The 60948-nt window shown below is 31.9% G+C and overlaps 2 protein-coding genes across 2 annotated transcripts; both read left to right on the top strand.

Moving 5' to 3' along the window:
- The first annotated feature begins 14781 nt into the window (after window positions 1-14781).
- On the top strand, window positions 14782-44885 carry LOC100261774 (uncharacterized). Its single transcript, XM_059738245.1, has 14 exons — window positions 14782-15226; window positions 17395-17504; window positions 17939-18001; window positions 18129-18315; window positions 20015-20119; window positions 20208-20338; window positions 20452-21007; window positions 22576-22641; window positions 22820-22896; window positions 30839-31117; window positions 32515-32857; window positions 32944-33096; window positions 34975-35505; window positions 44300-44885. The coding sequence occupies exons 1-14, from the start codon at window positions 14969-14971 to the stop codon at window positions 44486-44488; spliced, it is 3048 nt and encodes a 1015-aa protein (XP_059594228.1). The 5' UTR covers window positions 14782-14968; the 3' UTR covers window positions 44489-44885.
- Window positions 44886-49417: 4532 nt separating this feature from the next.
- On the top strand, window positions 49418-52524 carry LOC100254995 (ras-related protein RABA5e). Its single transcript, XM_002263326.4, has 2 exons — window positions 49418-49910; window positions 51921-52524. The coding sequence occupies exons 1-2, from the start codon at window positions 49586-49588 to the stop codon at window positions 52241-52243; spliced, it is 648 nt and encodes a 215-aa protein (XP_002263362.1). The 5' UTR covers window positions 49418-49585; the 3' UTR covers window positions 52244-52524.
- The last annotated feature ends 8424 nt before the right edge of the window (window positions 52525-60948 follow it).

Raw genomic sequence — 60948 nt, 5'->3', positions numbered from 1 at the left:
ATCATTTCATGAAGTAAATTAATTATTTGATGTTCACTCATTCCATTTATATTCCATTCATAAAAACTACTACTATCATAGCTAGCAGCTAATTGATAATTTATTTCTTCTAATTGAACACCAAGAAAAGAGGGTTTTGAATAATAATTTTTTCTACTTACAAAATTATTAGAAATTGCATTGATTGTTGAGGGGTTTGAATCCGAAGACATTTTGAATTGTTTTTCTATTTTATTGATTTCTGATTTTCTTTTGTTATAGTTTGAATTTGATTCTTATTTTGATTAATATCATTTATACTAAGTTTATCTACTATAATTTGTATTTCTTTTAACATTGTTTTTGTTGTGTAACTAGTGGTATATTTGATTTTGCAACATTTATAGGAATAATAAAGGGTTGATCTAAAGGCTTAGCAGATGATGATAAAGTTGGAGAAAATTTTGAAGAGAAAGTTGATTTTGATGTTTCTCCTATTTATGATTTTATTATAATATTACTATTTATATTTTACTAAAAACTGATTTTTTTTTATAATTACAAAATTGTTTTCATTTTCAATAAGACTTTAGTTAAATTTAATTAATTATATTATATAAATTGAATTTAAAATGTTTTTACAAATTATAAAAAAAAACAATTTATCCAAACAAGTCTTTTTGTTTTTTATTTTTAAAATCCTTTTATAAAATCAACTTATCAAATATCCTTATTTTTATAAAACATTAAAAAAAAATTGATTCTTAAACTTAAAAACAATTTCTAAAAAAAAAACATAAGAAATCGTTATCAAACATTAAATAAAAATAATAATTTACTTATTTGACTTGTATTAAAAATGAATATTAAAATTATTTATATCTTATAGAAATTTTTGTTTCACTATAATAAAAAATTATTTATCTTTAACTTATATATAATTGTAGTTTTATTTATTTTTTAATAAAACTTAACTTCAATTTGATTTCATACTATTATAAATTAAATTTATAAAATTTGTATAAAATAAAAGTAAAATATTCATTCTAAAAACAATAAAAATTCTTTTATCTAAACAAGCTTTTGTTTTTTGTTTTTTGTTTTTAAAATCTATTTTTTAAAACATCTTGTCAAATACTCTTTTTTTTTTTAAGTTTTAAAAACAAATTTTAAAAAACACTATTCAATGGGCCCTTAAGAACTCAAAATCAAAATGGTCACCTATACTAAGTTTCTTTGAATTTAAAATTTTATTAAAGCTTAAGTACAGTTATGATTCATTTACAAATAACTATCAAGTTAAGTTCTATAAAGCAAATTATTCACCTGAATTTTGATTATGTATCTATCAATAACATATAAAGTATTAATAAAAAAAATGTATGATATTTTTAACCAAAATGTTCTCTTAGGTTGAAAATATATTTTTGACGTTTCAAACAATATTAAAAAATTAAAACTTTGAACATCTAGTAAAATTTCTTCAAGTTAAGAGTCAATCTTAAGAGTACATGAATTCATTAAATATGCAAATTCTCATAGTAAAACAATTCTAATGTCATTCTCTTGAAAATCAATCCATATGGATGATGATGCATCAAATATTCTACATATTTGATTAAAAAAAATTCGCTGCATGAAACACCAATAACCAAAATTAAGATTATCATTGAAAAATAATGTCTAACTCATGATGATAAAATAATGAAATAAATGTTTGAATATTTGTTTACTTAAACATATTCCTCTTAAAGAATATCATATAACAATTTACTGCCTCACTTACGAGTGGATCTTAAGGCGGGTGCCCCTAAAATTCCAAAAAGAAAAAAAAAAAGTCCCTTAAATAATTAATCATTTTAAAAATAAAAGATGAAATAGAAATCTTACCCCTCTACCCCCTAAAACTAAATAAATAAATAACCGAGGGGGTGTTTGGTATGTCGGAATAGGGAATGGAAATGAATATTTTGTTTCCATTCCTATTTCTTAGTGGATGTAAATGAATTTGATGATTCCATTTCTAGCATTTGGATGAATTTAGGAATGCAAGATTGGAATGATTATTTGTTTTCATTTCAATGTTTGATAATAATAGGAATGAGAATGAAAATGAAATAAATTTACAATAATATCATTCCATATAATTTAAAATAATTTTTTTTATTTTTTTAAAAATAAAATTTGAGAGTTTTTTTGTTATTAAATAATAAGACTAAAAAAATATATATACTCAATAAATAAAAAATTAACCATAAAAAATCATATAACCCTAATGTACAAATATTCAATTATCATTTTTATTAAAAATTTGAATAATTTGTCATGCTAGTTATAAAATTATATTTTACCAAAAAAAAAAAAAATACATATTTATTATAATAGTAAATTCTCAAAGCTAGCAAATGTTTTTCCTATTTCCAAAAGAGGAAATAAAAGAATTCAAATTTCATTTAAAACCCTATAAATTAGAAATTGAATTTTTTTTTCTAAATGTCATGGGAGGTTTGATTGATTCAGTTTGAGAGAATCACTTGTTGCATAGAAGTGAATGATGAATGGGTCTCTAGCTTTGCAAATAAGATAAGGCTTGAAGAATGAGATAAGAGAGTAAAATAGTAAATTTAGGTTATTTTATATTCTCAAATGGGTTTAATGAATTAGAATACCACATACTTTTGATGAATTCAAATCCGACTTATAAGTTGGATTTGATTTCTACCTGAATAATTTTTTATTTCATTTCTGTCTTCTTAACATTTATCCAAACATAGGAATAAGGGAGAAAATGAATGAGATGTCTATTTTCACTCCCTATTCCCATGTACCAAACACCCCCTAAATGTTTATAATTAAATGTTAATTAATGAAATAAATAACACTTATTTTTTAATTGCTAATGATAGATTAGAATTTCAATAATTTTTTTTTTCTTCTAATGCAACCATTATCTCTTTTTTTTTTTTGGGAGAATTACCGTATGGGCTGGATGTGATAATTACTAGAAAGGGTCACTCATCACAATAATTTTCAGATGACAATTTTACCATTCAATATGTTTTCTATATTATCTATAAATAAAATTGAGATTGTTAATGATGTGGGTCCCACATATGATGATAAGTAAAAGTCATTAATAGTACATTTATTAGGTCCCAAAAAATTATTGTTCACTTTTAAACAATCAAATGAGTGTTTAAAAAATTGCTAATTTTTCATTTCTTTTTTTCAAAAAAAATTGAGATTTTTTTAAAGAACCTCATACAAAAATAATTTCCAATATCTCATAAATAAAAGTCATATCCTAAGGTTATTATATCATTTTATATATGAAACATACAATTAAAAACTTTATTGTCACAATAGAATGAATAATTATTTTTAACAATCACTCATCAATTGAATAATATATAAATCTTCAATTGAATAACACACAACTATTAAACGGAATAACTCGCAACTATTTATTGGGTAATATAGCTGTTGGGGATAAATGTATGCCCAAGATCCAATCTATCATGTAATCAACTTTAGTTTTAATAAGGTATTAATTCTTTATTTCATTATCATATCTGTTTAAAATAGTTTATATGATAAGGTCCTTGATTAAAATTTGAAAATTGTTATCATGATAGAGATTATGATAATGAGAAGCAATTCTTTTAATAATTTTAATTTAAACTGTTCTTGATCATAGGATTATTGTCAACAGGACATCAATAATCCAGATAGATCAATATATATGTGATGGTCTTTATTGGATAAAGATTGATATATCTCATTTGTTAAATTACATATATAGATGATGCACATGTAGATGTGATCATTGAACTGACTCAACTGAGAATTTCTAATGGTTATCTTTACCTTAAATTGTCAATAGGAATTTCTCAAGAAGAAATATAATAGTTTTCTTTGACCTGAGATTATCAAAGTAATTAACAAGTTATTTATTATATTTTAATCCCGGACACCTAATGCCTTAGGGCACTAGTTGAATGGATATTGGATATAATTAAATACTTGTAGAATTAATGATTAATCAAGAAGGAATCCATCAACTCCTGGTAATGAGTTTGAGCTCTATGATAAAAATAAGACCTTGGCCAAGGGCAATTGAATGAATGAAGAAATGAGTTTCTTAAGTCATTCACTAAATAAATAATGTGTTGACTTATTAGAGTTTGACAGTAATACCATACTCTAGAGTTAGCCCAGAGCTGTAAATGATGGAAGGAAATATTACATTATTCTTCTACCGGTTCTTGAAAGTAAAAGATATTACTTCATACTATCTGGACGTTAAGGAGTGTTGCTAGACGCCTACCTTAATTAGTAAATTGATTTGATTAATTTACTACCAGCTTAGTAATGAACCTACGGGGTCACACACAAACGAGTGTTTTAATCTTTGCAAAGAACTATTTATTATTATTTGATAATTAAATTAGAGAATTTAATTTTAATCAAATAAATAAATATGTTCTATGTGGAATATTATTATATTCTTTGCTAGCACCAAGAATATAATTAATATATAGATAAAATAAAATAAAATATTTTTCTTTGGACGTGGAAGTTAGTCCACGAGAATGTTTGCTAAACATTTGCAAACATATGGGTACATGCAGCAACTTACCGGAGGGATGCAGCAACTTAAAGTTCCGCGTATCAAAGGGTTGATAGCAAAGATTAATTTCGGTGTGGATACACGTAGAGTCTTCATACAATTGGAGAAAATTTTATGCTTGAAGAACTGACATCTAGGTTATTATTTTAAATTTTTGATAGCTGTAGTATATATTTTGAATGCAAAATAGATCAATTTTCCGATGTATGTGTTATAAATTTATTTTATAACCTTTCAATAGCATGTGAAAAAATTAAACAAAAATAAATTAAATTATATTATAATTTATTATAACGATAGTGTATTTGTATTGTAAGTATAATGCATTTATGTCATACCTATATTTCATTATAAAAGTAATAATTATAAAAATGTTTATTCATGCCCTATTGGTATTAACACATCGTATTAGTATATTAACAATATTCATCCGGTGCATTGAAATTATTTAATAATTTTTTATATATATAAAAAAAAAACTACGAGTCTCATAAATTCAAATTAGTATTTCATTTGGTTTAAAAAATGATTTATAATATAAGTATGTTATTAAAAATGGTATAATCATACAAAATTATCACTTTTATAAAAAATTTCAAAATTTTCCCAATTAAGTTTCATTGTAACGTATTGTAATGTAAGTGTATTTGTATTGTAATTATAACATATTTTTGTTGTATCTTATTTTATAATAAAAATAATAATCTTAAAGATCACTTTTTATACATCATTAATATTCAATATATCAAATGTATTAACGTCATCCACTCATACATTGAGGAAAAAAATTATATATGAAAATTTAGAAGAGAAAAAAAAACACTATGCAAAGGAAAAAATCATATAAATTTTTAAAAATTATTTTATTATAAAAAATAAAAAATGATTAAACATTTTCCTTCATTTTTTATTCTTTTTAGATAATCTGAATAAAAAATTAAACATTTTATCTTCCTCGAATTTAATACAAAAACATAATTTATCATTTTTAAATTATATATATATATATATATATATATGAAAAAATCATTATTTTTATTATATAATTATGAAACTTGTTTTTTCTTAATAAAATTAAAAATTAGAATAAAAATAAAAAATGTAAAAAAAAATACAATAGATGATATTTTGAAAATATTTTTTAGAAGTATTTTTGTTTTAAATAGTAAATTTAAATAAAAAATTATAGTCATTATATATAATAATTGTAATGGTTAAATCCAAAATTTTGATTTAAAAATTGAATATTAATAATTACAATAAATATGGAGCCCACATACCATAAATGTCTTAACAAAAAGTGTTTTAAATGTTTTAAATTTTAAATTATAATAAATGTGGGCATACGCACCATAAATGTCCTGACAAACAAGTAACGTGCTTTAAATGCTTGGAATTTTGAAAGTTTTAGTTGAAGGATAATTTTGGTATTTAACCTTATTATTGTCGTCTTTAAGAATGATACACCACCCTTCCCAGTAATTATCACATCTAGTCCACCCATCTAATAATTCTCTCATGTTTTTTTATTTGACATTTATTAAATAAATTTCCTTATGTATGATTGTCTTTGCTTTTAAGTTTGAAAATTTTAAATTTGTTTACTTATAAAATTTAATTAAATAAAAACTAATTCACATATGAACTATATAATTATATAAAATTATATGTTATTTAATTTTTGATAAAATTTTATTTAATTATGTATATTTTGAGAATTTGTATTTAATGTAAACTATAAAAAATCACATGGTTTTATAGAATACTTTAAATAATAATTAATTTAATAAAAAAAATGTCATCAATTTCAACTAATTCATATTTAGTTGTTTGAAATAAATGAATTATTTTAAGATTCTAAACCAAATTGCTTTCATCTCATAGAAAACAACAATTTAAAAGAATATTTTTTTTATTGTCCTAATAAAGAATATTTATATTTGAATTATATTTTATTTTATTAATTTTTTACATTATTTATCTATATCATATTCCATGTTCATATTTATCAACTAAAAGTTAACAAAAATTATAATTGGTGTAAAAATAAATTTGAGAATAATTTTTTAAATTTTAATAAAATGTGAATTTAAAAATTATTTATATGCTTACGATATCAAGTTAATTGAAGAAAAAAAAACCTTTAAATATGTTTTTTATTTTTCTTGTTCTAAAAAATATTTTTTATTAACTCAACCAAACATGTTTTTTTTATAACAAAAACTATTTTCCAGAATCCAATTCCCAAACACAATTTGTTTCTGAAAACACAAAAAATTGTTTTTCAGAATAGTTTTCAAAAACAACAACCAAACAGACCCTACACATTTTATCTTCCTCGAATTTAATACAAAATATAATTTATCAATTTAAAATTAATATATATGTATATATGTGTGAAAAAAATCATCATTTTTATTATGTAATTATGAAACTTGTTTTTTTCTTAATAAAATAAAAAATTAGAATGAAAATTAATGATCTTTTGAAAATATTTTTTAGAAGTATTTTTGTCTTAAATAGTAAATTTAAATAACAAATTATACTATATATAATAATTGTAACGGTTAAATCCAAGTGAAGTGAATTGTTTTTTATTTAAAATTTCAATATCAATAATTACACCTAATTGTTATTCGCAATACTATTTTTACTAATGCATCATTTTACATACCTAAACTACCCTTCCTTATTCATTCTCCCTTTTCTCTCCTCTCTCCTCCTCAACTTGAAGTCCAAATTGCACCCCTTTTTGACTTTTTTTTTCTTTTTTCTTTCCCAACCTCCCATCGCACGTAAACTTTGTTTTTTTTTTCTTTTCCTTTCTTTTATTTTTTTACACTCAATTTTTTTTCATATTCTTCTTATATTTTAAAGCAAAATAATTTATTTAAATAATAAATTATAAAATGATTTTTCCACCAAAAGTCTATTATGTAAAATGATTTTATTATATTCAATGTTTTAATGTGAAATTCATAACTCAAAATTTTTAAACAAAAATTATTATTAAAATTTTAAAATAAACAATATTTAAATGGAATGGTTTTTTAAAAAAATATTTTTTTATTGTGTTAGATATTATTTTTTTTGTAACCCAAACAAAAATATTGCAAATAACTAGAGATTGATTAAGAATATGAGCAATGTAATAATTATTTGTGTATGCGAAGTAAAGACTCAAAAATTGATGTCATGAAGAATTTTCTAACTATTAAAAATGAAAAGTAATTTAGTAACTATTATAAACAATAAAAAAATTTGATTTTTATAATTATTATAAGCAAAAAATTTAGCCCAACCACCGCCGCCGGTGGTCACCGACTTACATCCCTGCTCCAAACCCTAATCGTCGACGTCGCTGCCTCTTCCCAGGATGTCAGAGCCCCACCCAGGTCGTCGGTTTTTTTTTTTTTTTGATAAATATATATATTTTTTTATAAAAAAAATGAAAGTTATAAATCTTACCTGAAAATTGTCATCAAATGATTGAATTTCGTCATTCATTGTATTTCGTATGTGATTTGCAACCTTAATTAACTAGAATTTAGGTTTAATATGTTGAGAGGAGGTTAGAGAGAGTTCTTTATTAAAAATGGTATATGTGAAAAAAAAAATATGACAAAAAAATGTTACACGTTTAGCAAAAGGGATATTGCAAATAGCAACTCCCAAATTACAACAAATGTGGGCCACGCACCATAAATGCCCTAACAAACAAGTGAATTCTTTTAAATGTTTTGAATTTGAAATTACAATAAATGTGGGTCTCTACGCCATAAATGTCCTAACAAACCAAGTGAAGTGCTTTAAATATGCTTTGAATTTTAAAAGTTTTAATTGAAGGACAATTTTTGTATTTAAGCTTATTATTGTCCTCCCTAAGAATGATCAAAAGAGACCACCCTTTCCCGTATATCACATCTAGTCCACCCTATCGGGTAATTCTCTCATTTTTTTATTTGACATTTATTAAATAAATTTCTTAATGTATGAATGTCTTTGCTTTTAAGTTTGAGAATTTTAAATTTGTTTGCTTTTAAAATTTAATTAAATAAAAACTAATTCACAAATGAACTATATAATTATATCAAATTATATGTTATTTAAATTTTGATAAAATTTTATTTAATCATGTATATTTGGAAAATTTGTGTTTAATTTGAACTACAAAAAATTGGTTTTATAGAATACTTTAAATAATAAATAATTTAATAAAAAAAATGTCATCACTTTCAACTAATTCATATTTAGTTGTTTGAAATAAATGAATTATTTTAAGATTCTTTTGACTTATAATATTATTAAAATAATTGAAAATTAACTAGTGAGATTTTTTTATTTTCATATTATTTTTAACCCCTTTGAAAATTTCCTTTGAATGTTCTAAATTTTTTTTTTTTTTTAAGAAATCTATATTTATTTTGATATTTAAGTTTTAAAATTTGATATATTGTGTTTATTAATGATTAGAGTCTAAAATTCGACAATTTATAGAACAAGAACAAGGTTACCAAACTCTTCTAAACTTCATACATGGTTATTATTATGCTTGCCCCGAGGAAAAATTTCAGGCTCCACCATTGGTCTCACCACTAGTATACATTAAAAGACATTTCCAAAATAAATAAATAAAAAACCTAAAAATAATATTTATCTTAGCAAAATCATGAAATATCTCTCAATAATAATATTTATTTGAAACCATTATACAAAGATTTCTCCGTCTACACTATATTATAAAATAAAATTTTCTACTTTTATAACTTGATTTCAAATAATTTTTTTATTGTTAATCAATAAATATTTCATACAAGAAAGAAAGCAAAGTTTTAAAATCCCTAAAATTTCTAAAAAAAATCTACCCTAAAGTAGGAAATTTAATAATAATCAAAAGTTAATACATATGTTGAAATGTTATTTAATTTACCCCAAATTTATGACTAGTAGCAAATAGAGAAAATTCAAAAAATTACAAATATGTAATTTACTATTTTAAACACACTTCAATACCCAAATTCCCATATTTTTAAAAACATCAAGCAATAAACTAAATAAAATACTATTGAATTCTGCAAATCATAAATGATATATATTATCAATTCATTAATTTGGAACATGCATAATGCCTAAATCCTAAAACTTAAAAAAAAATATATATATATATATATAGAAAATAAATATTATACTTACAAACTCAACATTTGTGATTTTTTTAAAAGAGGGTGGGTTATTTTACAAATATGAGTGTTATTTTTTAATATAATCCTTCATGAATAAAATTACATTTAAAAAGAATTAGAACATATATTGATTTTTATTTAAAACTAGTAATCCATCCTATGTGATGCAGGGTTTAAGTAGTTGACCATATGTTAATGTTTTCACAACCGATAAAACGAAAGAACCAAAAAAATTTGACAAAATTTGACTCAATTCTACATTCATCTATGGATAAATGAGTCCATTGGCATTCCAAATTTTACCAACATCCTCACATAACTTGCCTAAAATTTATCAATATAACATGGATCTCCAAAATAATAGAAATTTATTGATAAATAATCGGACAATATCAAATACATAAGACAAATAGAAGAAAGATGAAACAATAATAGGGAATTAACAAATTTCTAATATTTTAAAAGGACAACGCTATAATTTTTATGTCCAGTTAAACAGTTTGATGATAAAACTTAGTATTGATCTCTAACAAAGATAATATATTGAAAGTATAATCATTTGTCCATAAAAGACTTTATTTGGTTTATAAAAAATAAATATAATTAAAAAATTAATAGTATAAAAGTCAATGACATGTAAATTCAAGGAAAAATAAAACATCAGGCTTATAATAAATTTATGGAAAAAACAAGTAGAAAATACAAGCAAAGATAACAAATATTTGAGGGGAATATATATATATATATATTATATTTAATCTAACTTATATTTTGTAATATGATTTATAAATTTTAAATATTAATATTTTATATTGAAGTTGGATTTTTATTTATTTCAAAATATTGAAAATGATTTCTTAATAAAACTACATATACACACTAACAACTAACAATTGGAGCTAATCATGCTATTTATGATGTTCTGGACAAACAAATGAAATGATGAAATGATGAAATGATGTAAAGTGAGATGCAATGCCAACAATATGACACATCCATCATTTCCTTCATGCTAACAACCAAAGACCTATTTGTCTAATCCAAACCTCTAAGGCACAAAGAAGCCCCTCTTTTACGAACATTGGATCATCACTTGAATCATGAAAGATAGACTCCTTGAGCACTTGCAATTATATATTATATTCTATAGGCTATTTATGGGGAAAAAGGGGCTTTAATGCTTTAACAAGCCCTTCTTGGCTAACTATGTTTATTCCTCCAATAGCTTAGTCTATGCATTCATGTCAACTCTCTTCTTATACTATTCGATTAACTCCATCAAGAGGGTAGTCAGAAGGCTAGTTGTTGGCCTTAGATTGTATTTAGCTACACACCCTTATCATAAAATGTTGTAAACTACAGACACTTCCATACTAGGAGATATCTATCTTGTATTTTCAGCCTTCTAGAATGGAAGGAGTAGATTCTATAGTTTCATTAGGAGACTTTGGATAACGCTGGCATTTATGGTGCTATTCGAGTCATGCACTATGGCTAATGAATTCCCAAGCCTTAGGGAGAATATTTTATTCGAAGTCCCTAACTAGAGGTATCAAACCTTGTTTTAACAAGGGGAGCAAGGTGTCCCATTAAGGTAAGTACAAAATAAGAGCTATTTTTGAAGTAATGGATAGAGTTTAATGCCCTAGTGAGGTGGATTGCTTTGAATGGCCTAGTTTTGTACCCTTGCTCTTGGGATGAGCTTTTCTTTCTGGTCCCAGGATAAAAAGAAAAATAGCTCAAGTTTATCACCCATGCAATGTAGCTTTGTACCTAGATGCCAAATAATTAATAGCATAGTTATTATGCAAGAAGTGATTCATTCTATGAGAATGAAGAAAGGAAAAATAGGAATGCTTGCGACGAGAGTTTATCTTGAAAAACATATACCAAGAAAAAACAACACATTCATTTCAATCTAACAATTTCTTTTTATATTAGTTAAGCTTTTGCTTTCTTTTAATTATTCACTTTACATCTATCTCCAAGAGAGAAACCAATTGATTAAATTAGGGCACCCGAGGCATGCGCTCTAACTTTTGATAGTCCCACAAAAAAATGTAGAACCTAACTCAACTTAACATAAGGGCTTGTTGCAAACCAGACGTCTATTAAGGCTAGGGCATAAATCATGAAATTCTGTCTAACTAAGTTTGATCGGGGTTTAAGTCTATCCTTAAAATGATAGCGCTCGCTTCGCCTGTTTAAGACACAACAAGGCCTTCTTTTGGAATTGTGCGCTTTCATTTCATTTATGAGGATTTCACTTACTTATAAGTAGAGAGAAGCTCCTATTAAACCGATTTTTTTTTCCTTAAAAGGCGACCAACTTTACATACTTGTTGTTATGTTACGCAACCATTTTTCCAATATTATTGAATAGTGGTTGTTTTCAACAAAACAAATGTTGGGCCAACTGGCAATAGCTAAAGGGGGGGGGGGGGGGGGACTTCTATGGAATAAGGGTAAGAAGGAAGAGAAGAAGGAAAGGTCGTAAGTCGAGGGACGACCATAACATAAGGTTCTTACTTTCACATCTTTCTCTCTCTTTATAGATAGATATATATAAAGAGAGGTCCGCCGCGAGAGTGGTTGGACAACCACTTGGATACTACACTTCTTGGCCTTTATTTGCATTGTCTCCATCACATGGTTGTGTGGTAGGCTATAGAGTAGGCTCGACCTGGTGATCTTTTGGATAAATACGCAATGAAATCCTTATTTTTAAGAAAATTGGGCTAAGGTAAGGGAAATGTCATCGAAGTAGCAATAAGAGAAGAAATGAATGATTGAACGAACCTCCTTTACCAGTTGACCTTGTTCCTCTCCTTTCAATTGAGCTTGGTAAGAAAGTAAGTCGATTTAGCTCTTCCTTTCAAAGTTTAACAACAAGAGCAAACAATGGACAAGACATAAGCAACTCTCATTTATGTTTTATATACGAAAAGAATAGCGCATTTAGATTAACAATCTCATTGCCTTGTCCTCTTATTGGCATCTTCTCTATCAAAATAGTTTTCAAGGAAAAAGGTTAATGATAAAATATTACCTACTACTTTGACTCTGATTTAATCTAAATTATCTTATTGAATGTGGTAAAAAATAATTCACTAACAAGATGAGTTTTATTATTGTATTCAAGATATAAAAATTAATACTTAATTTGTGTGTAATAATAGAGAATGAAACAAAAAAAAAAAAACCAAAACATCTTTAAGTCATATTTTTTAAAAAAGGTTGAAAAATTAATATTTTTTAAAGTCAATTTTTGCATAGGAATCGCTCCTTATTTTAAAAATATTAAAGCTATGCTTATCTCTCATATAAATATTTTTAAAATGCAATATATAAAAAAAAGTTTTAGTAATTACTTTTGTTTCTATTTCTTTCTCTCACTAAATATAGAAATTAATCGTAATTTCCAACACACCACCACAAGACTCTTCTTAATTTAATATTTTTCATATTCCTTTAAATCTTTTTAATTCCATATAATTCATATATTCTTAATCCCTCTACAAAATAAATAAAATATATTATATTATTTTATGAATACAAATACATTGTTTTTTTTTTAAAAAAAAACTTATTTATTTGGGAAGATAGTCATAATAGAAGCTATTTATCTACAAAATTTTATCTTGAAAATATAAATGATCTCATCTGTATAAAAGCATGAAACAACATGTCCATGTATGGTCCATTTCACGATATCAAACATTGTTAAATGAGTTACAGTTTGACTTAAAAGCATGCAATAGTAAAAATAATAATAATCACTCATTTGTCCAAATGAAACATGAAGCTCATTTGTATTTTAAGCAAAATATTAAGAGCCAAAACGATGCTATTGCTTTCCTCTACGTAGGAACTACGAAATTTGCCCCACTCTTTGGAAACCATATCATTCGCCCATGCAAAATTTTGCCATTCAATAAAAATTATTGGAAAAGATTTTGAGAAATGGGGTTGAAAAAAAAAAAAAAAAAAGTAGTTTGTATCAAAGTAAAAGTAGTTTTGAGCATGAAATGATTGAACTCTATTTGAGACCCATCAACATTGAAACTCGATATTATCTCATAAGAAACCATAAAAAATAAAAACAACAAAGAAATCAAAACTTTAAATCCTTTTGTTACCAAAAATATGCAATGATAAGTAAATGATGAAAACTTCCAATTTATCTTATTTTTCCCTTTTTAGGCATTCCATAGGCTTAAAAGATATTCCAAAGAAAACCCTATAGTGGGAATGGAGTGAGGTTTGGACAATGAAGACCATCAATAGCTTGTCGGGATAAAGTAGATTTCTTTTGCACAAAATGGGAGAGACGCGAAAGAGCACTTGAAAAAAGGCAATGACCACACTAGTAGAAGGAAAAACCTGATATTCGACCACCCTTGAATTTCTTTAAAAAGCTTCCCGCTCCTCCTAAAATACACAAACTAGAAGCTAGTAAAGAAGTTGAGATTTAACCATACCTTCCATTTCCTCTATTTTAAAAAGAACATCACTTGCTTTGTCCTTGACTCTTGTGAGCCTAGTGCATTAGTATTGGATTGACACAGTTCTTTGCCTAAGCTTGTGAAAAAGTAGAAATGATCCATAAAAGACAACTATCCAATGGGAGTGGAAAGGTAAAAAGTAAAAGAAGAATTATCGATATTATGGTGAGAAGGTAGTAGTAGGCATCTTTAGATAGGAAATTAAATTTTTTACGAAAAAAAAGAGAGATGTGAAAGATAAATTAGAAAAGGCAATAAGAAAAGTCAATACAAAATAAGTTTGTTTATAAGTCAATACAGAATAAGAAGACGTGAGATAGAATATATTTGATAATAAGGTAGTAAAAGAAAATCAAATTCTTTATAAGTTAGTTTTACAATCGGAGTAATTTTAATACATTTGGATTATGCTAGAATTTTCAAATTTATTCCCATTTTCCTACCAAACCATTAATAAATTAATAAAATTTTATTTATTTACATTATTTTCTTCATTTTAAGGTAATTTACTTTTAATCCGAAAGCCTGAAAATCAAGCGAAGAAAACGAACCCAAGAGAAGCCAAAACTTTCTTCAGTTTCATCCTGGGCATATGCTTTCTGGATAACGCATCTCATCAATCGCGATTAAGCTAGGGTTAGGGTTCGAGTTAGGATTTTGGCGCATGGAGGATGGAGACTCTGCAGCAGAGAGTGGAATCATGGATCAAAGACCAAAGAGCGAAGATGCTGAAGGTCTCGTGGGGTCCGCTGCAGTGGAGGATGCGGTGGCCATGGAAGAACGACAGAGAGCAGAGGAAGAAGCTTCAGGAGGAGTACGAGCGCCGAAGAAAGCAGCTTCACGATCTCTGCCATGCCGTTAAGGCCGATTCCATTTCTGATTTGCAGGAAATTCTCTGTTGCATGGTTCTCTCTGAGTGCGTTTACAAGGTATGGATCTGTTGGGCTTTGTTTGGTTGCTGGGAAAATGAGATGTTCGAGTATTTAAATATTAGGCGTTTTTGAAGTTGTTTTAATCGTGCGTTTTAAATATTTAAATACGATTGTTTTTATGTGGTTTTGTTTGGGTTTTTTTGCTCCGTTTTGGAGTTTGGACTACATTACAGCTTTGGATTTTAATGATAAAATAGTGTTTTTGGATATCTGATGAAATGTGTTTCAGAATATCAATTGCATTTACAAGGTATGAAATATTTCCAACTATGTTTTGTTTGGTTGCTGGGAAAATGTACTGTCTAAATATTCTAATATTTAGCTTTTTGGAGTGTTTCTGCATTATAATTTATTAAGCACGTGAATAAATGATTTATTATGTAGGTCTTTTTTGATAGGCTGATTTTTTATACACTTTTGTAACTTAGTTTTTAAGTTAGTAGCGAATTACAACGTGGTTGTTTGTTCATTATAAAATGTGTCTTTGGATGTTCAGTGGGTTGCATTTCATATTATCGATTGGCCTTACAAAGATGTGAATGTTTAATAATTATGATTTGTTTAGTTGCTAACAGAATGAAACATCTCAGGCCTCATCTGCAATGACTTCTTGTTTTTGGCTTTAGCTGAAACCAAATCTATGATTTCAATGGTCTGTCTTGATATGACAAAAGTTCAATTGAACATGAAGCTAATTTTTTGCATTAGCTAGAAAAGAAGAGCTCTATAGGAAGCAATGTTGATTTGGCTTTAATATTAAGGGCCTGCTTTTATTTTTTAAACTAAAATCTCTTTTCGTGAAACTACCCAAACACATCCAGAAGCATTTAGACTTTGTTGGAGATAGCTTTTTGTTTACGACTCTAATTAGAAGTTGAAGCTAATGTCAAAGCATGTTTTCGAAGTAGCAATATTGGTAATGTGAATTTTTTTATTAAACATGAAAAAACTTCCTGCATAAACCAAATTAGGGCTTCTAGAAGTAGTGATATTGTCCTTGCTTCTAGATTAAGCTTTTCTATAGGTTAGAAGCTTTAATAAAATTATTCAAACATGTATAGAAACTCTTGTTAAAGCTTTAAAAAGAGCTTTTGTCTTTTCAAAAGCCAATTCACTTAGGGCCTTATTGAAAGAAGCAAATCCAAACAGGCCTCTACTTAAATAGTTAACTTTTCTGATTCTTTTGTGCATTTTTATATCTAATCATGTGAAGCAATAAAATTTGATTTTATAGCTATAGCATGGGTTGTTTGGAAGTGAGCATTTGCTTCACTGTAGGTCCACTTGGAAGTGAGTATTTTGCTTCTGCTCAGGCACCTACTATGAGGGACGTATCCGCCTGAAGGCAGGTATCCTCCCAAAAGTGGGCATTGGGATTGACTCAAAGTGGGAAAACCTTTTATGGTGAAAACTATAATAGTTGATGTACCAACTGTCTAAAAAAATGGTGCACAATCAACTCTGGCAATGGCAATTGAAAAAGTTAAAAGGGTTTTTTTTTGTAAGTCATAAAAGGGGAAGGGGTGATATATTGGCTATATAATGACACTTACAATCATTTTGTGGACTGTGAGGGACACGAATGACCCTAGAAAGAAGGACGTATTTTCTTGGAGATATGATGACCCCCTGTATAGTAGCCTAGAGAAAGAACTATCTAAGGGCATCATCTGTATGGATCTGGTCTTCACTAATTTTTTCCATAGAACAAGGGATCTGTTTTTTCGCTTTTCTATCCCAGTCAATTTTAACTTTGTATAGCTTCAGTAGGAGTATTTTATTAAAGGATCTGTCAACCTTTTGCCTTACATATTTTACTTTCTCAATAAATTTTTTCCTAGGACAAACACAAAATTAGAATGTGTTTCTGATATACATTTGTGTTGTGTCCACATTGTGCTGAGTGAGGCTCAGATATATAGGTGTGTGTCACTGTTCTAGCTCATTTAGAGAGCTCCTACAGTTTCCCTTGTTATGTAGTTTTCTAGAGCTGCTTTTAATCATAGAACACAATTACTCAAGTGATGTGTGGTAGAACAGTTCTGCCTATCAAACAAACCAAAAAAAAAAAGATGTAAGGTAGAACGGTTCTTCGTTATAATTATTTTTGTAATATTTTAAAAAGTTTGCATCAATTTATGATATTTATTCTCTTATCATGGTAGAGACCTACTACTGAGATTGTTCGAGCTGTGAACAAATTTAAGGCTGACTTTGGAGGACAAATCGTTTATCTAGAGCGCGTGCAGCCTTCTTCGGACCATGTTCCTCACAGGTTTTTTTGTTCATTTGCTGAGTGGATATCATGTCTTAATTTCCCTTTCAGTAACTGCCATCTAATTGTCTGCTGATTTTGACAAGTTACATTAAAATTAAATTCTGGGGATAGACTTTCCTATTCTTGGGAGTTCGGTTTTATTCATCTCTATGTTGTGAAGTGTTGAATCTTACAAATAGTAGTGATTTGTTGTTCTTTGAAGAACTCTTGGCAGATTTTGTCTATAATTGCATAACATGCGCTTGGCTTTTCAAGATAATATCAACAATCTTTTATTTTATTCTAAACATAAAGAACTTCAGAACATTAGTAAAACATAACATTGTTTAAGATGTTCTTATGGAGGTTTTTTCTGATGAAGTTCAAATATTATGTTTCAAATATGGGTTTTATGTTTTATTTTTTAATTTTTTACATTGTTTTCCTTGCAGGTATCTGTTGGCAGAAGCAGGTGACACATTATTTGCTTCCTTTATTGGAACAAAGCAGTATAAGTAAGATGGATGACCTGCTGTTCATCTATTTAAGTGTTTATCTCTTTAAAAATTATAACATTTCTCTTTTCTATTATTCTGGGTGTCTATTACTCCCTAACATGAATTTTCTTTTTGTATTTTTCAGGGATGTCATGGCTGATGCTAATATTCTGCAAGGTGCCATATTTCATGAGGATGCTGTTGAGGATACTGAGGCGATTGAAGCTATTAAATCTGACCAAGTTGCAGCTAGAAATAAAAATGCAGAGAACATCATGAAGCCCCTTGAAACAAAACCAAAGCCACCTAAACTTAAACCTGCTGTTCATCGGGTCAGATTGTAGTCTTATCTACTTTTGGTCATTATGACCTACAGTATGGACCAAAATCTTGAACAATATTCATTGAGATATTGCTTCAGATGTTGGACTTTGAGCTTATAGAGAAAAATTGCAACTTCAGTTTCATCTTCTAACTTTTCCTGACCAAAATATCAAGAAATATCACAAGAGATTGAGAAAATAGAGATATTTGAAATTTTTGGGTTAAGACAAGTTGTTTCTCAAATGATATATGATAATGACAATTTCTTGCTTGATATCATCAAGAAAGCTAGATTAAAATAATTGTATCTGTTTATTCTCACTATTCCTTATAATTTTGACAACACATTTCTTTACTCCAAAGATTAACGAGGATAGTGGGCAATAGCTAGCAGATTTCCTAGTTATACATCGGTTAATTTCAGGCATTTCTACAGGTCCATCATTTTTTATCTCTACAATTTCATTGGCACTTATAACTTTTAGTAAATTATTATACAAAAAATAATTTAATGTGAAGATATTTGTTTTGTGATATCAATATGGTATTGTATTGATTGCTAACCTATATGTTTGTTGAGCCACCCCTTTTTCATTGTGTGCAATTTTTTTTTTTTGATAGGAAACGACAAAGGAATATATTAATAGAAAAAAGAAGTACAAGAGAAGGATGAGGAATCCTCCCACCAAAGAAAACTAGTCTACAAGAAACCAAAAATAAAAAAATATACTGTAATAACGAACAACTACTCTAAGCTAAACCAACCCATCGGAATTACACGCCGCTAACCAATCAAGTTGTAACACAATAAGGAGGGTTCCCTTAAAAACCTTGGAAGAAAAAGCCCAAAGAGAAGCAAGGAAAAAAATAGAATCCGAAAGACTCTTTGGATTCCTTGCTTTATCTTAAAAAATCATCGCATTTCTCTCCTGCCACACAACCCAAATTAAAGCCATGCACGCAGCTTGCCATAAAACTATCCCTCTCCTCGATAAACCAAAGCCACTGTAAGTGATGGATAGCATGTCGGAAATGCTCCTCGGGAGAACCCAATCCATCTTGGCTAACTGAAATAATCTGTGCCATAACCCCAATGTCAAAGAACAATATAGGAAAAGATGATCTACTGATTCTCCATACCTCATGCACAACTTACAAATATCCGGACTAAGGGCTTTGTGAGGTCTTCTCAATTATAGCAAGTCATTGGTATTTACCTTCTTGTATGCCACCAACCAGACAAAGGACTTAACCTTGAAAGGGACTTGAGAATTCCAAACGAACTTAGTAGGGAAAACTGGAGGAGAATCAGAGCAATGAGATAAGGCAAGAAAGAAAGACTTGACTGTAAAAAGCCCTGAAGAAGATAAAGACCAGGATCTCGCATCTGGAACCGAAAATGTCAAATGCAAAACAATCAAGTGATCGCATTGTGTGCAATTTATTTATAATGTTTTCGATTTTTAAATGATGCATTATTGTTTTATTAATGCCATCCAAAATTTGTTTATTTTGTCCATGTTTTGGTGATAATTTTTGTGTATTACTCTAAAATGAAATTGTTGTTGGTCTGTTTTAAAATATCCCTATGATATGTCCATCCGTAGTGAGATTTAAGAGCTTGTTTTATCAATTTGATATATCATCCACATTCTTCTATATAGATATTTCTTTGTAAATGTTTATTTGGTGGAAATTCTTCTCTAGGGTTTCTTGGCTCGTGCTAAAGGGATACCTGCTTTGGAGTTGTACAGGCTGGCTCAGAAGAAGAAACGGAAACTTGTTCTTTGTGGTCATTCACTTGGTGGAGCAGTAAGTTTGGTTAATGCACTTTTTTCAACTTCTACCCAGTAGCTTTATTTTCTTGGTTTTTATTGTTTGCTCCATGTTGATTTTGTAGGTAGCAGCATTGGCCACCCTCGCAATTTTGAGAGTTATTTCTGCTTCCTCTTTATCAAAAGAAAATGAAAAAGTTGCTGTCAAATGTATAACATTCTCCCAGCCCCCGGTCGGAAATGCTGCATTAAAAGAGTAAGTTTCACATGGTTTTTTGGCATATGCAAGTTCCATGTTGTCTTCTTTTTTGTTTTCTTCGACATTAAATTCTCCGTTGCATAATTTTGTCTGCTTATTTCCTCTTTCAGTTATGTTAATAGAAAAGGATGGCACCATTATTTCAAGACTTACTGCATTCCGGAGGATCTGGTGCCTCGCATCTTGTCACCTGCTTATTTTCATCACTATAATGCACAACTAATGCCTGCTGATGTTGGAATTATTAATTCATCAACCTTAAAAGGGGAAAAACTAAGGGCAGACAAGCCAAAAGAGAATGAGGGGGAGCAACTGGTACTGGGTTTAGGCCCTGTGCAGAGTTCTTTTTGGAGACTTTCAAGACTTGTTCCTTTAGAGAGTGTTAAGAGACAATTGAGCAAATACAGAGGAAAACAAGTTGATCCCATTGAAACATCTCTAAACGATTCTGCTCTAGCTTCTTCAATAGATGATATGGTGGTTGAGCCGCAGTCTCTTGAAATCCAGGAGGGTTCTGATGGCATCTCTCTTAAACCATTTTCTGACATGGATAAAGGGGATGTAGCAACAACTAAAAAGTTAGAAGGAAAAAGCAACTCTGATCGTGTAAATAATAGGGCATGGCGTAGAGTGCCTTATTTGCCTTCATATGTACCATTTGGACAGGTAGTTATTATGAACTGATACTCCATTTTGTCCATTTGTGTGGTTTGTGTGAGCATAGTTAGATGCAGCTATGGTAAGCTGTTTTCTGTTACTTGTTTGGTATTGAGCTCCACTAACTTCTTGTGGTGAGTTCATATCTAGATAGTGATTGATTTAACTCGTTAAGGTTGTTTCTCTAACTAGCTGTTTTTTAGGTTGTGAGAGAGATATTATTGCTGTTATATTTTATTTATGATTCCACCTTGGAACAAATAAGATAATTTTCCACCCCTTTTTTCTTTTGTAGAGGTTTAATTTATGCTTTTTGTTCTACTTGAGGATTGTGACTGAATTAGAAGCTCTGCAAACTAATAGTTGACAAGTAATTGTATGTTTCTGGATCCACTTCTCCAAGGATGAGTTTTGGCTTGGTCTTTGCCAATTAGATGTTTCATAATAATGAAAAACTATATGACCTTACTGAGACAGGGCTTTAAAGAATACACATCACAACCAGAGAAGCCACAAAAACGAAATGGCTTTAGGCAACTCTTGGCCAGGCCAAGTCTGTCATCACGTAGGATTCCTTTTACTTTCTGGGAATGAGGCTTTCTTGTTCAATGAATTCATCATGTTTATGATGCCAAGCCATGTTTCAAAAACCGTTAAGTGATAGATTGTCCTTCCTTTACTACTTCTAACTCCATTCAACAATGCCAAATTTGAATTACCATACAAATCTATTAAAACTAAAGGGGAAGAGTTTTTATGGAACCTAAAAGGTATTGAAATGAATGTCAGCATCACAATCGACCCATGTGTGGCACTTTTTTTATGACCGTTAAACTAGTCAGTATTTCCATAAGCATTACCATAAATCCTTGGATTTCTTTGTCCTGGCAAGAGATCATGATATGGATGGGCAAATTGACCTCCATCTTTTGTTTACATCACTCCTAGCATCTCTTCCTTCCTTTCTAGATTACTATTAAAGTTCTCTGTTATCAGATAGGTCTGAGACATGTGTCTTATTGTGCTTTCCTTGCTGCCCCCCAGCTAAAGAATGCATGGGCAATCTTTTCTCTAGCTTGCTATCCTGGAAGCTCTTCTGCTCGAACTTCCTTGCGCTTAACTGCTTTGGCATAGGGAGTTTTGTGTGGTTCTGGCTTTGCAGCACATTTTCTAGGTTCACCTGTTTCCTCTTATCCCTTGCCTCAAATTGTAGATTTCAATATTTATGGTTAAGATTGTAAATTGATACAGAAAGTCAATAGCACTCTTAGGACTGCATGCAAGAGAAGCTAGGAGAATAAGACGTGTTCTCTCAAGGGGAATAGAGCAGGAGATAAACTCAGGGATCCTTCCTTGCTCATGCCTCTGTTCCCTTCGCTGGGCTCAAAGCAGAACTCTTTAACAGACCTTTATTCACCCCTGAGATATTCTAATTTGCCTCACTAAAGTTGTGCTTAGGTAATTAAAGTCTATTAGAATAAATTGTGTAGGCTATAACTTGATGTTTTTCATAGGATTATGCTATTATTTATTTATTCATGGTAATGAGTTCATCAAAAAATCTCATTTTGTAACAGCTCTATCTGTTGGGCAATTCATCAGTGGAATCACTGTCAGGGGCAGAGTACTCAAAGTTGACATCTGTACGAGCTTCCTTTGCTCACTTGTCTTATTTTAGATTTATTTATTTATTTTTGGATTTGATCCTGCACAAAAATGATTTACAATAGCCTTGTTTTTCTTTCTGTTTTATGAGTATAAGCTAGTAGATTTCTGCAATCTCTCATTTTGTTTGCTTTGTTCTGGCAAAGACATTTTCAGGTCAAATCTGTGATTGCTGAACTAAGGGAACGGTTTCAGTCACATTCAATGAAGTCATATAGGTCTCGGTTTCAGAGGTATTTTCTTATGTGTTTGGGAAGTATATGTCCTTTATTATTAGTTATTTGTAGTGATCGGTTGTGTTTGACTTGTAGTTTGTGGTTTTTGTTATTTCTTCCTGTAAGCATGTTGTACCTGTATACATATATGCACCTTAAGATAGTTTGGACTTCTGACGTTTTTCTGGTTGTCATTTAATTTTCTCTTCTTCATTGTAAAACTTCTTTTTTTATTCAATATATGTCCCTATATTGATTTTATGCTCATACAGTTCTTGTTTCAAATCATTATCATGTCTGTGGGACGTGAGACATAGGATGTTTGAATTGCTTAGGTTGAGCATTTTAATTGTTTTCATTTGTGTATCTTATCATTTTTTATTTGTGATCAATATTCCAAAAAATTAAATGGATTTTGATGGAACTTGGAGAAAACTAAGGTTGTATTCCTCTGGTTAAACTTTTGGAAACCTTCAGAATTCTGTGGCACTTGATGAATAGAAGGAATCATCCTTTTAAGCTCGAATCCAGAAGCAAATTTAGTGCTTACTAATTAACCAATTATGAGAAGAACATATTCTGATCTAATTTTAGATCAATTGAGCATTGTAATAGAATTGGGGAAGCTTCCTAATCCAAGATTGAAGGCTCAAATATGAGACAAACAAGATATGCATTAAAAAGAGGCTAAAAGCCACAAAGCATACATGGAGTATACAAGGCGGCTAAGGCCTCAAAAAAGAGCAACAAGACCAGAAAAGATTCACCTCCCCTTAAGTGGATGCTACCCACTCCAAAAAGCCTATAAGGGAGAGAGACTCCTCGCCTAAATACAATTTGGCCCAGCTCCATAAGTTACAAACAAAAAAATTCTTTAATTTCTGGATGTTCAACACATCCTCCCTAAAAGATAGTCTATTCCTCTCCTTCCAAACCGTCCAAAAAATACACAACGGTATGGATTTCCAAACCTTTTTCCTTTTCTTCCCCACAAAGGGGCTCCTCCAGGTAGTTAAGACTTCCTTTACAGTTTTTGGAAAGACCCATTTAACATCTACTAACCCAAGAATAATATCCCACAAAGCTCTAGCCACTATACAGTGTATAAGAATATGATTTACATTTTCTTCTTCACAACCACACAAAAAATAACAATTAGGAAGTTGCACCCCTCTTATTTGGAGCTTGTCCAGAGTGAGCACCTTCCTCCACGTCGCCTCTCAAGCGAAAAAAGCAACTTTAGTTGGCACCCTATCCACCCATATGCACCTTGAAGGAAATACTGTGTCATTAGGATTGACCAACAACCTATAAGCTTCCTTGACCCTAAACTGACCATTTCTTTCTCGCCTCCACAACTGAATCTTCCTCCAAAGAAGGCCTATGACCCCTCAAGATATAAAGCAAATCCCCAACCATATCCAACTCCTAATCATTAAAGTCTCTCAAAAAGTTTAGATTCCAGCCTCCTTGACCAGAATTTTGATCCCACGTCTCCTCAATTGTTGCATCTCTATGCGTAGCCATAACAAAGAGGTGAGTGAAGCAATGGGACAGCGGTGTATCAGTGCACCAAATATCTTTCCTAAATCTGATTTTGGTGCCCTTCCCAGCTAGAAACACCAGATTATCTCAGCACCAATCAGATTCTTTCAAAATCTCATTCCAAACCCCTACTCCAACCGCCCCATTAGCCTTCTTTGACCTCCAACCACGATCCTCTTGCCCATACTTCGTTGTGATCACTTGCTTCCAAAGATTATCTTTTTCGCAAGCAAACCTCCAAATCCATTTACCAAGCAAGGCTTTGTTCAACATGACTATTTTCCTTAAGCCTAGCCCACCCTTGTTCTTGTCTGTGCAAACCACATCCCATTTAACTAGATAAATTTTCCCCTCCAAGTTTCCTCCCCCCCATAGAAAGTCTCTTTGAACTTTTTCTATTCTTTTAGCAACAGTCTTGGGCATTTAGAAAATAGACATTTGGTATATTGGCATGCTAGCCAAGGTGCTTTTTATAAGAGTGATCCTCCCCCCTTTGGAAATGTAGCCTTTTCCAAAGCGCAAGTCTCCTCCTTACTCTCTCTTCCACTCCATCCCACATAGAAGGAGCCCTATTAGGAGCCCCTAGAGGGAGTCCCAAATATTGAGAGGGCAAGGATCCCACCCTGCAACCTAACTCAACTGCCAGCTCTTGAATCTCCTCCACTTCTCCAACTGGGATGATTTCGCTTTTGGCTAGATTAATCCTTAGGCCTGAAGTCGCTTCAAACCAAAGAAGAATCCAACTTAAGTGAGTTAATTGCTCCTTGCTTGCCTCACAGAACACTATTGTGTCATTAGCAAAAAATAAGTGGGAGATGTTCAAAGTGGGTCTACTACCACCCCGAATGATGCACCTTGATAAGTATCCCCCCTCCATAGCTCTCCTAATGAGGACATCCAACACTTCCATTCTCATAACATTGAGATAGGGAGATAGAGGATTTCCTTGTCTAAGCCCCTTAGTATTAGGGAAAAAACCAGCTGACACTCCATTAACCAGAACTGAGAATTTGGCTGAGGACAAGCAACTCCACATCCACCCTAACCACTTAGCCCCAAAGCCTATTTTTTGTGAGACCTTCATTAAAAATTTCCAATTGATGCTGTCATAAGCTTTTTCTATATCCAATTTGCATATAAGGCCCTTCTCTTTTCTTTTCTGCCACGAATCTATCACCTCATTAGCAATTAAGGACGCATTAAGAATTTGTCTTCCTGTTACAAAGGCATTCTGGGCAGTGGAGACCACCTTACCAATCACTTTTTTGAGCCTGTTAGCTAGAACTTTAGCCAAAAGTTTATAGAGCCCCCCCAAGAGGCTGATAGGTCTAAAATCTCCAAGATCCTTAGCCCCACTTTTCTTAGGAATCAAGACCAGAAATGTATTATTGAGACTTTTAACAAAAGAGTTATGCTCATGAAACTCTTTAAACATATCCAGAATCTCCTTTTTAGTAAAATCCCAAGCGTTTTGCCAAAAAGTTACAGTAAAGCCATCCGGACCAGGGGCTTTATCCCCATTCATCTCCATCAATGCCGTATGAATCTCAGTCTCTGTGAAGGGGACCTCCAAATTCTCCGCTTGTTGCTGGCTGATGTGATCAATCTGAAGTCTTCCAATATCCGCCTTCCATTCCATATCTTCAGAAAGCATCTGCTGAAACGTGTTAACAATTCCTTCCCTCACCTCCTGCTCCTCTGACAGCCACTCCCCATTAACCTTAACTCTGTCCAAAGCGTTGTTTCTACGATGAGCACTTGCCTTTCGATGGAAGAAACCCGTGTTTCTATCCCCCTCCCTTAGCCAAATCTCCCTTGAAAGTTGTCTCCAATGGACTTCCTCCAAAAGCACCCACTTTTTATAGCTTTCTTTTGCTTCTTTTTTTAATTCTGTTTCCTCCACAGTCAAGCTTCTCTCGCTTTCCACCCGATTTCAGAAATCTACTTGCTGTAGGGCTGAAGATTTGTTGCATTCCAGCATCCCAAAAACCTCTTTGTTCCATACTTTCAACTTCTTTTTGATTTCCTTCATTTTAGCAGCCAATCTATAACGAGCACTGCTCCTGACTTCAATCTCCTGCCACCAGGTTCGAACAAGGTCTTTGAATCCCTCAACCTTAAGCCACATGTTTTCGAACTCCGTTAAACGGAGTAGGGCCTCTTCTTATCCCACCCCCCTCTAGAACAATTGGGAAATGATCAGAAATTGGCCGAGACAGTTTGCTCTGAGTAACCCCACTAAATTGATCTAACTAACTAGGGGACACTAGAAACCTGTCCAATCTCGCCCATGCCTGGTTATTAAGACCCCCATTCCAGGTGAACTCTCCTCCCTGTAGTGGAAGATCCACCAGCCCGAGATCATCAACAATCTCAGCAAATCTCCTCATTGCTGAATTAATTCTCTTCTGACTGCTCCTTTCCTTTTGGAACAGGGTGATGTTGAAATCCCCCCCTAGGCACTAGGGATCTTCCCAAAGGCCTCTAATCCCCCCAAATTCTTCCCACATGCCATCCCTTTCCACTTTGGTAAACGTACCATAAACTCCCGTGAACACCCAAAAAGCCCCATTTTCTACAATCTTGAATCTGCAAGACAACGTGAATTGGCCCTCCTCCCAATCCAGAATATCCAGAGCCCTCTTGTTGCAGCAAATCAGAATACCGCCCGCAGCCTCCTCCGTATTCAAAGCTCTCCAATCTAAAAATCTTCCAGAGCCTAAACTTCTCACAAGACCCTCTGACATTGCCTGAATTTTTGTCTCCTGAACACAAATTAAATCCACCATCTGATTCCTTATAAAAGACTTAATAATTTTCCTTTCAGATCTTTCATTTGCTCCCCTCACATTTCAACTCAGAACCTTTAGCTTCATTGGACAACTACAATCTGATTCCCTTTGCCCTGTGAAGGACCTTTCTGCTTATTCCCTCCCTCATAATTGACAGAGCATTCCAACCTCTTTAATTCTCTTTTGAACTTTGACTTCTCCAGAAGCTCTTTGCTATGAATCTTCTCCCGTCTCTTTCTGATTTTAATCAGGAAGCTCAGGATTTCCTTTTCCAACCCCTCCGTTGAAAATCCCAAAAATTGGTTGAATTTTGCCAAACTGCTTTTCTCCCATTTTTCTTCTTTCTCCTTTCCCGCAGCTTGGTTTTCAGGCGTGCCAGAATCCCCCTCCGTACCCTTGACTTTATATCTCGGTTTCTATTGGCCTCTCCCAATTCCCAGCACCCATTATCATTCTCAGTAGGCCCCTCATACACTGTTAACCATGTTGTTTTATCACCCCATGATTCCTCCTCTATACCCCTTGAGCGATCGAAAGACTCCCCTTTCGGAGCCCGATCAGAATAAAGAGAGAGAAGATGAGATATCCCCAATACCCTTTTTCCCTTAGAATGGAAAGTCGACTCATACCTCAAAGCTTCCTCTTCAAGCGCCCGGTCCGTCACTGAGAAGCAAGCACTCATTTGCTGCCTCTTGAGCTCCTCTGATTCCTAGACCACAAGAGGCTCCTTTGAACTGGGCCCACTTCTGGAGATGAAGCAGTCTAAGAGGCCGGCCTTCTCTTGAGGGCCCTTACTTGGGGCTTGGGGAATTAGCGCGACTGGGCCAGCCTTTTCCATACCTTCAAAATCACTCATCTTGTGGCAGCCCAATTCTGTAGCCCATCTCCTTGACGATGGGCCTACTTCTGATCCATCATCCTCCTTTGCCGCTTCTTTTGATTTTGAGCCCAAATATCCATTAGCCATAGCAGGCCCATTAGCCCTCTTCACCTCTTTAAGACCCACTAATGGGCCTAATGGGGACGACCCAGGCGCTTGCCCATCTGTGAGGGCCCATTCCCGGATCACCGGGCCATGAATCCGGTTTCCCAATTCTCGGCCCGACCCATTCTCTTACGTATACCTCACATCATCTGGCAGGTTCAGCGTCTCGAGCCTCGCGCTTACCAACTCCTTCAGTCCTTCCCCATGCGCTTCTCTGCGTGTGAACTCACATCACCCCTAACCTCGTCACTCCTTCGACCAGACGCTTCACTGTACTTCATCCTCACCACCGGTCTGATCTCCCACCATAGCGACAGGACATAGACATCCTCCTCTACTTCAATTTCCAGCACACTCGGCCTAAAGTCTCCTCTCGTTTTGACCAAAAGCCTAGCCCATTGAATCTCCCTCATCGTCTTTGTTCGATCATCGACTGCTATAAAACCCCCACATTCTTCCCCTATTCTTTTTAAAACCATCGGACTCCACAGCGAGATTGGAAGCCCTAAGATTTTGATCGAGACTTCGTTTTCTGTCTCCTCCTCTGCCCAACAACCCGTCCTAGGGTTCCAATGTTCTAGCCCTAATTAGAGCCCTCCCAACACTTTGCTCCCTGAGGAAACGATGCGTCTTGCCTCTTTCAGGTCTTCAAATTCCAGCAAGGCCCTACCCTTCTCCAATTTAGCTAGCCCTAAATTGCCTTTTAGGCCCCAAGAATTCGCCCATAATCTTCCCAATCTCTCCAGGTCCTCTTCTCCCTCTGTTCTGGATTTCCAGCTCGCAACAATGCAGTGCTCCAACTTCTGCAAATTTCCTAGAGTTTCCTCCCTTTTAACCTTCACATTGATTGAGTTTGAATCTTTCTAGCTTGTCCTCTTGACGGCTGCCGCATACGATTTCTCCGGTGCAGATTTTCCCGCGACCCTTGCTTCTTGCATGTTTGCTCTTCTGCCAATCGATCCTTCCATTTGATGGATTTTCTCCGGCATAGTCGCCCATCCCCTTTTGTCCCCTTTGCCTCTCGGTATAAAGATACAAAATCTCTTTCTTTCCAAATCAACAACCCCCAACCTTAGAAACCCTCCCGCTCTGTTAAACCCACGTGTTAGGGAATACGATTTCCCCTTGTCTTTCCATTCCTTTCCCCATTTCCCTTCTTTTTTGTCCTTTATGCAGTGGATTAGGCCCTCCATGAAAAGCCCTAAACTTTCCGATCCTAATCGGACCCATGACGAGACCCCTCTCTTCTTCTCCACGATGAGAAACTGGGGTTTTCCTCTTCTTTCATTGAAGACGATCTCGAACATCTTGGACTCCACTATGAAGCTACTCTCCTTCCTTCTTTTTCGAGTCACCTCGCTATTCTCTCCGTCTTCTCCATCGCACGCTCTCTCACTCTCTCTCTTGCCCTCTCTCTCGCTCTCTCCCATTTTACTTGATGTATGGGAAATTTTTTTATGGGTGCTTTATTAATTTTTCATTTGGAAAATTTTACCAAATTGTACAATCATAGGCAATGTTTTAAAGGGTTAAAGATGACCTTGAGAAGTTTTGCCCAGATGAGGCGAAATGAGGCATGAGCCTTGAGGTGAAATGGGTGTAAGCCTTGAGGTGGAGCAATGAGTTAACCAACCTCAAATGCAGAACGATGAATAAGCCTCAACTTAGACCAAAAAAAAAAAAAAAACCTTTAGAATATTGCAAAATAAGCATCACATAAACATAGAATGATAAGAAAACCATCAAGACCATGTGAAGTGTTTGTTGTTTTCAGTACTGTGTAGTTAAATTCCTCTTTTCGTCTTTGATAATCCAATTCACTCTCATGGCTCCATCAAATGATCTTTAGTATCACCATCACTATTATTGCTCTATTATCCTCCCATCAGTGTTGATGTTTAACTCCAGTAGGTTGCTGCTGTCCTCTGAGGGCAAAAGACCAAGAGCCAGCCACTATTCTCTTGCCCTCTAACAAATCCTCTGTCTTCTTTTCAATCTCTTTGTTTCTTTGCTCTTCTTTTCTCTTTCTTTCTTTCTTTCTTTCTTTCTTTCTTTCTTTCTCTTTTTTAAAGGGTAAGCCAAAGCCCAAGACCAAATCCCAAGACATGTAAAATATATACCAACAACTCAAAAACCCATTAAAATCTATTGAATGTATGAGGCTTAAGCCTCAAGGCTGAATGCCTTGAAAGGGTGAGGCTTAAGCCTCAATTAGCCTGTGTTGGGGCTATAGCCTCAAGGCTAATTCATAGGGCCTTGCCTTGAGGAAAGCCTCAGGGCATGCTCCTCAAAAACCTCAAGGCTGAATGCCTTGAAAGAGTGAGGCTTAAGCTTCAGTTAGCCTGTGCTGAGGCCATAGCCTCAAGGTAAGTCATAGGACTTTGCCTTAAGGCAAGCCTCAGTGTGTGTTCCTCAAAATCCTTTTAAGGCATTGAGTACAGTTTCCCATGAAAAAAATTGAGCAATGGTCATTTCCAGATTTATTGGATGCCACTTCTAAGATAAAAAAGGAACTTAGTGCTCTGTAACTGTTATGTAGATCTGATTTTTATTCTCTTCCTATTTCTTTTCAATATAATTGGCTTGAATTTTTTATGCTGTAGTTCTTATGACTTATATGCCCTCTTTACCAATGTAGAATCTACGACCTATGCATGAGTGATAATGCACTGTTCTTGGGCATGGAGCAAATGCAGCAATTTCCAAATTTGCAACAATGGCTTGGTCTTTCAGTTGCAGGTACTGTAGAGCTTGGGCATATTGTAGAGTCTCCAGTTATCCGAACAGCTACTTCTATCGTTCCTCTTGGATGGAGTGGTGTTCCTGGTGAGAAGAACGGAGAACCTTTGAAAGTTGATATTACTGGTTTTGGGTTACATCTGTGTTCAGTAGTTCAGGCACAAGTAAATGGTAACTGGTATTGCCCTCTCTTACTTCTCCTCACCCCCACTTATATACCATCTTTCTTCCTTTGTCTCCAAGAGTCTTTTTATGTATTTAACATGATTAGTTAGTAGTTACAAAATTTGTAAGGATCTTATGGGTTTTCACCACAATATAGAAAAACATGATCATGTTTTACCAACCCCTGAATGCATAACACAGTCCGGATTGAGGGCTTCATAAGGTCTCTTCAACTGTAACATGTCATTGTGATTGACATTTTTATTAGGTTGGGAATTGGGATAAAGTGAGTTTTCAGAAGATTTAAACATGGCCATAAAGAAGGAACTGATTAAGAATAAGACCGATGAGGTCAAAGTCCAAACCCTCAAATAAGGAAACATAGGTGATGAGATCACATGTAATAAAGATGATAAGGACTAGGAGCTCATCAATTTCCAGGTGAGAAAGATTATGAGTAAAATTGAAATTCAAGGTGAAAAAGGAGGGTAGTCTAGTGTACTCATGGGAGGGTCTCTAAACCTTGAGACAAGAAAAAGGTTGGAGAATTGAACTTGAAGAGGTTAAGCATTCGACCATATGTTTTCCTAGAAAAGACTAGCATGGGCAATAGCTTGGAATTTTAAGCAACAGAAGTTTGGGTATTAACAGCAAGATCACCAATTATATAGCCTACTAACCTGGTAAAAGGCCATAGTAAAGTTAAATGCTGAAAGGAAGCAAATTGAATAACAATAAAGCCTTTAATATATGAGGGTTGATTTTTTCTGAAGTTAAAAAATAATGACAAAAAATAGCTGAATGAAACGGGAAATAAGACTTCAATATGAATGATGATACAATAAAAGATTTTTGGTGTATATTCATCATTCCACATCTGGATTCTGGATGATGAAGATATAGAGAGTAATCCCTCCTGCTGGACCATAGAGTGCAATTATTCTGTTTCTTTTTGTTTATGCTTTTTTCTGGACTTGTGTTTAGATATCTCTTCTTCCTGTTAATGTCTGTGGGTGCTGAAATAATCTGGACATTGATGCAATTGATCATCTAGTAAATTCTTCTTTGTTTTTGGAAAAATTGTATAAATTTTGGCTAACCAGCACATTTTTGGAAAGATTATGTGAATGTTGGCCAAATAAGTTGCACATTCCTAATTATAAATTATATTTAAAAAAAAGGCACATACACAGACATGTATTTCTGGTATAGCTTTAACATTCAAAACCTTCATGGAGTTTTCTGTTTGGTGCATGATATCATATTACATTACATGATGTCATATTGTGCTATTTCTCATTGTTGAAAGATGTTCACAACTTGATGATGCAACTTAATCATTTGAAAACTCTGTAGTGGTGTCTCTATATTTGGTGCATGATATCATATTGCATTACTTTTCTCTTTCAGGTGTGCAACTACAGTGGAATCCTTTCCACCAACACCAGCTTACTCTTCAAATCATGGGCTACAGCCAGATTTACAAAGGATACGAGTTTTAGTTGGAGCTCCATTGAAGCGACCACCAAAGCATCAGATAGTGACAGATCCAGTAACACCCATGTTTTCTTCTATTGATTCAGACTCTGTTAATCTCAACAGGGAACTCAGTGCAGGTGCCTTTAATGAGGGAAAAAAATTTGTCTGCCCTGAAGGTTTAAATGATTTTATTATATTTTGTTTGAGTGATTTCACTACTGTGTCCAAGGAAGTTCATTTCAGAACTCGTAGAGTGCGATTACTTGGCCTTGAGGTATTGATGTTTAACAATAAGACGTGCAAATAAAAAGAAATGTACAATTTTACTTTGTCCTGTAACAGAATGTATTACTTGTGTAGGGTGCTGGTAAAACTTCTCTTTTTAAGGCCATACTGAATGAAGGCAGACTGACTGGCACTACTGGTATTGAAAATCTGCGTCTAGAAGCTGATGATCAAGACGGTATTGCTGGTGGATTATGCTACTCAGATTCAGCTGGAGTAAATTTGCAGGTCCCTTTATTTCTTTCCTAAACAAGGTTTCCTGTTCTTATGCCCTTCTTTTCATTTTTATTTTTAACCTTTATTTTATTTTATTTTATTTTTGTTTTAAAAAACCACATTTGATATTTGTATGCTTGGATGTATCGTGCCTGATGGTGTGTGCATCTGTAAATTGTAACCAAAAATTTGTCAAAGCACTTTATATATTAGAAACCCCCTTTTTTTTAGTATCCATGCTCTCCCTCTTTATGCTTCTACTAAGTTTCTGTAAAATGTTTCCCCTTCTTTTAAGATGATCAGCCATTGTTTTATGTCACTTTAGCATGCCCCTGTGTGCCAGCACTTACACACACACACACAACATAGATGATATTTGAATGTTCCAAATTCCACTGTCATACAGTGGTAATATACCTCCTGCATTTGAGAATCATATCCAAGTTTTGACTACTAAAAGCAAATTGTTAAAAGATTTAGCTTGAATGCTGAATCATTTAGCGAGCCACATTGGTTCTAGTCTGATTATAATGCAGTTTTAAGAAGTATTTCCAAGATGTGTGCAGTTTTAAGAGGTATTTCCAAGGTGTGAGCAGTTTTAGAAGTATTTCCAAGATGTTTCAAACTAAAAATATTATTGCCTCTCACCATGAAAAAAGCTACTAATGTTAACATTAATGAAAAGGTGGTTTTGTTTCTTATATATTAAGACTAAAGTTTGAACATGCTATAGGCATGTTGGGATTTTACACTAATAGACTAATGTAAAATGTTTTTTCTGTGAAAAAAACTTGTTCTCTTGAATCAAGTCATATATCTCATTGATAGAGTAGTTTCAAGAGAAGGTTGCTTAATGCAAATCATGTGGAGAATTTTACACCAGGCTTTCTGATTGGCATGTTACTATTATTTTTCATGGTTGTGAGCAAAAATGCTGTTAATTGATTAGATCTGATTGATTGGCTGTTTTCCTTGAGATTATATACTACTATTTGTTGTAAATGCAAATTACAGTGGGAAGGAAATAACCCCATATTGAACTTCTGTCACCTGATTTATTTAAGATAACCCTATATTGAACTTATGTCACCTGATTTATTTAAGATAATCCTATATTGAACTTATGTCACCTGATTTATTTGATATCTTATATTTTTTTGAACCACATGTGGAAGGAAGCAACATGAACTATGAGGGATATTTTTTAAGCCTAGGATTATTATGGGAGTTGGTGTATTCTCAGTTCTAATCATGCACGTAGCATCTGAAAATCATATATCTGGGGTTTTGGCTTATATGTTTTTGTGCTTAATATCAAAATTAGAGAAAGTTTTTAAGTGCAACATGCACTAATATTTTTGCACCCATTTTAATAGCATTGCTTTCCCAAGCCTTATTTGTTATTAGCATTCCAAATTTATCCATCAGTGTTTCCAGCTCTACTAGTTATCACGCTGGAGCACCCAAAGCTTGTTTACGCTAATATTTAATTCACATATGTTTGGTTCCAAACATACTTCTATTGCCATCTGGCACCATCTATGAAGAAAATCCAGTGCTGGTTTTCCATATCTTTTAAGTTTTTCCAGTATCATTCATGAGGGACACATTTTAGCTGTGTTGATGGTTACTGGCACTTGGATGAGTACAGAGGATTTAACATACTTGTGTAAGATGATCCTTGTATTAATTACGTTGGGGAGTTTATGAGAGCATAGATAGAGCTTTTCTTTCTAAATGAGCTGGTTAGGATGCAACCTAGATGGACTGAATAACACCTGTGCATCAGGGTTTTGTCTGAATGAATTCTATTTACTTATTTTGTGGAACTTATGTTTCAGTGTTTTCCCCTTTGATTTGTTTGATTTATTTATTTATTTTTAACTGCAGGAGCTGAATATGGAAGTCTCTCGTTTCAAAGATGAACTATGGATGGGAATCCGTGATCTTAGTAGGAAGACAGATTTGATTGTTCTGGTGCACAACCTGTCACATAGAGTACCTCGATACAATCAGTCAGAGATATCACAGCAAAAGCCAGCCCTTTCACTTCTTTTAGACGAGGCTAAAGCACTTGGAATCCCTTGGATCCTTGCCATAACAAACAAATTTTCTGTCAGTGCACACCAGCAAAAAGCAGCAGTTGATACTGTCATTCAGACATATCAAGCATCTCCAAGCACTACTGAAGTTGTCAATTCCAGTCCATATGTTATGCCCACTGCTGCTAGTGTTCCTTGGGGTGCAATAAGTCGAGGTTCTGATTCGAGGATGGGTGCACAAAATCTTCTTCTTGCTCCATTTAACCTTGTTCGGAGACCATTCCAGAAGAAAGATGCCATTCTCCCAGTAGAGGGTGTAGCCTCTCTTTGTCAGCTTGTCCACCGTGTGCTTCGGAGCCACGAGGAAGCCTCTTTACAGGTAAACTTAGTGGTTAAAGACATGATAATTGGTATAACCTAGTTTGGGAGGAGCAAAACAACTGGTTGCCATTCAATTTCCTTAAGGACATGTCTGGTACGTGGAAATGAGAAGTGAGAATGAACATCTAATTCATTTTTTCATCCATTTCCATGCTTGGATAACTTAAATAATGACGAAAATGAAATAAAAAATAGTTCCATTAGAAATGAAATCCCACTTATAAGTGGGATTTCAATTGATCTGCACTAGTGGATATTTTGATACCCTTGATGCAAGAAATAATATAGAACATGCTAAAAAGATACTATTTTTTACCCCCTCATTTCCATTAGATTTGTATGACTTTTATAGTTAATTTTTATTTGTTGAGTAAATAATATTTTTCTTAGTCCTATTATTTAGCAAAAAATAAAAAAATAAAAAAATAAAAAATCAAGAAATGTTATTTTAAAAGGAAAATAAAAATTATTTTGAACTGTGTAAGGTTTTTATTGTCAATTTGTTTTTGTGAGCTTTTGAGAATGGAAACTCATTAATTATGAGAATTGGGAAATTAAAGATAAATAGGAAAGACAATCCCATAAAAGACTCACCAACCTAACACCCTAATAAACCCAAAACTAACTGGATTTGATGAAATAAAACAATAAAAAAAAAATAACAACTAGATCTTATCCCTACAAAATAGGAATTTGAATTTATTTCCTAACTAACTACTAAATCTTCGACACTCCCCCTTAAGTTGGTGTGTAGATGTCTCATTCCCAACTTGTTAACAAGAAACTCGAAGTTAGGCCATAGAAGTCCATTGGTTAAGACGTTTGCTATTTGTTGTGTTGTAGAAACAAATGACAAGCATATAGCACTGACCTTAAGTTTCTCCTTTATGAAATGTTTATCAATCTCGGTGTGTTTTGTCTTGTCACGTTGTATTGGATTATGTGCAATATTGATGGTTGCTTTGTTGTGACAATACAGTTTCATAGGAAGAGGTCCTTAGTTCTTCTAGGACACATTTTAGCCATAACATCTTGCGAATCCCATGTGTCATAGTTTTGAACTTTGCTTCAACATTGCTTTGTGCCACCACACTTTGCTTCTTGCTTTTCCAAGTAACCATATTACCCCATACAAACGTATAGTACCTGGAGGTAGATCTTCTATTAGTGATTGATTCGGTCCAATCGACATCAGTATAAACCTTAACTCCTCGTTGCTTGTTCTTCTTGAACAATAATCCTTTCCCTGGAGTACTCTTCTAGTACCTTATAATCCTGTAAACAACTTCAAGGTGTTTTTCGTGTGGAGAGTGCATGAATAGACTCACTAAGCTCACTGCAAAGGTGATGTCTGGTTGAGTGTGTAACAGGTATATTAGTTTACCTACCAACTTTTGATATTGTGTTGTATCTACAAGCATTCCTTTGTTTTTTCCTAGCTTCAAGTTGTATTCTATAGGAGCGTCAGCTGATCTGCAGCCACTCATACGTATTTCTTTTAGGAGATTAAGAATGTACTTTCATTGTGTCTTATTAAAAAAAAGGTACTTTCATTGTGAACAACAATGCCCTTCTTGGAACATGCAACTTCCATTCCTAGAAAGTGCCTTAATGATCCCAAGTCCTTAATCTCAAATTCAGAAGCTAGAACCTTTTTCAACCTTTCTATCTTAAGCAAGTTATCTCCAATGAGAATAATATCGTTCATATGGACAATTAACACGATTATCTTTCCTTTGGGCTAAAACTTCATGAACAAGTTGTGATCAGTTTGCCGCTGAGTATAACCTTGGTTTTTTTACAGATTGAGTGAACTTATCAAACCATGCCTTAGGTGATTGTTTGAGTCCATATAACGATCTCCTTAGCTTGCACACCTTTGATCTGAATCTTTTAGTGAAGTCTGGATGAGAGTCTATATAAACTTCTCTCAAATCCCTATTGAGAAATGCATTTTTCACATCTAATTGTTGCAATGGTCAATCCAAATTTGCAGCAATTGATAAGAGCACTCTCGCTCTGTTTAGCTTGTCTACTTGAGCAAATGTTTCAATTCAATAAGAGATCTCGGATTGAATCGATATATCAGTCAATGCCATACATTTGAGTGAATCCCTTTGCTACTAGTCGAGCTTTAGACCTTTCTAGAAAGTTGTCAGAGTTGTATTTTATTGTAAAGATCCATTTGCAACCAACTGAGTACTTTCCTTCAGGCAAACTCACTACTTCCCCTTTCTTGTTCTTCTCAAGGGCTCTCATCTCTTCAAGACCAACTTTCTTCCATTTAAGAGCATCTATTAGGAATGTCTATGCTAGAAAGTTGTGAAGTAAATGCAAGAAGAGGAGACAATTTTTCAAAGGACACAAAGTTAGACAAGGGATGTTTAGTACATTGCCTAGTACCTTTTTTACAAGCAATTGGAACATCTAAATCATTAACAAATTCAGTTTGGGAATCGAAAGAATTAGACTCAAAGATGGATTTACTTAGAGGATTGACAAAAATTAGATTTGTTATCGGGTTAGGCTCCTGGGATTGTTGCGAAGTGGACATCTTTTTCCTTTGATCAGGGTTCTTCCTTGAATAGACAATGAACTCATTTGTTTTTTTTTTTTTTTTTTTTGGTTTCTCACATTTGAGGTTCTATGTGATTTTCTGAAGGCATGATAGTTGACTGTCCATTCATTTAAGTATTTAACCTATTTACTTCCACGGTTATCTCAGGCATTCTTGAATTAGGGTTTGGGTTTAGCATGGGTTATTCTAAAATAGGGGTTGCCACAGGTGCTGATGCTTCTGAAGATGATCGAACAATTTTTTTTGAATCTAGGATTCATAGGCGTTGTTTCTATTTGGAGGTTATTAAAGAAAGAATCTTCATTGTGACTCTTTCCTTGAAGATGATGATTAAAACCGTATTTTTTTGCTTAAAAGAAAGTGACATCCATGGTAACAAACATTTTTTATTTTTTCTAAAATTGGATTAAATTTAGGAGGAATATTGACCAAAAGTATTTAGGAGGAATAATCTCCCCCCATAGATATTTAGGGACCTTAGTTGTAAAGATTAAGGTTCTAGCAACTTCAATAGGGTGTTTGTTTTTTCTTTCAATCACCTTATTTTGTTGAGGAGTATCGTTACAAGAACTTTGGTGCACAATAACATTGAAATGAAGATTTACTTTTTGATGAATAATTTTGAAAACAAATATTTTAAGTACTAGAAGCTTGGATGTCCAAACTTAAAATTCCATAACAGAATTTCATTGTCATTAGTAACAAAAATGGACTTGAAACAAGTACTTTGAGGTTGCCTCTTCAAGGTTAGATCCATTAACTTTCACGTGATCCTATTAAGGCCTCCTTACCTAGAAGACTCTACACTTCAAAGAAGTAATGTTCTCCACTTTGTCTAGCATTGCCAATTGTCTTCCTGGAGTTTAAATCTTGAAGTTCACATTGAGAATAGCTGAATAGGAGAATTTACTTGACAATTTTGATCATGAATTAGTTTACTAACAAACAAGAGATTACATGACAAATTAGGAACATGAAGAACATTATGAAGAATGAGGAAGAAAAAACTATGGATCCTTTCTTAACAACAATTGAAAGGGATTCATCAACTATTTTAATTTTTTGATTCCTTGCACAAATTTTGTAAGAAAATAGATTGGAAGATTCGATCATGTGATCAATTGCACTGAAATCGATGATTCAAGGATGACTAGAAGTGGAATTAGCACTAACAAGAGCAGTTGTGTGTTAGTTACCTTTCTAGGCTAATGAACAAGAGGGAGACGGTCAGAGTTTACATTGGAAAAGGAAGATTAAAGCAGGTTATATAGGTGTTCTAGATGATTCTTGGTGAAAGGAAGCGTTTTTGAAGCAGCTTGTTGCCCTTGACTAGTATTGGTAACCTGGAAAGCTCGACCATCTCCACTAGGCTTCTTTTTCTAGTTTTGAGCCTTCTCTTGCAATTTCCAACATGTCTCATGAGTGTGCTAAACCTTTTTTGCAGTGATCACACTAAGGCCTTTTTGTGTTTCTTCAATCTCCATCTTGGTCAACTCAAGTCTCTTTGATATAAGAGCATTCAACTGTGGTTCTCTATTTAGCATCACATTTCGTCGAGCCTCCTCCCTTCGTACCTCAAAGAAGACTTTTCCAATGGATGGCAATGGTTTTTTGCTTAGAATTTGACCTTTGACCTCTTTCGAATCCTTGTTAAGTCCTGCTAGAAATACATTGGCTCTATCATTTTCCATTCGTTTCATGTATCTCACATTGTCATTGGGATAGTCCCATTCTTCATCATAAAACAAATCCAACTCTTACAATAGAGTCATCATCTCATTGTAATAAACAATCACTTCTCAATCTCCTTGTTTGGATGGCTAGTGCTTCATCTTTAACTCAAATATCTAGAAAGAATTTTCCATGTTTGAATAGGTGTCAAGAACGACATCTCAAACTTCTTTGGTCATCAGTAAGAACATATAAGGTTTCCCGATTGTTGGTTCCATAGGATTGATGACCCAAGCAATCATAATGAAATTTTCAAACCTCCATATTTTCAAATTCATATCGTTTTTTTGTTGGTTTCGTTACTTCACCGGTCAAATGGCCAAGTTTCCCTTTGCCACCAATCACCAATTTCAAACATTGGGTCCATTCTAGGTAATTCTTACCATTCAATTTGTGAATGGTAATTGTAGAGAGGAATTCAAATTGGCATAATCAAATTGTTGGAACAGTGTTGAGGAGATGGTTTGAGTGTTGTCCACATCCCTTCTAGAAGTGACTGAGCCTCTAGTGGCTTAGGTCATGGTGACTTTTGCCATATGAAATTTTTTTGATTAGGACTCAAAGCTCAAGCTCTGATACCATGTGAGCTTTTGAGAATCAAAATTCATTAATTATGAGAATTGAGAACTTACAGATAAATAGGGAAAGACAATTTGATAAAAGACTCAAACAACCTAACATCCTAACAAAGCCAGAACTAACCCAATTTGAGAAATAGAACAATTAGATAAATAACAACTAGATCTTATGCTTACAAAATAGGAATTCAAATTTATTTCCTACTCAAATTCTTAACTACTAAATCTTCGACAACTTCCTTTTTTATTCTCATTCTCATTGTTACAAAACATTGAAATGGAAACAAATAATCACTGCAACCTTACATTCTTAGGTATATTCAAACACAAAAATTGGAACCACCAAATTCATTCCTATTCAAGGAGAAATAGGAATACAAAAAAAAAGTATCCATTCTTATTCCCCATTCTCGCATACCAAACATGGCCTAATGGTCACTTGGTATGTGAAAATAGGAATGGAATAAGAATGAAAGTGGAGGTGAATTGTGACATGTAAGAGAAGAGTCAAAATCCTTATAGGAGTAGGCTATGATTTGCAGGGGGAGTGAATTTTATTTTATTTTCTATTCCCATTTCTTATTGTAATCCAAACATGGTAATGAATGGGAAATGACATGGATATCTCATTTCCATTCCCTACTCTAGTGTTCCAAATGCACCCTAAAAGTATTCTGTGCCAAGGTCTATGCACAGGCTAGATTGTTGCATTCTGACATGAGCATGGGGTGTTAGACTTGACGACCCCCTGATATAAACTGTCACAACCCAAATTCTAGGCAACCTAGAACTTGACCCATGACCCTAGGTCAAAGGTTTGACCCTAAAGGTTACACCTAACCAAGTTGGTAGTCAATCTTGATAACTTGATTTTTTTTTGTTTCTCAATATAACATCTAATTGCAAATATCAAATAAAATCCCCACTAATACAAATATTAACAAAAACATAATTTATATCATAATTTTATTTATTCCCAATATCTCAATAATTTTAGCACCCAATACAACAATTTTCCACAATTAAGCCACCACAACATCCAGAAAAATTTCTAATAATTCAAATGTCAACAAAAACACAATTCATACCATAATTTTACTTATCTCCAACAATCTCAATAATTCCTAACATTCAATACAACTATTTTTCTATATTTAAATCATCCAAAACAGTACCAAAATTCCAAAATAATCCGTAAATCACAAAATAAAATTATCAATAACCATAATCAGACTTCAAATAATACAAATAACATTTATTATCTCCCAAAAACAGAATACATAATTTTCTTCAGATTTGAGGTAGGGTGGTTTAACCCTAAAACTTTGATTTAATATTTTTCTTTGGAAAAAAATTATGTATTGTGTTTTTGGGAGATAATAGATGTTATTTGTATTATTTGAAGTCTGATTATGGTTATTGATAATTTTATTTTGTGACTTACGGATTATTTTGGAATTTTGGTAATGTTTGAAATGATTTAAATATAGAAAAATAGTTGTATTGAGTGTTAGGAATTATTGAGATTGTTGGAGATAAGTAAAATTATGGCATGAATTGTGTTTTTGTTGACATTTGAATTATTAGAAATTTTTTCTAGATGTTGTGGTGGCTTATTGTGGAAAATTGTTGTATTGAGTGTTAAAATTATTGAGATTATTAGGAATAAATAAAATTATGGTATAAATTATGTTTCTATTGATATTTGTATTAGTGAGAATTTTATTTGATATCTAGAGTTAGATGTTGTTTTATTGAAAAAAATAAAAAATAAAAAATCAGGTTATCAAGATTGATTGTCAGCTTGGATAGGTGTAACCCTTAGGGTCAAATTGACCCGGGGTCATGGGTCAAGTTCTGGGTTGCCCAGAATTTGGATCGTGACAACGTGGTATTAGAGCTCAAGGTTGCGATAATACTTGTGCTTGTGTGTTATGTGTGCTTACGTTCTTATGCTTTCCTTCTTTGATGCATGATATGTTCTATTAGTTGTTAGTGGATTTCAATTTATATGTTTAAGAAATAATGTTAAAATAAGTATTGAAAATAGCTTGAGTGTGCAAATTACATTTTTTTTTTGTGCATAAATTGCTTGTAATTAATATTGTTGATAATGATTGAATACAGTATGGATTGATGTTGCTGCTTCTTATTGAGACTAAATTGCAATCATGTTGCTATGTCTTATTGTAATTTTGATTATGTTGTGATAAATTGGTCTGAATGTTTCATTAATCTTAAGTAGAATGATTGAAGTAAGTGAAGGATTTGGATATAAGATTGGGATGTTTTGGAGACTCAGATAAGGCGATATGATGTGGAAAAAAAAAAAAAATAGAGAACATGTATGGATTGAAAATTATATTATGAGTATATGGTTATTTTTTTTAAACAAGTAATTAAGAGTTGAAGATTGCCTAAATAAAATTTCTTTGTATATTTATATGGGAATATGTCGATATGATTGGATTTGTGGTTGTGCTAGTATATTGTTATGCAAATGGATATATGCAATGCCTTATAGAAAAGGAAGAGATTCAAGTTGTTACAATTTTAGTAATGTATATTTGAGTAATGGTTGTTGAGTTCAAAAGCAATATGTATTATGTCTTAATCATGAAGCATGTTTGGATATGGTGATAAAAGTTGTCTAGGTTGAAGAGAAATGTGATTGGATTCGAGATAAAGTTGGAGATTGAGTTTCTTTCAAACCCTGAGTGGTCAACTAGCAGGCCAACCAGTTTACCAGCTAGGGACTGTGAGACCTTCTTTTTGTTTTATCTCGTTTATCACATCTCCCTTGCCTTGTTATTGTGACATTTAGTGTGATTGTTTATATTATATGCATCTTAATGGGAGATATGGTGTGTTGTTGAATGACATGGAAAAGATTTTATTAAAAGGAAGTGTTTAAGGTGACTTAGGAGATTTAATTGACTGAAAGTATTAAAGAGATGTAAGGCATTTGAACTAAGGGGTTCTAATAGGAAATAAAAATCAAGTGATGTTATAATTATTTGGACATTTGGGACTGCAAAAATGAAATATTTAAAAATATTATTGCATTTGAGTTATAAGATATACTATGCTAGTAAATTATGAATCTATTGAATGCCAAAAAAAAAAGAAAAAAAATCTGGTTATCAGGATTGATTGCCAGTTTGGATAGGTGTAATCCGTAGGGTCAAACCTTTGACCTGGGGTCATGGGTCAAGTTCTGGGTTGCCCATAATTTGGGTCATGACATAAACACTGGGTAGGGCCATATATATGTGCTTGTAAGTTCTGAACATAGAGTGATGGAGTGACCTAAATTCTTGAAACTGCTATTAACTAATGAAAGAAATATGAAGTTTTCATAACATTCCATGAATGTAAAGACCTAAAAAGATGAACTTTGTTGTAACACTTGTCTGTCACAGAAAGTATAGATGGAGAGATTTCCTGCATAGTATATACCAAACTTCACAAATATGGTGCACCAGTGAAGTAGAAAATATGTACCATCTTTACCTATCTGATGAAGCCACTTCTTGTAAATTTAAGATGTAAACTTAAGATATTAGTCTGCCAGTGCTTGATTTACTTTGCATCCCACACAAGATAGACTGGGCCATTTTTGGTGTGAATATTCTTGACAGAAAGTTTCCAATTGATTGTTCCTATTCCTATGGGGTTAATGATTGATTGGTATTTAATTTATGCACGCCTTAGAAATTTGCTGAATATTTTTACCATAGCTATACCTGCAAGTTTGACATTTCATGATTCTAATTTGATTGTTCTTTTTTAGATCTTGTAATGCTTTAAAATCTACAGAATTATATCTTATCTCATAAGAAACTCAGTGCTTCTTATCATTTTTCTTCGGTTGTTTAATACCCGCATTTCTTTTTTTCTTAAAGGAACTTGCAAGAGAAAGACTTCTGTTAGAATTGGCACGAGAACGTGCAATGGAAAGAGATGCAAGTCAAGATTCTCGAGCCAAGGAGAACTCTTTGACTGCTGCTGCTGTTGGTGCTTCCCTTGGGGCTGGTATTGGCATTGTCCTGGCTGTAGTCATGGGCGCAGCATCTGCATTACGGAAACCATGAAAATTTACCATTCTTTTATCACATTCTTTCTTTATGACGTGCCCTGGGATGCAAAATTCAGGTTAGAGTCTATATTCATTGGGGTTAAGCATTAGTGGCCATTGAAACCTTATTTGTTCCTTCTTTGTTTTGTAGTTTATAGTTTTTTGGAGCAATTGTGGTATTAAATTAAGTTTACCCTAAACGTTATCATTGATTTAAATTAAAAGATGGGGAAAAAATCAATATTGGGAGCTAGAAATTTGAGAGTGATGTGAAAGCTAGAAATTTGAGAATGATGCGAATTGGGGTTTAATGGATTGTAAACATTTAGGCTGGTGTATATAGAGGAGCCTAATCTTCATGGAAATGATGGAACCTCAATTTCTTTATCTATGCATCTATCGCTTGACTTGAATTTTGAGTATCCTACTTTCAGGCAATTCGTAGGTCGAAGAGACAAGGGTAATGGTTTTTAATATGTTGTTTGAACAAGTAAAATATGGTTAAAGAAGAAAAACTCTTTTTGATTGGGGTTCCTCTTGTACAAAAAATGATATAAATTGGAAGAATCCCCATTGAATCTTTAATTATCATTAGAGTTTTACCTCATGTGTGACTTTCTTTGTATTGATTGTTGGATTCAAATCAAAGAATCTTTAGGTTCTGTTCGTCTCCAAGGAGGGGGAAAACAAATGTAGGAAGATATCAAGAAAAAAAAAAATGTGTGTATATATATAAGTAGAGAAGTACGAAAAAAATCTTCATTTATAGGACAGAAAGAAGAAAAATAAATGTAAAGAAGCACATAAGAAAAAAACAATAAGTTAATTCTAACTCTTTCGAGATCCAAAACGAAGGTTATGCATGATGCAAAACAAATCTAGGAATTTGTTGATAGATGGAGTGGATTGGAAGAACAAGGCATGTAGTGTGGTGTATAATGGCACATGTCTTCCTTGACCCTTAACCACATGCATTGCCCGATGCCTAGGCGTACACAAGTGTGAGCTGCACTTAAACTATCATCCTATATAGTTCCCTTCATTCCGACTTCTCTCTAATTTGATGATTTATGAAGTTTTCCTCTTGCCCGTCTTCCCATCTTGCCTTTAGACTATGTTTGAAATATTGGAATAGAGAATGAGATTCAAGAATTAATTTTTGTTTTATTTATTATTAGTGTGCTTGGATTGATTTTGACAATAAAAATGGAAATAAGAATTAAATCATTATTATGGAAATTAAATTCTATTTTCACTAAGATCTGATTCTTATTTTTAGCATGGTAGTATGATTCTCTAGGGAGTGGAATATGAATGAAAATAGGATAGGAATAGATGAGAACTATAATGTCATTTGGAAGAGAGGAATTAAAATTCTAGATGAATCAAAATTCCAGAGTAGGATTCGATTGGCATAATAATTAATTACTTTTTATTCATGCTCCCATTCTTTAAGCAATCCAAACATATAAATGAATAAGAGATGGAATTAATTTCTCATTCTCATTTTTTCTTTTGATGTTGGACACATAAGTATTGCATTAGGGAATGGGAAAGAAAACATGATGGAAGTCCTATTATCATTTTGGAAAAGTAATCCAAACATGATACGAATGTAAAATAAGGTTCTATTTCAGTGTTCTAAAATATACCTTATTTATTTTCAACTCACTACTAAAGTTTTGTTTCTACTAAAATGAATTTATATATATTCTAAATTCCAAACCCGTCTCATTAAGCATACCGTCCAATTGCCATCTTTAAATTTACCTTTGTCCAAAAATAAATAAATAAAAAGTTATTCTTTATTTCTGAATTTTAAATAAAACTTTATTTTTAAAATGATTTTTAAGAATTATTTCTCATAGTTGTATTTTAAAACTAAATCCGAAACGTAATAAAGGACTCTCTCGATCCATTTCGATTTCCTCTCTATTAATTTTCTTTTCAGATCTAACCAATGTTGTGTGTATTTTCCGTTATTTCATGGGTTGGGATTAGGTCCAATGGCATTTAAAAGAGATCTACCCATTCAAAATATTCAACAACCACATCTTGGCCTTGGACCCCTTTCACACTTACCAAAATACCCCCTACATTTATTTTTTCCTCAAGGTACAAATTGAACAACACAATCAACCAATTACCATTATATATATTTCAATTCCATTACTCTGTACCAATTGCACTCTTCTTGTTTTACATATCTTCTCATTCTTTTTAAGATCCAAATTTTATTGTACATTTTCAATGATTGAGATGAAAAATTCTATAAATACCTTTTGTATCTTAGAAGTTTTCCTTTCTTAATAAGTTTAGTACTATGAATATTTTTTTTTCATTTTAGGTATTATTTCATGTATAGTAAATTCACTTTCCTTATACGTTTTATTTAGAGATGATAATGGAACATGTTTTGTTGAGGCACTTATCACATCTCCTCTAATTTTTTTAATGGAATCATAATAAGAATTATTTTAATTGAATGAGACAGGTTGGGATGAGGGCTACTTGTCCTGAACCCGTCCCATTACCATCTTTAATTTCATTTGACCAATCAAAAGAGTTTCTTGGCTACATAACAAGTAGTTTAGATATGAATGGATGTTAGGAAAAGAAATTAAAGAAGAAAAAGAAAAAAGAAAATTAAAAATATTTTAAAATTAATAAATTATTTTTATATGATGTTAAAAGTGCTTTGATAAAATCACTTTCAAATAGGCTTTTAATATCAATTATTTGTAAGTAAAAGCATGTATGTTTGATTCCTGCAAATCACAAAAAAGTGGGAGTATTTCATTTTTATTTAATCCTTTATTTACTTGAACTTTGGATTGAAAAGTTCATATGGATGTGGTTTGAGAAAACCCATTCTCCCACCCTTGTTTATGAATCAAATTTCCAAATTCAAATTTTATGGGCATTACCTAATTTGCCCTTGTTTCTATAATAAGTGATAATTGTTGCTCCTTTAATATAACAATATATTATTATGTCACTAATAATTGTTATTAACAAAAGGAAAGAAAAATTAATTAATTATGGTTAATTTTATAAATAATTGCATATTAAAAAATAATGGAGGAATGTCTTTTTATAGAAAAAAACTATAATAAATTCAAGAAATCAATTTACTTTTCTATATGATCATTTAATTTTCTTTCTTTACAATGATAAATCTAAAATAAAATGAATAAAATTGTTATGGTAAAATTATACACTTTCTTGTATTTCCATAGGCAAAAAAGAACATATATTAAAATTACCTAAAATAGGCGTAGTTACACACAAAACATATAAAAAAAAATGCTCAAATATAAATGAAAAAAGACGATATTTTGAATCATTTTTGCCTCATTCATATTTTTATTAAAATATCCATCTATATTTTATCGATATTTTCATAAAATTCAAGTACCAATATATTTGTTTTTATTGAAATTTTCATTATTCCGAATAAGAACTTAAATTATAATATATGAGATTACTGTTTTTCGACACTATTAATAGCTATAATTTATTTAATGATTAAAATGAATTATTAAACAATCAACAATCTAAATTTTAACCTTATTATAAAATAATAATTAAAGGTGGTATAAAATAATAATCTAAATTTTTAATCATAGAATTGTAATTTTAGAGGTCCAACTTGCCCAACCAATACCTACTTGAACTTTTGGTTGGTGTACGAAAAGTTTGAATAGGCTATGATTGAGATTAGGTTAGAAAGTTATCAATTGTATTAGGTTTGAAGTGGGTTAAAAGATTTAGGAAAAATATAATTATATTATATATTATTTTAATAAAATATAAAAAATAAAAAATAACTCTAATGTTTTTTACTTTTAATTATATTACACATAATGAGCTTATTAATTTCTTAATTTAAAAATATTTTTTAATAATTTAATATTAAATTATATAGTTAAAGATTTATTTCATGATTTTGAGATATTTAGATTTTAATATTTTATTTTATACATTTTAAAATAATTATTTTGTTTGGTAATTAAAGCTCTAATTCTCTATGAATATGATATATGCCATATTGTTTTTTATTTTTTTAAGTTGATATTAAAAGGAGAGACAATATTAAAAATTAAAATTGTCATATTTATAATGTATAAAATTAAGAAAAAAAAAAGTAAATAAAGAAGAAGAAATATTTAGGCCGGTTTGGCAATGTTTTTTAGAATATTTTTCTTTTCTCTAAAAAAAAAAAAGTAAATGCATTTGATAAACAAAAATTGTTTTCTATTTTCTATTCTTAAAAATAAAAAATATATTTAAAAAAAAACATCTGTTAATTGTTTTCTGTTCTTAAAAATAAAAAAGCATGTTATTTTTACAAATCATCTTTTAGTTGTTTTCGCTTGTTTTCTAAGAATTGTTTTAAAAAAATAATTATATAAACATGTATAATGATTAAAAATAAAATATTAAATATAAAAATTATTTTTAAAATATATTTAAAAATATTAAAAATAGTTTAAAAAGATTTTAGATTTTCAAACACTTTTATTTTACAAAACATAGTAGAACATTTTTTAAAAGTTGTTTACAAAAAACTATTTTTTAGAATTATTTTTGAAAATAGTTACCAAGATCCTTATATTCTTGACACTAAAATAGTATTTGTTTTCTAACTGAATTTTTTTTATTTAGTTAAAAGCAACCTAGAACTTGTTAGGTTGTGTTTTATTATTTTGGTTGATATCGATAAATTATTTTTAGTTGAATAGAAAAATCAAAATATTATTTATTTATTTTTAGTTAGTAAAAAAGCAAATACCACCTAAAAATCCAAATATTATTTTTTTCTATTTATATAAATATAAAAAAATCAAATTATTATTATTAAAAAAAATAAAACAAAGACAAAATAATTATAAAATGGGAACACGTACAATTAGGACAGGGGAAAGGCGAAAAATACTTTCCTATTTTACTTCCTACCGTCTACCGCCATGACTGCGCCAATCACGCTCCGCGCATTTCCCTTCCAAATATTTAACACCACTTTCCGCGTTCCCCATACTCCCCACATCCACCATAAGATAATAAAATAAATATTGAGATTACGCGGATTTTGAAGTGAGGAAAATCAAAAATGGGGGAAGAAGGAGAGGAGTATCTCTTCAAGATTGTAATCATCGGGGATTCTGCAGTGGGCAAATCCAATTTGCTCTCTCGGTATGCTCGCAACGAGTTCGATCTCCACTCCAAGGCCACCATCGGAGTGGAGTTCCAGACTCAGTGCGTCGACATCGACGGCAAGGAGGTGAAGGCGCAGATCTGGGACACCGCCGGTCAGGAGCGCTTCAGAGCCGTCACCTCTGCTTACTACCGCGGCGCCTTCGGTGCTCTGCTGGTTTATGATATCAGCCGCCGCTCCACCTTTGAGAGCATCGCGCGTTGGCTTGATGAGCTCAAGAGTGGGTGTTTCTGCTTTTATTTATTCATTTGTTGGTTTGCTTGTTTTCTGTGTCTTGTTTGCTGTTATGGTTCTGTTTGTTTGCCGAGAAAGTGTGGGAGAGTCGAAGAAATTAAAGTTTTCTTTTCTTTTCTTTTCTTGTTTAATAGTATTGGCAGGAGTTCCGATTGTTCGAATTGCTTCAATTTTGTTTAGTTTGAGGTTTTTTAAGTGTTCTCTGAAATTTTGAGTGATAAAAAACGTTTAGGCTCTGGTTGGAAGCAAAGAATTTAATTAATAGAATGCCTCGATGGGCTCAAGAGATGGTTGTTTGTTTTATTATTTATTTATTTAGTTTTTGGTGTTTGGTTGCTGAGAAAGTGAGGCAATTGAAGTTAAAATCACTAAAATTCAGTAAAAGGAATTTAATTAATGAATGGCTGATGATCTCAGTAGCGAGTGTTTCTGCTTTTTTGGTTTTGATCGTGGTTAGTGTTTGGCTGCTGAGAAGTGTGGGAAAGTGACGGAAACTTGACCATAAATAGCTTAAGCTCAGTTTGGAGCCAAAAGAGTTTGATCAATGGAAATGAGTGGGATTGGATTTGATTTTCCCCTTTTTTTTTTGCTGATTAGTGTGTTTCTTGATGGAAAAGTGAGAAACTGAATTTCATTTTAGTGACTTTTGTGCCAGCGGCATGAATTTCTATGTTGAATTGGTTCAATTGTGTTTAATTTGGGTTCTTGCTTTCTTTTTTAACTCACCTGGCTTGGTTCTGTTTGGCTTCTGAGAAAATGTGGGAAAAACAAAATGAATGGAAACTCGAAATCTTGAATTTTCCATGTTTGCAATGAAGAAAGGGGACAATCCACCCAAGTAAAAGTAGTATATGTCTTTGGCCTAGTTTGGTTGCAGAGAAAATGTAGTGAAGTATGACAAATGGAAGCTTTCAAGTGTTCAGGGTAATCAACTTGCAAAAAATAAAGCAGTTTAGGCTCTATTTCAAACCAAAGGAATTGATTTATTTGGAAAATGAAAAGGCTTATACTTGATTCCATTTCTATTGTTTGGCATTGAGAAGCTTTTCTTCCTTTGTCTTGCTGATTGCCATGTTTGGCAGTTGATAAAATGTGGAAAGCCTGGGAAGCAAAAGTTTGGTGTGTCTCAAAACTCTAGTCATGCTTTGTTTGGAACCTAAGGAATTTGATTAATGAAAGGGAAATGATTTAGATTTCTTGTCCTTTGAATCATTTGGCATTTGAGAAGAATTTAAAAGGTATGAATTTTGCTGTCCAGCTTTCCAAACGTTATTCAATTCCAATTCCTTCTCATTACAAATCTTGGTTGTTTAACACATTGAAAATTTCTAGTTTTGGAACAATTCCTTTTGTTTTCATCTCAAACAAAATTTTGGTTTGCATTCTTTTCCTCCAAAATCACATGGGTATCTTTCATTAACGCCTGCAACTGTTTTTTCCATGGTGTCAAAAGAGAGCACTTTAAAAGCTTGAATCCTGCTTTTGCAACTCTCTCTCTCTCTCTCTCTCTCCCCCTCTGGGGATTCAAGTGATTGGAAGTATCATTTTTAAGCCATGTTAGCATATAGCCAGAATTGATGCTTGAATTTTTAAATATTACTTCTGAATTTAGATATGGAGTGTGTCTGAAGTGTATCCAGGCATATCCCATCAAATATGTGTTTTACATGTATCATGTCTGAAAATTTCCTCATATATATATTACTTGTTTCTTGAGAGAGTGTACATGAGGCCAGAGATTTTCAATGTGTGAACAAAAGCTTCGAAAGCAGCATTTAACAAATCTGGTACATTGAGTTTATACGATGAAACCTGTTTGGTTATTCCATTTATTTATTGGTGAAACCTCAATATTTAATTTGAATCTGGTATTACCTATGTAGTCTTCTTTCTCGTTTTCTGTTGGTGATGGGCAAATTCTCATAGAGGATATGAATATTCTTACATTTGTATTTGATTTTAACTAAGTTTAACCATTTATAAAATAATTGTGCAGTACATTGCGACACTACAGTGGCGAGGATGCTGGTAGGCAACAAATGTGATTTGGAGAATATTAGGGATGTGAGCACTGAGGAGGGAAAAAACCTGGCAGAAGCAGAAGGATTATTTTTCATGGAGACATCTGCACTTGATGCTACTAATGTTAAAACAGCTTTTGAGATGGTTATCCGGGAAATATTCAACAATGTCAGTCGCAAAGTTCTACACTCTGATTCCTACAAGGCTGAATTGTCTGTGAATCGGGTAAGCCTAGTTAACAATGGGGCAGCTGCATCAAAGCAAAACCAGATCTATTCTTCTTGCTGTTCCAGATGATTTGTCTGTCTATTTATTTCGGTTTTGTATTCTTTCTCCATTTCCTTGTTGATTATCAAACTAGTTGCTTTCTCAAAGGTGGTTGGTGCTTTTTCTCATTGAAATCATTCGAACTAACTTGGCCAATAAAGTGACTTTCACTTCTGTAGTAGTATTTGAAGGCAAAGAAGCCATCAACTTTGAAGAGGTTGGTGAAGTGGATACAGTAATATGATTTCTTCTTCTTTTTTTTTCCATGTGTGTTTCAATGAGATTACTATATATGATTATTGTTATTGTTATTGTTCTTGTTCCAGTTTTCAGGAAAAGCCATGATCAAACATTTCACATTGTTGTCTTTTTTTTCTTTCGTGATATTCATAATCGTGTCGTATCACTTTGTTCATTCAGTCAAAGCTCATAAATCATTTGTTCAATCATAATTGAGAACTCATCATTTGTGTAATTATTGGTTTAAATATCAGTTCATTACCCCATAGTCATGAATTATAGAGACTCCATGTTAATACAGTGAGCTGTTCTTTTCCAAATGGAATGGCATGTTATTAGTGGGTCAACAATCCTTTTGTTTTTGAAACTTTTGCTTTCCCATTCCTTTATTGAAAGAATCTGGTCAATATCCCCCCTTTTTAAAATTTATTTTTAGAATTTTCATTTTGATTTTACATCTTTTCTCTTTGAGTGGTTTCTCCGCCTCTTACCTTTTGAGAGGATAAGGTGGGATGTGATCCAAAGGTTTCATGGTTTCTTTTCTTTCACATCTCTCTCTCTCTCCCTCTCCTCCCCTCTTTTTCTTCCGGACTTTTTTTGTGGGAGAGAATCAAGTGAATTGTGATTCAGGTATATGCATCATGTTCTCTATTCTTTTACAGCTCCTCCCTCTGTCTCTCTCTCCTCTCTTACATTTCTCTCTCCCTCTGTCTGTCCACTTTTACATTTCTCTATCCCGCCCACTCTCTCTCTCTCTCTCTCCCCCCACTTTTACATTTCTCACGAAGCTCACCTACCCCACCCCCACCCCCTTCTCTCTCTCAGAATCCGTTGGGTAACTTCCTTATTTGTTGTTTCATATTTGTTTTGTTAGGAAGAGAGAGACGTTCTTAAACGCCAAAAACAAAAGGAAAACTAATTTATGAAACTAGGAGAAATTATGAATTATTTGATTAAAATTAATAAAATGATTGTAATTTTGTAAGTCTAACCTTTCCCATATTTGAATTTGAAAAGTAATCCTTTTTTAATTTAAAAAAATTATAAATTTTAAAAGAAAATATTATTTTTATAAGAAAAAAATATAAAATATTTTTCTCAAAAAATTGATATTTTTAAAAGAAAAAGGTGTTTCCTTCATCTCCTACAATTTGTGTTTGTCAATTTTGGCATTATTTTTACTTTTATTTTTTATTTTTTAAAGAGTTTGGACCATGTGGTGGATGACAGCATGATTCCATATGAAGTTCCAAAATCAGCAAAAAGAAGTCAAGAACCAATTGCCTTTTTGGCTTTATTTGGTTAGGTTTCTTACCATTGGATTCATAATAAAGGTGAATTATACTAATTAGCTTTAATCTCTCTTGAGGTTAATGTAATTTTTTCTTAATTAAATATGAATTTAAATCTATTTCAAGGATTAATTTGATTATTAGTTTTTCATTTAAGTACTTAATAATTAGTATGCTGTTTTAATAATTTTTTTAATAAAGATAAATTATGTAGATTTGGGCAAGTGTTAGATAAAAGGGTAATATAAGGGTGGGGTTTGGATCATGCATAGCAATGTGCGCTTTGATTTTTATTTTAATTTATTTGAAGATAATTATTTATTTATTTGAAAATTTTGAATCTTTATAGAAAATTATTTTTTATTTATTTACCTTGATTTGAAATTGCCACTTATTGTATTATTTTTTAAAATAAAAATAAAATAAGAAATAAAACCAATAGTTTAAATATCGAATCGGTCAATCCAATCGATACCTTTCTTGGTTTGGGTGCCACTTTTGAGTGGGGGTGGCAAAGTTTGCGTCAACATGACATAAATTCAACATGCTTTTCACGGATTTGAGTTGAGTATAAATAGGATTGGGTCAAATTCGTGTTGACCTGTATGACCCGTTTAATAAATAGGTAATTTATGGGTCAACCCGCATAACACGAACTCGACCCACACTGACTCATTTAATAATCTTGCTATCAACCTAATTATACTAAGGGGCAAAGGGATTGATCGAGAAAGTATCTCGTTCTTATTATAAGATCGTGATTTGATTCGCATATATTTGGTAAAAAGAATAATCTATCCTTAAATCTTAATCCAAATTGCCCATGAATTGTAAAGACCAAGAATTGGCAATTGACAAGATAAGGAACTCATAGAATACATGGAATTTGAAATAGAACAATCTTAGAAGGGATATAATGAAATTCTTTAATTGGTTCTTCCTATAGGCATAACAGTGATCCATTTTTTTTTTGAATGATATGTCCAACAAATAAAAAGAAATATAAAAAATTATAAATAATAAACAAAGTGTTTTTATTCAAAACGCCTCGTGATCTTTAATCAATTTGTAAATACATAATTATTTTGAATACATTAACTATTTTCTTATTTTTCAATCACCTAGAAGGGACAAAAGAAAAATCTTCTTGTTGTTCTTGTTTCTTTAGTACCTTCAATTGTTCTTATACTTGTCAAGTTCCTTGGATTATTTACAAGTGGTATTCAAGCTCTTATTTTTGCAACTTTAGCTACGACTTATATAGACTAATCCATGGAGGGTCATCATTGACTAGTTTACGAAATATGACTAGATCATAAGGATCTTTCCTTCATTCATGATTCCATAGAATTTTTTGATTCGTCATTTAGATTTATGAATAAGTCATTCTAATTGACATTCCTACAATGTACAAAATAAACTGTGGCTTAGTACAAACGTTTACTTTTTCCCCCACAACATAGAAGTAGATAAATCAAAATTAATTCTAACTCTCACATGATGCCCAAAAAAAGCGATCTACTCCTAAGTTAACCTTGGAGATGGAAGTCTTCTTTCGTTTCTCGACAATGAAGTAAGAACAAGCTTATAAACTTATTATCCTAGGTCAGAACAAGTTGATAGGATCCCTTTTTTACGTTCTCATGTTCCTTATATTTTTAAATCATTTAACGCATATTTGACTCATTTTAAATTTGTTTTTAAATAAATAGGTTAATTGATTCATAAACGTGCTTAATTGAGACATAAATCATATAGATATATACAAGACCTAACTCAATCCGATTATTAAATAGGTGGACCTGATTATTAAATGGGTTACACAACTTATTACCTGTTTAATAATTAGATGGTATGTGGGTTTATGTTTTTGACATAATTATCATTCATGTCGAGTTTGGGTTAAACTATGTAGTAGAATACTTAGGCTTTGACACGATATAAACACAACCCACTAACATGAATTGCCACCCCTACTTTTGAGTTATTTTGGAGTTAAATCGAGCTTAAATAATGTGAACCAATGATTTGACTATTGACTTGTGTGAATTAATCGATTTTGGAAGAACCATTCAATCCACATCCTTTTATTTATATTTTTGAAGTCTTATTTATCTAAAATGAGGTTGTTTTTGAAGGATTTCAACATTAAATAATGTCATTTTTGTCAATCTTCTTCTTTATGCTCCAAATTCTCAATTTTTGTACTAGAACCCTTTTGCTTTGTTGGTTGCTCTTTAGAAACTTGGAACATTAAGACACTCTTAATTGTGGTTTCATAGGACTATGTTAGTGTGTGAGATTGCAAATTTTATTAAATTTCCTTATTTGTGAAAAAATTGTCAAACATCTACAAGCTTGACTCCCAAGCGCAAGAAATATGATTACCATATAGTTGGAAATAGATCTAAATGTTGTTTTTTGACAGAAATAGTTGGTCGTTTTTTTATGGATAGGAGATACTATTGTCAACCCTTGAGAAAGAAGAATGAAAAATATGAAGTGTTGAATAAAATTAAAGTGAGAGTTCTTTGAATGAATGAGCAATCAAGTATTTGAAAAAATAAATTAAAGAGAAAATTAGAGAAGGAAAAAATTACCGTTTTTATTATTTTGTCTTTTTGTAGTGCATATGTTGTGACCCCTATTTATAACCAATGTTGCTAGAAGAGCTTTCACCCCCTTGGTTAATCCAAACAATTCTAAGAGAGGAGTTAGGTATAGCTATCTAATGACCATGGTTTTAAAAATCGGATTGGACAGGCCGGTCGGTCACGGTTCTGGTCTGGTCTAGTCAATTGGGTCGGTAAGTAGTCGAACTAGAATTGGATCGTTGAACCAGCAGTCTGACCGACGAATCGGACAGTTCTCTCCAAACTGTTTGGTTCAACCATTATTTTTTCTCAGCAAACCCTTCCACCAGCAAAACCCCCACCCCCTGCTGTGGAAAACCCTTTCCCCCCACCTTCTTCTTCTTCTTTTTTTTGGCCGTCCCTCTCCTCCCTTCCTTCCCAAATCTTTTTATTATTATTTTTACCTCATCTCATTATTATTATTTTTCTTTTATATTTATTATTTTTTTACTTTATGATTTTAATTTAAATTAATGAAAAAATTACAAATTTAAATAAATTTTTGATTTTAAAATAAGTTTTTGATTTAAACATAAATTTTAAAATTTCAAATTTTAAATTAAAATTATGATTTTAATTTAATTTCTAATTTGAAACTAATTTTTTGATTTTCAAATAAAATTTTAATTTGAAAATAATATATAAAATTTTATTTTTATTTTTATAATTATTTTAAATTTTAATAATTTATAAATTATATATTTATGATGTTACCGATTTGACCGTCGGTTCGATTAGTGAACCGTGAGCTGGTAACTTTTTCGGTTCAATGATCAGTCCAATTCTAAAAACATTTCTAATGACTCATTGTTCTTGATATCACTCTATCATTTACCATCTACTAAGAACATTCTCAAGCAATGACACTCTATGGTGATAATTATAGAGCAAGTTTCCTCATCATAACTAATTCAAAGTCAACCTCAAGAATCATGGCGTTGTACAAGAAGGAAAATCACTTACTTCACTTAATTCTTTCATTTAATATGCTAATACTAAGCTTAAGGGAAAAAAACATTCTCTATTGGAAATGAATTGGATTTGAAGAAGAATAAAACAACTATGTATCAATAAAAAAATTTAAATTCAAATTCTCCTAACATTGTCTAAAAAATAGGACTTTGCATTGAATTGGAAAAAAAGAAATTTTAAACATGAAAGTTTGAATCTTTACATAAAAGAACTATTGGTTATCTTAGTCAATGAGATGATTGTGCCTTATTGCTTAAGATATCTAAAAATATCCTAAATAAGCTTCCACTAAACCTTTCTTTCTTTCTCTTCTCACTTATGTTGTTTTTTGTGTTCCCTTCATGCTTGCTATTTATAAAACAAGGGACTAAGGTTAAACAAGGGACTAAGGTTGGAAAGATGTCAACTAGAAGGGAAATTGGAATGCTCAATTATTAGAATATATGGATTACTCAATTCCAAGCCCTAGATTGTGGGGTGCATGTATGGACCCGCATTTTTCACGTGCGCCCTCACTCGATCAACGAGACTCGCTTTTATTTGGTGAAAATTTGTTTTTATGGAAAAGTTGGAGTCGCCATTTATTTTATATTATTTTAAAAGGGAAAATAAAACAAGAACGAAAACCCTAAAAAAGCGACTCCATAGTGTTTGGAAAAGCGTGTGTTTGAAAAAACCCTAATCTAGGTTCGGGGATCAGGTTACTTATTGGGAAGGTACCTCTAGGAGATATCACCCCTCTAAGCCTTACAAAGGTCTTTACTGACTAAGTTGAGGGAAATGTGGTAATCAATTGATTAATTGAGGGTACCTACGTAGGCTAAGGTGATTTCAAAACTAGCATGCTAAACAAAAAAAAATCAATCATACTCATAAAGGAAAGTTATGATGCGTACCTGGACCGCTCCTAAAATGCTATCAAAAGACATCAAAGTAAGCACAGAAATATAGCACACGACATGCATTTTTTCAAATCAAATTGAATGGACATGTAGACACCCAAGGATGGAATCAAATATAGATATGGTTCACAACAACAAACATGTTCATAAAATTCCGAAAAACAAGTGATAGAGAGCGTACTTGGATAACATGCATAATTTATAAGATTCCTCCAAAAAAGGCTAGAGTGGTTAGGGCAAGTATAAATCATGTGACGTATTTTATAGTGTCTAATATACAGTACTAAAAACTAAGCCAAGATAAGTCAAATGACCTAAAAGTAAATAACAAATTTAGGCAAAATACAAGGATCATCAACATGCAATTAGTAAAGAGAGCATCAGAAAACAATTTCTAAAAAAAAGGTCTTGGAGGGGAATTTAATCGTAAAAATTTTTTAGGAAACAACTCCTACACGCTTAAAATGAGATACCCAAAACCAAACATTCATTCGAATGACAAATTGTAGCAAAGGCACCCGAAAATTCCAAAAGGTCCAGATTAGGTAAGAAAAATTGTCATGCATAAACGAATTTTTTTTTTTTTAAAAAAATGATCACATAAAATCATAGAAAAACCACACACATAGTTCAAAGTGTCTAGAAAATATTATACTAATTAGATGTCCGGGGTTGGATAGTACTAAAAAATATTTTAAAACACTCAAGATAATTAGATGTCCAGAATTCAGCATGCATAGTAGGTACGATTTTGAAAAATCATATCTCCCTCAAAAAGGATTGTTTTTTTAATATTTTATGATCTAATATCAATTTCAAGAAGCCTAGAATTGAGAAAAAATATTGAATCAAATTTAAAAAGTCATATGGTATTTTATTTCTGTAGAAATCTCTCGGGTGTCCAGAATTGGGTGAAAACGGAGCCCTCCTAAAGACTTGTTTATATCTTCTATTCTAGAATGGCTTTCTAACTCAAATAAAACTTTAAATTCAAGTTCGAGAAATGAGGAAAGTCATACAAGTTTTGTAAAATTTTTAAAAACATTCTAAAGTTGCTAAAACAAAATTTTAAAGTAAAGGGTTAGTGGCTGAATGAAAACTGGTAGCAAGGAAGAATTTTGAAAAATTTTCTTATGTAGGGGTTTCACCAATTCCCCAATTGGTATACACAAATCTAACCTAGTATCGTCCCATTTATTTGGGGACCACAAGGTTTGATTTGTGTTTAATTTAAAACCAAGATTTTCATTGAAAACCAAGAAAGATGCGAATTGAACAAGACAAGGTTACATATTATTTAAGAAGACGAGATTTTGATTCTAAAGACTCTAGATGAATTTTTTTTTTTAAAATAGATTTTTAAAGGGATCTTTTAAAAAAAAGTGTTTTATTTTAAAATAAAAGAAATTAATTTGAAAACAACAAGACATAAGAAATAAAAAATCAAACAAAAATAAAAAAGAACAAAATCACAAAGTAGAGTTCTTGACAACCGAGACAATTGAAGTGGTGGGAATGGAGGCCAATCTTCACTATCTTCCGATGACTTCCGAAAAGTAAATTTTACCAAAGACTACCTAAGCAATAAACTATTCAAACTTAAATCAATTAAATTAATGATTAATATTAAAAAAAAACATATCAATTAAGAATAATAATAACGAATTAGCACGTGATCGATTAAACATACAAACACATCTAGACCAATTAAAATCGACCAAATCAAATCAAGGCAAACAATAATTTTCAATCATAAAATTAATTTTATTAGTGAACTAATATTATATAAAATACTTAAACTGAATAGATGAGTGAAGCTAAATCTAAATAAACTAAGGACATACACCTTTGAATATAGAATTGATTTTATTAATAACTTAAAATTATAAACACATCTAAAATAATTAGAATGAATCAATTTAAATGAAAGCAAACTAAAAACAAAATATGAATTCAAGGAATCTACTTTCTAAATAAACTTACATTATTAAAATGAAATCTAGGCTTAAAAAAAATTAAACGCTAATTAAAGCCAATCTAAACTTAAATTCTTAACACGGATGATCAATTATTTTAACAAACTAAAATTTTACCTTAACCAAAAATTAAATTATAAAATTACCTGAGATTGAATTTCTAACCTATAAAATTAAACTCATAATCAAATGGATAAGTTGATAACACATAGACAAATAAATATGAATAAAACAAAATATGAATGAAACGAAATACGAACTCATGGAATTAAATAATTTTTATTTTTATTTTTTTTAATAAACTTACATTACTAAAATAAATTTGAGCTTAACAAACATTTTTAACACTAATTAAGGTAAGTTTAAAATTGAATATTTAACACATAAAAACCTAATATTTAACACATAAAAATCAATCATTTCAATAAACTAAATTTTGACTTAAACCTAAAACCAATTTGATTTTTTTAATTATATTTATTTTTTTATTTTTTATTTTTTTAACTCATAGGATCAATATTACTAACAAATAAATAAATAAATTGACTACAAAGTATTAAAATTGGTGGCAAACAAATAAACAAATAATCAATAATTAAATGAATCAAGACTAAATTGAATAAAGAACAAATTATACATACATATATATATATATATATTTTTTTTTTCTTTCAAAGTAAAGCTACATAAAATTATGTTTTCTAAATTTAATATAATAAG

This window comes from Vitis vinifera, chromosome 7 (genome assembly GCF_030704535.1).
Source record: "Vitis vinifera cultivar Pinot Noir 40024 chromosome 7, ASM3070453v1".
Taxonomy (NCBI): domain Eukaryota; kingdom Viridiplantae; phylum Streptophyta; class Magnoliopsida; order Vitales; family Vitaceae; genus Vitis; species Vitis vinifera.
The sequence above is the reverse complement of the archived record's forward strand: the minus strand, read 5'-3'. Positions and strand labels throughout refer to the sequence as shown.

Excerpts from the sequence above, each read along its gene's own strand:
- LOC100261774 (XM_059738245.1), top strand. The coding sequence starts at position 14,969 with ATGGAGACTCTGCAGCAGAGAGTGGAATCATGGATCAAAGACCAAAGA. Across the intron at positions 18,002-18,128 it reads ATTGGAACAAAGCAGTATAA|GGATGTCATGGCTGATGCTA; the intron begins GTAAGATGGATG and ends TGTATTTTTCAG. Across the intron at positions 35,506-44,299 it reads ACGAGGAAGCCTCTTTACAG|GAACTTGCAAGAGAAAGACT; the intron begins GTAAACTTAGTG and ends TTTTTCTTAAAG.
- LOC100254995 (XM_002263326.4), top strand. The coding sequence starts at position 49,586 with ATGGGGGAAGAAGGAGAGGAGTATCTCTTCAAGATTGTAATCATCGGG. Across the intron at positions 49,911-51,920 it reads TTGGCTTGATGAGCTCAAGA|TACATTGCGACACTACAGTG; the intron begins GTGGGTGTTTCT and ends ATAATTGTGCAG.